The sequence below is a fragment of the Chenopodium album genome, chromosome 22, assembly GCF_948465745.1.
Source record: "Chenopodium album chromosome 22, dcCheAlbu1.1, whole genome shotgun sequence".
In the NCBI taxonomy this organism is placed as follows: Eukaryota; Viridiplantae; Streptophyta; class Magnoliopsida; order Caryophyllales; family Amaranthaceae; genus Chenopodium; species Chenopodium album.
In genome coordinates this window covers 16848421-16920509 of record NC_137855.1, presented here as the reverse complement: position 1 = coordinate 16920509, position 72089 = coordinate 16848421, and the positions used below count along the sequence as shown (strand labels likewise).

General features: G+C 35.2%; 5 protein-coding genes and 1 non-coding gene across 7 annotated transcripts in view; 2 read left to right on the top strand and 4 right to left on the bottom strand.

The window, feature by feature from the left end:
* Positions 1 to 1664, top strand: part of LOC145604030 (uncharacterized) — a 4042-nt gene extending 2378 nt beyond the window's left edge. Inside the window, exons 4-7 of the mRNA XM_081659984.1 lie at positions 1 to 570; positions 688 to 991; positions 1096 to 1211; positions 1281 to 1664. The exon at positions 1 to 570 is cut by the window's left edge and continues 223 nt beyond it. Coding sequence (XP_081516110.1) covers positions 1 to 570; positions 688 to 991; positions 1096 to 1211; positions 1281 to 1664 — 1374 coding nt within the window. The remainder of the gene's footprint in view (positions 571 to 687; positions 992 to 1095; positions 1212 to 1280) is intronic.
* Positions 1665 to 6334: 4670 nt separating this feature from the next.
* LOC145604029 (uncharacterized) lies at positions 6335 to 6967 on the bottom strand. The gene has a single exon (XM_081659983.1). It carries the CDS (start codon positions 6965 to 6967, stop codon positions 6335 to 6337), a length of 633 nt encoding a protein of 210 aa, XP_081516109.1.
* Positions 6968 to 7106: 139 nt separating this feature from the next.
* Positions 7107 to 8798, bottom strand: LOC145604028 (uncharacterized). The gene is made up of 3 exons (XM_081659982.1): positions 8331 to 8798; positions 7924 to 8211; positions 7107 to 7772 (listed from the first exon to the last, which is right to left on the bottom strand). Exons 1-3 carry the CDS (start codon positions 8796 to 8798, stop codon positions 7107 to 7109), a joined length of 1422 nt encoding a protein of 473 aa, XP_081516108.1.
* A 9889-nt stretch (positions 8799 to 18687) lies between these two features.
* Positions 18688 to 18793, bottom strand: LOC145606420 (small nucleolar RNA R71). Its single transcript, XR_014105299.1, has one exon. It is a non-coding gene; the product is annotated as a small nucleolar RNA R71 (small nucleolar RNA).
* Positions 18794 to 28582: 9789 nt separating this feature from the next.
* On the top strand, positions 28583 to 34143 carry LOC145605143 (zinc finger protein ZOP1-like). 2 transcript variants are annotated; one of them, XM_081661170.1, is made up of 6 exons: positions 28583 to 28693; positions 30586 to 30667; positions 30795 to 30995; positions 31120 to 31207; positions 33155 to 33250; positions 33358 to 34143. In XM_081661170.1, exons 2-6 carry the CDS (start codon positions 30659 to 30661, stop codon positions 33690 to 33692), a joined length of 729 nt encoding a protein of 242 aa, XP_081517296.1. In that variant the 5' UTR covers positions 28583 to 28693; positions 30586 to 30658; the 3' UTR covers positions 33693 to 34143. The 2 variants fall into 2 exon arrangements, with proteins under 2 accessions (XP_081517296.1, XP_081517295.1); XM_081661169.1 differs by lacking the exon at positions 28583 to 28693 and having other exon boundaries at positions 30554 to 30667.
* Positions 34144 to 35780: 1637 nt separating this feature from the next.
* On the bottom strand, positions 35781 to 42277 carry LOC145605333 (pentatricopeptide repeat-containing protein At4g19191, mitochondrial-like). Its single transcript, XM_081661370.1, has 2 exons — positions 41383 to 42277; positions 35781 to 37157 (listed from the first exon to the last, which is right to left on the bottom strand). Exons 1-2 carry the CDS (start codon positions 42249 to 42251, stop codon positions 36038 to 36040), a joined length of 1989 nt encoding a protein of 662 aa, XP_081517496.1. The 5' UTR covers positions 42252 to 42277; the 3' UTR covers positions 35781 to 36037.
* Positions 42278 to 72089: the final 29812 nt, after the last annotated feature.

The following is a 72089-nucleotide window of genomic DNA, read 5'->3' as shown; positions in this document are numbered from 1 at the left end:
CTGGTTGCTACTTTTAACCATGTTCTTTCGGTTTTCAAGATCCTTTCTACTATTTGTGAGCGTGTGGATTCGCTTCTTACTCGATTTTGGAAAAAATCTAACAAAGATTCTAAAGGTGTATCCTTAGCACCTTCTGCGGCGATTCACCTCCCTAAAGGTTTGGGGGGGTCTAGGTATTCGTCATCTTCGAGCTTTAATCTGGCTTTGCTAGCTAAACAAACTTGGAGGTTGAGGCTCAATCCTCCGCTTTTAGCGTCTCGGGTCCTTAAAGTTAAACACCCTTCCTTAATTTCCTCCAAACCCTCTATTACTTGTTCCCGTCCTTCCTGGGGAAGTCGTGGTTTGGCAAAAGGGGGCTCAGCTTTAATCCAGGGTTTGACCCGGAAATTAGGCTCGGGAGAGAAGGTTAAAATTATTCAGGATTGTTGGGTTCCTAATGTTAAAAAAGATTTCAAGGACAGTATTCCTGAGCAGGCTCGTCCTTCGATGGTTTCTGAGTTATTACTTCCAGGTTCGAGTGCTTGGGACGCTTCTAAGGTTCGGCATCTCTTACCTTCCTCTGTTGCTTTGGTAATTCTTGGTTTGGAAAGACCACTACTTCAGGGAATTGATGATTTTGTGTACTGAAAATACACAAGGGATGACTCTTTTTCAACAAAGTCAACCTACTCCTGTATCCTTTCTCAGATTCTACCCCAGCCCACTACTCCCATTAATTCTTCGTGGTGGAAAAAGTTATGGGGTTTACCTGTGCTTCCAAAATGGAAAATACTGGCTTGGAAGATTCTACATAATGCTCTTCCTACGACACAAGTTTTGGTTTGTAAAGGCATTCATGTTGATTCTGTTTGTGTGTTTTGCCATGTCTTGCCTGAATCGGTGGCTCATTTAATTCGCGATTGTACTTTCTCTCGTCTTCTGTGGGATTCTATTACTTGGGATTCCCTTCCTAAACATAAAGATTCTCTTGCTTTTGATGTTTGGTTTTCAAGTATCATTTCAAGCTATGCTAAAGCTAAAAACTGGTCAGCTCAAGATCGTTTCTTCGGGATCAGTTGGGCTATTTGGTTAACCCAAAATAATATGAGATTGCAGTATCTTCTCCTCGGTATGTCTTAGATCTAGCCTCTGATTGGAGTGCTAGAAGTAGAAATGCTCGAGATGTTTTAGATTATTCTGAAAGTCTCCCTCCTGGGTTCTCTTGCTCCTCGGTAAATCAGATTCTTTGTGGCAATCTTTAAATGCCCTGGGATATTGTTATATGTTTTGATGGTGCTTAGGACAATGAAACTCAAAATGCAGGTACAAGATGGTGTTTCTGGGACCCCATTTGTTCTCAATATGTTGGGGGTGGTGCTCGTTCTTGCATGACTAGTTCTACGGTTCATGCTGAGTTGCAGGCCTGTCTTTTTGGCCTTAAGCATGCTTGTCATCAGGGTTTCACAAGAATTAGTCTTTTTACTGAATGTATGCTCATTCCTCGGCTTTTGGTTGAGTCTGGTTCATCTGATATCTCGGTTATTTGGATTATTCAAGAAATAAGGGATACCTTATCTTCACTGTCTACTTGTCATATTCAGAAGGTTTCACGGGACTCGGTTCAAGAAGCACACTATCTTACAGTTGCTGCTAGGCATAGAGATTTACTTTATTTTACTTTCTAGTTTTAGTTTTCTTAGTTCTCTTTGTCAAAAAAAAATAATAATAATAAAAAAAAAATTAAACAAAAAAAAAACTATAGCCTGTACATCAAAATGTTTGGGCGAAACCAAGAATAAATTGTATAATAGCATTATTATAGCTTTAGCTTTTAACTAATCTTATATTTTCCAGGAAAATTTGCCAATTACTACCGCATATCAAAGCCACTTTAAAAATTACTACCGCAAAAAAACTTGTTAATTACTACCATAAAAACGTTTAAAATTTTTATTTTACTACCAACCTCCACTTTAAGTCTTAAATGTCGTCACTAAATCATGTTTAACCCTTGGTTAAGCAATTTAACCACAAAAAGAAATGAAAACATAAACTAACCCGGCCATGGTTAACCCCCTAACTAACTTAACCAAACCAACCTCTTTTCTTCATTTCTCCTTCTTCAGAATCTTCACCATTGTGTGATTTCTCTGAAATTAAAGTTGTTATTCTAAATTGACCACTAATTGTTCCCATCTATACTCTAATCGATCCAGTTAAACGATCAATTTGTTTTATTTCCCTGGCCTATAAATAATTTGGTGTAAATGTTTTCGAATCTAGGGTTTAACACATTTTTGGGAATTTTCAATTTAGGGCTTTTTGTTTGCGATTTTGGTTGATTAACTTAGGGCTATTATATTTTTCTTTAAATTAGACTGCGATTTCAAAATTACAAGTGATGCAAGTTTGTTTGTTTTTTTTTTAACACCATAATTGTGACAAGGAGATGTTTAGAGGTGCAAGGTTAGTGGGTTGGAAGTGCAAGTGTGAGTTGAGGGCTTTATATAATTAAATCGTGGACCAAAGTAGGAGGTTTATAGATTGTCCAGATTTTGATGCGGAAAAAATACAAGGGGATGCGCATACTTTATTTGGTGTGATGAAGAAATGATAATTTGGCAAAGGGACTTAATTTTAGGGTTGTTGAAGAGAAGAAATATATTAGCTTGAAAAATGAGATTAAAAGTCAGAGTAAAGAAGAGAAAGGGTGGAGAGCGTATAAGAGAGAAAGAGGTAGTGAAATTGGGTTCTATTAGGGGGGTAACCATGGGTTAGATTATTTTTATTTTTCTTTGTTTTTTGTGGTCAAATTGCTTAACCAAGGGTTAAATGTGAGTTAGTGACGTTATAATTTAGTTAAAGTGAAACTTGGTAGTAAAATAAAAAAAATTTAAAAGTTTTTATGGTAGTAAGTCACAACTTTTTTATTTCCAAATGTTGTGATAATTAAGAAAAATTGAGGAAGTATTAACCTTTTACTCCCTTCGTTTTTTTAGTATTTGCATCACTTTGGCTGATATATTTGTCAAGACATAACTTAGACCATTAATATATTTAATTGCCTATTACTCCCTCCGTGTTTTAATAAGTGTTACACTTAGACCGCCACATAGTTTTAGGCAATTTAAATGTTTTAATGATATAACAGGCCAGTGAGGTAGTTGGAGTATTAGAAAATTGTAAAAGAAAAATAGTGGAGTTAATTGTTTATTGAAAAGTAATGAATGCTTTTGTTTTTATTTTTATTTTTATTTTTATTATTATTTTTTTTATGGCAAACAATAATGAATGTAAAAGAAAAGAAATAATAAAAAAGCAAGAGTGGGGTTGGGTTATGACCATAAAAAGAGAAAATAATTATATTAAATTATTGCTTTTTGCCAACAAAGAAAGTGTAACACTTATTAAGAGTCTATTCACTTCAGCTAAATTTCAGTTCAGTTCAGTTCCAATATTCAGCTCTAACCAGTTTAGTTCAGTTTAATTCAGTTCAGCTCCAATCAGTTCAGTTCAGTTCCAATCTGTTTAACTTAGTTTAGTATATGAACAGGCCTTAAAACACGGATGAAGTAGTAAAAATTGTGAACATTATTTTCCTTATTTTAATTATGAAATAGACGTTGTAACTAACCCAATGATATATTACATATTACGTAGTATAATTTATTCATTTTATAATAGTAACAAAAAAATCAAATCAAATATAATATGTGAAAGTATATAAGCGCTTATATAGTTCTCCTTATTTTTGCTTAGCTTATCTGATCAAATCTAAACTTTTTTTTTTTGTTTTCTTTTGTTTGTCTGTTTGTTTGTTTTTTATTTTTTTTTTATTTTTTATAAACTCATCTCATTGTGTAATTTTACTCAACGTTGATTTATGTGTACACTAAGCTATAAAAGGAAAAAATCTGTTATGTAGGGGTCTTGTTAGATTCGTAATAATGTGTATTTTATTAATTTGTATTTTCATTATTTTTTTTTTATGAAAACAGACGTTGTAACTAGCCCAATGATATATTACATAATACGTAGTATAATTGACAAGGGGTGGAGACTAGGTCGTTGGACTTATTTTCCCTAAGCCAAACAAAATTTATAATCACTCAACACACCCTTATAACTAGTATAGGAGTAAGTCAAGGGTCGAACCACTAGGAATGGGAGGTGATCACTATTGCTAGAGTTAAGCTATTGCGAAGAGGTAAAGTAAGGTGTGTGTACTCTAAAACAACTAAGAAAACGAGATTAAACCAAATATATCAAACACTAGGGTTTAGGATCCACATAATACTTGCGATGGACACAACTAATCGGGATTGGAATTGACTAAGTCGATTGTTGCGAGGGAAAATCAATTATGCAATCAAAAAAGTATGATAAGCTATTCTCCTAGAGGTCAAACTAGCGTCAACTACGAGAGAGAGCTAGGAATTTCACAATCCAACTCAATCGACAAATGTAAGCCACAAATTATCAATTGTCCGTATCAATGTGAACTTACAATGCAATCTAGTGCAACAATCAAAGTTAGCTACTTTTCAATCAATCACACACATGCACATAATCAATCAACCAATTTAATCACAACGTCAACTTCATCTATTTCCCCCAATTAGCATCAACCCATTACTCATATATGCTTCACCATCACCCAAGCAAGTAAACTACTCACAATCCATGGAAATCAAGATCAAAACTAAGCTAAACAACAAATTCATCATCATCATCATCATATTAATCAAGCTAAAATCAATCACAAATCAATCAAACTTGAACAATCAACAAAACAATTGAAATAAAAAAACTAAAGATCGCATTAAAGTAAAAGAAATCCTTACAAACTTGCTTCAAATCAATGGAGAAAATGCTTAGAATCATCAACCATAAATTTCTCTCTCTACAAACTAGAGTTTCTCTCTCTACAAAATGATCTAAAATTCTATTCTAATTACCCTCTAATGATTCTCTCTCTAAAAATAGAAGGAAAATCTATATATAGTAAAACTAACTAAGGGAAAATTAGTTAGATCATCCAAAAAGACCCGTACAGGCACGACCATCTCTAAGGTGGATGCACAGCCACGCATAAAAGGGTATGGAACAGAGACCCAGAGAGGCGCGCCCGCGCCACCAGGCTACGCGGGCGCGCGCGACACCTGCGCCTGGGAGCATGGAAGCCTTTTTCACCCTCGACTTTGCTCTTCCTCGTGCGCACCACTTGATGATGTTGATGAACACGGAAGGTGGCAGTCTTCAAATAGCCTCCACGGTGGGTTCAACACCAAGAATGGTGCCCCCACCACTTGAATGCACTAGCTAGAAGACTTGGACCTTGCACTCCTTCAAACTTGAACTTCAAATGGTAGGCAAGAGGCACCTCAAACGATGTCAAACTTGGGAAAGAGACTTGGGAATCTTTGGATTATGATCATAACCTGAAAAATGAACGAAAACAAACAAATAAAAAGCGAAAATGGCAAAATAAACCAAGAAATGCATAAAAATAGAAAATCAACAAAGAAAATGCAAACTAAAAAATAAAGAGTAAAACTAAAGAAAAGAGCTATAAAATGGTATGAATTTCACCCTAAAGAGGATCAAATGAATGCCATAAATGACACTCATCAATAATTTATACATTTTATAATAGTAAAAAAAAACTCAAATCTAATAGAATATTTCGAAAGTATATAAGCGCTTATATAGTTCTCCTTATTTTTCCTTAGCTTATCTGATCAAATCTAAACTTTTTTTTCTTTTCTAATCTCATCTAATTGTGTAATTTTACTCAACGTTGATATTTGTACGCTAAGCTATAAAAGGAAAAATTTTATTATGTAGGGGTCTTGTTAGATTCATAATAATGTGTATTTTAGTAATTTCTAATTTTCATAATTTTTATCATTAAGAAATTAAAGATATTTAGGGATAGAAAATGCACATAAAACGATAGAGTATGTCAAAACTTATTTTTCTAATTTAATCCGAAATAAGTAAAAATAGAGTAAACTAAACATGGCCTAAGTTAAAAGTGATGCAAATATTAATAAGCAAAAGGAGTTTCATTTATATTAATTGATATATAAAGTTATTATTATGTAAAGTTTTGCTTTGTCGGCTATGTTAGTCAAAGTAGAATATTTATTTTAAAATAAGGGAGTACTGCTCTATGTGTATTGTCATCAGTAGCGTAACCAGAAAAATTTCGAAGGGGTGGCCGACCTAATCGATAATCTAAAAAACATACATCAACAAGTCATAAATGCATATGTAATTGGGTAAAAAAAATCAACATAAACCATTAATATAAAAAGGTCTATAAAAATTTGAAGTATTAAAAAAATACTAATCACTTAACACGAGCTCTCCTAGGTTTCATAGAATAAAAGTCATCTATAATTGACTTTATTTCAAATTTTACAACAATCTCCTTCTCAATATACACTAGCAAGTAATCGGAAAGAAAGTCATCTTCCATCTTATTTAGAAGGCTAGTTTTCACAATTTTCATTGCCGAGAAAGCTCTTTCTGTTGTTGCTGTGCTAACCGGAAGGGTCAAAATAAGCCGAATCAATCTATCAACTAATGGATAAGTAACTGATTTCATAGTCTCCACCAAACTTCTACACAAATCAGTAATGGTACTCAAATCCTTCATATCCGGGTGCTTAGGAACATCACTATAAAATTGTTGAAGTTGATACTTCAAATGTGATTTTTCATACTCTGTAAAGTCCTCGGGATAATATTTCTCTGCAAGGAGACAAATACTTTCCCCATTAAAGTATTTATATTCATCAATAGGACTCAAAGATGCACTTAAAGTCAGTAGCTCTGTTGTTCGTTCACTAAAGCGACTATTTAGCTCTTGCAATTGCTGATCTACAGCTACATTAAACACATCCACCCAATAACGATGCTCCACTGTTATGGTGTCTTTGTTGCGTCGAGATCGAATTATATCAGAATAAGCAACCTGCATATCTAGTATTTGAGTATCATGTTTAAGGGAGAATGATTGTACTTTTTGTAAAAGGGATTCCCAACCGTTATCTCTAAAATTTTGAATCAAGGATTTTGTACCAACAACTAAATGCATAGCATTTAAAATGTCTTGTGATTTATGCTGCAAATCTCGAAAAAGACCATCTGTATATCCCATATGATCTTCCATAAGGTGTAAGATAAATACAAAAATCAAATGATACCAACTTTTTTAGAGCAGATTTAGCATCCCCACGTTGAGAATATGATACCCGACGATCAATGGCTAATTTTTCAAGGACTAAGCGAGTAGCATTGTACATTTTTGATAGACTATAAATCGACTTATAATGAGAGCTCCATCTAGTATCCCTAGGACGTTGCAACGTGCCAATTTGATTCAATCCTTTCCCTGTTTTAACCTCCTCAATCTCAATTAAATCCTCCAATTCAGCTATTTGGCTAGCTTGTAACTCATCATGACGCTTAGAAGAGGAGCTAACAGTGTAAACAATAAAAATTAAATCTTTAAAAAAATCGTGAACCTCAGCTACTTCCCTTGCTGCAGCAATAAAAGTTAATTGTAATTGATGTGCTAGACAATGTACATAATAAGCATAGCGACATTCTTCCATGAACAAAGCCTTTAAACCATTCCATTCTCCTCTCATATTACTAGCACCATCATAGCCTTTCCCTCTAAGGTTTTGAATGCTTAACTCATGGTTAGGTAAAACCACAGAAATTTCTTCTTTGAGAGTCTTGGAGATTGTATCTTTGACATGTGCTAGCTCAAAAAACCGCTATCGTAAATAACCATATCTATCAACAAACCTTAAAACAATAGCCATTTGTTCTCTTTCAGACATGTCTCGAGATTCGTCAACAATAATACAAAACTTTAAATCACCAATTTCCTCACGAATTTCTTTTTTGCACTTTGTTTGCAAATACTTGTAGAATCTCTTTCTGAATTGCAGGAGATGTATATTTAGAATTTTGTGGGGCATTGACCATCACAACATTACATACATCTTTATTATATGATGCTAAGAGTTTTAACATCTCAAGAAAGTTACCTTGATTTTTCGACTTTGCACTTTCATCATGTCCTCTGAATGCACAATTTTGAAATGTAAGCCATCGCACTACTTCAATTGAAGTTTTTATTCTTAAACAATTATCTTCAATCAACTCTGGATTAGGCTTTTCAAATGTCTGATTAATGTGAACTTCAGATTTCTTTAAATTTTCTCAACATATTGTTGAATATCCATGAGCTGAATTGGTATCTTTCCCCATATGAGATAACAAATAACAATCTTTACCCCCAACCTTTTTCAATTTCTAAATCCTTGTACTGTAAGAACATTTGATCTGGATTTTCCTAATGGGTCCTTTGGAAAAAGGAAACATGGAAAACAATAAGCTGCATCCGTTGTAGGGAATATTCTAGCCAGGAAATTTCTTAAACCAATTAGAGATTGGAATCGACGTGGGTGATTTGTCGGACCTGAAGAAGGGTATTGATCTAAGTGAAATTGATAAGGCTCGTAATGTATATATGCAATGACAATATCTTCCTGCTCCTTTGAAGGGTAACTATCAATTGACTTACGCAAAGTCGGATCACGCATCAAAACTTTTTTTCCAATATTAAATGTAGGTTGAGCTTTAAATGCATTTGTTGATTGTTCATTCTGGGTAAAATTCTCGGAATTTACATCAACATTCGTTTCAACAGTCACATTAGGGGATGGGTCTTCAATGTTCAATTCGGAAGGAGATTTTGCTTTTGAAAAATAAGAGTCAATTGTTTTTCTCTTCATATTTCAAGTTTTCAACCTAGAAAAAATAATATTATTTTGATCAATGACACGCTAAATAATTCATAATATCGTTGAGTTATAATAGTAATTTATGATAAAATTAAATTATGCGATTTTATTCGGCTAATTAAATTACATATACAAAGTAACACAATTTATAATCTAATTTAACTCTCTTAATTTAATTTATAACCCTAATACATATATATATTAAAAAATAATGAAATTACAACAAAGAATAAAAATAGTCAGAAAAGACGAACCTGAAGGTACCGAAGTAGGCTACCGTTGAAGCTTGAAGGTACTCCATAGTTGTTATTTTATTAAGTTGGTAAAAGGGTAAAAAAAAATATATATATACTTTAGAAATTGTCAAAGAAACAAAGACTCAAAAGTAGCCTAACCCCTAAGCCTATATATATAGAAGTACTTTTTGTTTCCTATATTTTATAGGAAAAATAATTGAAAGATTCTTTCCTAATTTTGTGTCAACCGCCTAACATGTATGCATGGGCTATTTTTCTTTCTTTTATTTTTTATTTTTTTTTAATTTTATAAATTGGGCTTCAACACTATTTTTTTTTTGGGCCAAGGGGGTGGCCATGGCCCATCCAGGCCCCCTAATTCCGCCCTTAATTGCCATATCATTTACTCCTTTTGTTTTTTCAAGTGACCCATTTTTACTTTTGCACTATTCACATACACCACTTTGCCCCACATTCTTTCTTTATGTTCTCTTTATTTTATAATAATTGCAATATTTTTTTTAAATCCATTTTTTTTTCAATAATTGTCACACTTTCTTATTCGATATGGGCCACTAGGAATTGAATCTTTGAGAAAAAAAATTTCAATTTGTAACTTCAAAATGAGATAGAGAGATTAGTAAGTTATAAAGATAAACATATTTCAATTTGTAATTCCAAAATGAGATAAAGAGATTAGTATGGTATGCTAAGAATTAAAGATGAACAAATTTCACCATTTTAGAGATTAGGTTTAGAAGATATAACATCGAGCAAACAAAGGTGGGGGGGGGGGGTTGATATTTTTAAAGAAAAATTGAAAAGGATAATTCTTCAGTTCATTGGTCTTCTTAAAACGAGGCATGCATAATATGAAAACAAGCTAACCTTTTACCCTTATTTTCTCAAAACAAGCCTTTTTATTGAAATTCACTTCCTTCTTTTACTCCAGCCCAAAACGGCTGAATTTGACAACTAAAATCGACCAATTTTTGACCCTTTCGGGGTAATTAGGGAAACAGAAGGGGTAGGTTTTTGGGGCCGAGTTGAGGGCTGGCTTGGGGAGGGAGCCGTTTCGAGGGTTGGGAAGGGGGCTGGCGGTGGGGTGGGTTGTGCAAGGTTGGTGGCATTTAAAATAATTTAATTCTTTTTTTTCCATTTTTTTGAACTAATATATTAATGACACGTGGACATGGTGGGCCCCACTCAACGAATTCTTTGATTTAGTTGGTTGTGAAAACCAATTTTCAAATTTTCTAACGATGTTAAAATAAAACTTTTAAAGATGTAGAGGTATAAAACAATCAATAACTCAGCTGAACTGAAATGAACTGAACTGAACTGAACTCAGCTGAACTGAACTGAACTGAACTGAAATGAATATTTTATAAGAGAAGGAAATTAGGAGTTGAACTGAACTGAACTGAACTGAACTGAGCTGAACTGAACTAAACTGAACTGAACTGAACAGAACTGAACTGAACTGAATTTCAACGTAAGAGAACAAGCCCTTAAATGGTAACTTTTAATTTATCATTGATTTGAATTTTATTTTAATGTATAAATTCTTACACATTCATGATTACATAGAATACATAATGTAAAGGCTGATATGATTAGTCTAATACATTATAAGTTTTTTATAAGATGAAATTTATAATTAGAAAAATTATAACTTTTATAGTTTAAAGAGTAACTTTAATAATAAATTAATCACAAATTTTTCTATGCGGCTGGCCACACATGGTGTGGCAGGGGTTACTTGTAGGGTGTTACTGGTTTGGTCAGAGGTTACTTGTAAGGTGTTACTATTTTGATTAAGGGTTACTCGTAAGGCGATACTAGTTTGATCAGGGGTTACTTGTAGGGTGTTACTGGTTTTGGAAAGGGGTTACTTGTAGGGTGCTACTGGTTTGGTATGGGCGTTTAGTCTGAGGTTACTTCTAGGGGGTTATTCGTTCGGTTAGGGGTTACTTGTTCGGTCAGAGATTACTTATTTTGGTGTTACTTGTTCGGTTAGGGGTTACTTGTAGGGGATTATTCATTTGGTTAGGGATTACTTGTAGGGGCTTATTTGTCTGGTCAGGGGATTAGTAACCCTAAATCTCTAACTAAACAAGTAACCCCAGAATAAGTAATCTAAGAATAAGTAACTCATACAAGTAACCCATACAAGTAACCCCTGAATAAGTAATCTATACAAGCTAAGTAACCCCTGAATAAGTAATCTATACAAGTAACCTGTAATACCCCGGAAATTTCCTTATTTTAAAATACTCTTTTTACTCTAATTAAAACTAATTTAAGAAAATAACCAAAATATTACCGCCACCGTGATAACGGCTAAGGCTATTTTTCAAAGTCACACAACGGTATTCTAAAATAAAAACAAACTTTTAAAATAAAACTTGAGTTCACAACCTAAACCAAATAGAAATAATTAAATCACAAGTTAGAACCATTCCAAATATGAATCATTTTAAAAACCAACTTTAAATAATGCATAAAGGTTAGTCCACAATAAAATAATTCAAAATATAAAACTAGGAAAGCATAACATGTAACTCTCGGCACTCATCCCCATTATGCTCTTCATGCTTCAAGTACCTGTCACTTTTGCTTTATTTCAATCCTATATACTCACCTTAAAAATGGGTCATAGTAGGGTCAACCAAAGGAAAGCCAAACACAAACACAAAAGTACGAATCATCAAAAGCTGAGTACATATGCACCACACTAACATGAATATCCAATCAATATGAATAGAAATAAAACATGCTTGCCATACAATCACAGTCAACTTACATTTGACTCATAACTAGCAATATTAATTATGAATAATAGATTTAGATTACGCATCGAATGTGTTTCTCCTTAAAAATATAGCCCATTAAAAATTTAAAATAGAGCTTCCAATTAGGGAGTTACCCCAATTGGCACATACTATGTCACACCTTGGTGACGGAATTCTAGCGCATAAAATAATAAAAGAAAGTACAGCGTCATGTACCCCTGTAGAAACTATGCTCAAATATAAAGTCACATAACTCCCCCCGGCCCATATGTTCATACTCAAGGTATATACGTTTCATGAGTTTTGGTGCGTATCCTCTTACACTTTAAGTGAATTATCAATTTAACATGTGAAGACCCCAACCAATCAATCAAGAATAAACATAACATCATTCAACACCAACTTCCAATTCATTCTTGAATAAATTAGTAAGCACATACTATTTATTTTAATTAAAGTTTCTTGCCTAGTTTTGTGCACAAAATTGCACGATTATTACCTTGGTGCATTGAATGCACTAATAAACTCCTTGATTCAACCTCAACTTACTTGAGTGAGAAAATAAATAAACTAACTTCCTTGACTCAACACCAATAATAAATGGGTGAGAATAAAATTCATGAATCATGTTCAATAATTCTAATTATAACTCTTTAAAACATACATAAGCCTTGCTTATTAATTTCATACTTCCTTGATACTCAAAAATAAAACATACTTCCATAATTCACAACTTGTATCATGCTTCAAATAATATATTCACGTGCTTGCATAATAATTCATGTTCAATCAACATCAATTCCAAGCATATAATCAACCAAACATGCTAGTAATTCATCAAATCAATTACAATTCACAATCTTAGCATGATACTACACATCAATAACTATATACTAAAAGGCACACCAGCAATGACATATGTCATTTTCTGGTATGTCCTTAGTAATTTATTTTTAAAAAAAGAATAATTTATTTAAGGAAGTTATTTAAAAAAAGGTTCGTATTTGTCAACTATATAAATGATCAATAATAATTACCATTAATCAATTTCCTATATTGATACACAATAACAACAGAATAATAAGGAAATACATAATATTTTTTTTGAAAAATGTAATTTTGGTGAAATATTTTGCATGAATATAATCTTGATTAAATATCAATAAACATTTACAAAATAGTTTATTTATATTTATTTTTTTTAAAAAAATGCAATATAAATTGAGAAATTTATCAAAAATATAATTTAGTTACATAAACGGACTATACTTGTATTATTCAATTTTTTTTAAAAGTCTGATACGGTGTGTTTTTTTCTTCATTTTAGTAAACCGAATAGTAATGTAATGAATCAATACGTCTACATCAGCTAATTTCATATGGAGTATTTATAGTGAGTAGAAATTAAATAAGATTATGATTTTTTTTCCCTCTTAATAAAACATAGTTTAGAGGGATACTAAGGGCCTGTTCACATTTATTTAATTTCAGTTCAGCTCCAATCAGTTCAGTTCAGTTCAGCTCCAATCAGTTCAGTTTAGTTCAGTTGAGTTTAGCTCCTAACCTCCTCTCATTAAATATTCATTTCAGTTTAGTTCAGCTCAGTTCAGCTCTAATTAGTTCAGTTCAGTACAATTCAACTCCAATTAGTTCAGTTCAATTCATTTCAGCTCCAATCAGTTCAGTTAAATTAAGTCCAGCTTAGTTTAGTAAATGTGAACGAACCCTAAACCTTTTATCTATATTATGCACAAGACAATTTCATTATTTGCCTCTTTTAATTGAGCGTTTTCAACAGCAGATAATAAGTAATTTTCATTTTTTATTCTATAAATTATTTATCTAAAGAAAATATGTAGTAATTAAAATAATTGTGCATGGCACGGGACCTAACCTAGTACACAAATATTCTTGTGCACATACGTACCTTGAATGACGCCTAAACTTCGGCCACTCTTGCTAATAATAATCACTTAGCTCGAAACTTCCTACAATTAAAACACATAATCATAGTTAATCTACTATTCTCACAAAATTCCAGCAACTACTATTTAAATCATACTAATCAACCCCTTTTGATGACATAAAAGCCATAAAACTTTTCTTTAAGTGGTACTTTAAATCCTTTCAAAAAGACTTGATTTTCATGGTTTAATTAAAATTCCAGCATACTTATTTAATTTAAAACATCACTTTTAGATTAGGAAATCTAATATAAATCATTAAAACTTTTTCCCTTTTATAGGTAACCAAAACCTAACTCAATAATTAAAAAGTAGTGTGTATAAATAAATTCCAGCATTAAATTGAGGGCTTTAAACTCATCAAAAACATTATTAGACCATGAATTAATCTATAACAACAACCTAGCTTCAATCCCTAATCAATTATACAAAATCCCCAATTTCTAGGGTTTTTAATTTGGGTTTAATTGAATAGAAATCTGAAATTTATAACAATAAATTAGCAACATCAAATCCCAAAATAAACATCAAAACATAATAAAAAATCATGCCTTTAAAACAATAAATCGATAAATTCAATTTTAGGATTAAAAAAAGATTTTTTTTAAACACACACACAAACTGAAAAAGAGAGGAGAGAGAGAGGGGGAGAGAAAGAGAGAGAGACGCCGGCCAGCTAGGCTGCCGGCGCTCCTGCTGTCGCCGATGGTGTTGCCGGCGTGAGGGAAGAAGGAGAAGAGAGAGAGAAGATGGAGTGGGAAAGAGGAAAAAGAAAAAGAAAAAGAGAAGGAAAATATAAAGGAAAATGGAGAAAGAAAACCTTTTGAACTTTTGAGAAATCTGACAAATATGAACTTGTGTGGAAAAATCTTGAGGTATTAAAAAATTTATACCCTCCTTTTAAAAACAAAGCCCATATTTACAACTTTGCCATTACTAATTCATATTCCCTTTCAAATTTACCGTTGGGGGTCAAATTATTAGGCCCCTAAATTCCCAATAGGTTGATCCACCATTTTTATGTAGGATTTATGTAATTAACATACTTTTGTTGCCTCAATTCATGATCCATTTTAATTACACACACACTTATAATTTATTAAAATAAATAATTCTTCTCAAAATGAAATAAATCATTTTAATAAAAAAAATAAAAAAAAAATAATATATATAACCCTTATAAGTAACCCCTGACAAAACCAGTAACCCCTGCCACACAGTGTGGCCTGGCGCTTTGAAAAACCCATGTAAATTAATTTACACCCGATTTTTTTTTGAAGATTTATGAAAAACAATAATAGTACTCCCTCTGTGTTTTTTTTAAGTGTTACAGTTTGATCGGCGCATAGTTTTAGGTAGTTTAATTGACTTAAATAAAAAAAAAGAGGTAAGTGGGATACTTGGAGTATTAAAAAATTGTAAAAGAAAGATAGTGGGGATAATAGTTTATTGAAAAGTAATGAATGTGAGAGGAAATATATAATAAAAAATAGTAGTGGTTTGGGTGGAGGGAGAGGAGACTGATATAATATTTTTATGTAACTTTTTTTCCAAAAAAAGAGAGTGTAACACTTACTAAAACACGGCCGGATTTAGTAAGTGTAACATTTATTAAAACACGGAGGGAGTATTAATTTCTTTATTTTTTGGAAATTTCACAAGAGTAATCCAACGAACCTTTCGCTGGTTCTCCCAAATAATCCAACCTTTAGATTAACGCTGAATAATCCTAAGTTTACCTATTATTCTCTCCTAGAAAACCTATTTTACCTGCAATCGACTGAATAAGTCAACATTAGTTTTTTTTTTCCTTTTTTTTTCCTCCTATTCTTTCCTCCTTAGTTCCAAGACCTGACATCAATGGAGGATGGATTGAACCATCATGAGACCCTTAACCCCCATCCTTTAAACACCACCACCACCCAACAACCTCCCCCCAGCCACTCCCCCACCCTCCCTGGTTTGTCGCCGCTCCCACCACCGGCCACCAGTGACAGACCACTTTCTTTCCATGCCTCCATGCAGCTCCTGCAACCCTCTTTGCGATTAGCCTGCAACTCAGCCACCACAACCCCCGCCACTGCTTACCCCACCACAACCAAACCCAGACCCGCAACCTTTCCTCCACTCCTAAACAAACTCGAACCACCAACCTCACTGATGTGTGTCATAAATGGCACACATTTGATGAGCATTTAGGTCCTTTTTATCCTCTTTTCATAGTTTTCTTGCTCAATAAATGTTAGGTTTTATGCTTTCTCTCTCTTTTCTACATTTCTATGGTTTTCTAGTATTTTCTCTTTTATTTCTTTTATTTTCGTTATTTTTGTTGTTTTCTCTTTATTTTAGATTTTATAGATTTAGTTTTATTTTATTTTAGTTTATTTGATTTTATTTTTATTTCATTTCCTTTACTTTATTTTATTTTCATTTTATTATTTTTCCTTCCTTTATTATTTTCATTTTCATATTAATTCTTTTACTTTTATTTGTTAGTTTTAGTTTTACTTTACTTTATTTAATTTCTCGGTTTTTATGTGCGTTTTGTAGGTGTTTTGTTCCAAGTCCAAGTTGAGGTGCTCGCAAGAATAGCTACTGCACACTTGGGTCTTCGTCACCATCATGGTGATGATGATGATGGTGAGCTTAGTAACCAGAAACTCCTCCAACATTCCCCTGTTCCCGCACTTCACAACTGCAGCAACACAAATCAGCTAGCTGCTGCCTTTCCCCTGTTCCCGCAGCTACTTCACACAACACCAACCTCTGCCCCTGCTTCAGCTCCACACCACGCAATCTCCAGCAGCAACAAACGCCACCAATCGAACCCCCAAAACACCACAGCTACCCACGCAACCCAGCAGCAGCAATAATCCCCGCAAGCACCACCAACAATCGCAATTAACCTCCCCTTTTACCTCCTCAAAACAGCCCCTGCTTCCCGCAATTTCAGCCACCAATTTCATCTATTTGCGCCACCTTTCGAGCAACCTCTAGCAAGCCACCGCAACTCCTTTATTTCCTCCAAGCAGCAGCGCAACCCCAGCAAGCCTCCGCAACCTCCGGCAGCACCGCCGCAGCTTCACCTTCACTCGTACCTCAGTAGGTGCGGGCGCACGTTCATCTAGTGCGGCCGCACTCAGCTGGGTTTGAGTGAGGGATTGATTGATGATTGTAGCTGATTTCGTGAGAGGAGAAGCAGAGGATTATTCCCCTTTGATGAGCAGCAAGTTTCGAATCCGTTTTCCTCTTTATTTCATTGATTTTCATTTTCTTTTATTTCTCTTAATTTTCCTTTCCTTTTCTTTTATTATTTTATTTTAATTTCTTTTCTTTTCTATTTTCTTTTCCTTTTATTTTATTTTCTACTTTTATTTCCTATTATCCTTGTATTTATAAATACCCATTTTTGGGTAGAGAGAGAAACAATTAGACAATTAGAGAATTAGATTAGATTAGATTTTAGAGAGAGAAAATGTGGGTTTGATGATTGAAGATTGCTACATTTGATTTGATTTCTATCAAGTTTGTAAGGATTCTTAGTCTTTAATGCAATTTAATGTTTGATTTCATTAGTATTGTTGTTTGATTTAGTTCATTGATAGTTTGATTGATTTTGATTGAATTTGTTGGTTTCAATTGATGAATTTGGGAATGATGATTAGTTTAGCTTTGATTTTGATGTTCTTCCTGGATTGTGAGTAGTTTATTTGCTAGGGTAGTGGTGAAGCATGAATTGATGATGAATTGAGATTAATTTGGGGGAAATTGATTGAGTTGATAATGTGATTAAATTGGTTGATTGATTTTGTGCATGTGTGTGCTTGATTAGGCTTGATCACCCTTGTTATTCACACTAGATTACATTGTGAGTTCACATTGATACGGACCATTGATTTGTGGCTTACATTTACTCGATTGAGATATCTTGTGATGTTTCCTAGCTAGTGTTTGATGTAGTTGACGCTAATTAGACCTCTAGGAGAATAGCTTGATGTACTCTCTTGGTTGCAATATCGGTTTTCCCTCACATTGCTTGACTTGATTGGTTAATTCCCCAAGTTGATTGAACTTAATCGTTGATGCATGTGGATCCATTCCCCTAGTGCCTTAGCATTCAATTAGTACTAGCCTTTTGCATTGCCTAGCTTAGCTCTAGTTTCTACCATAAACCCCTACTAGATTTCGGAATAACTTAACTTAGGCATCGTGCATTCGACCTCCATTCCTTTGGGTTCGACCTTGACTTACCACTACACTTTATAGGGGTTAGTTGAGTTACAAATTTTGTTTGATTGGGTGGGGTGGTAGCCCAACGACCTACCGTTCTCCTTCCCATCAAAATGGCGCCGTTGTCGAGGAATGATGCTTTGAGTGCATGTTGTTGTTGAGTCTATTCCACTCTATTTGCAAAATACAAAAAGATTTCACACTTTAGGCTACACTTGTAGCCGTGCTACTAATATTTTCTTTGTGTTTTGTGTGTATAGATCCCAAGCCACGGGAGGAAATTCAAGAGTCGCCTTGAAGGAACTTGGAGTGCCCGGTGCATATAGGTATGAGAGCGGCATAGCTCCACCTACAACACCGGAAATTGACTTTGAAATTCGGCCGACAATGATCACCCTAATCGAGAGGAGACAATATAGTGGGGCTAAGAATGAGAGCCCATTGAACCATCTTAAGGAGTTTGAAAAATATTGCAACACTATCAATGTCAATGGAGTTTCTCAAGAGTTTATCCGCCTTAAGTTGTTCCCTTTCTCTCTCATAGGAAGATCTTTGGAATGGCTAGACAAAGAAGTGAAGCCCAATTCCTTGAAGACATGGGATGATGTCACAAAAGCTTTCTTGTCCCGTTTCTACCCACCAAAGAAGACGGCGGAGGCTAGAGCCTTAATCCAAAGTTTTAAGCAATTGCCTAGAGAGAATCTCTATGAAGCATGGGAGAGGTACAAGGACTACCAAAGGGAATGCCCTCACCACGGAATTCCAACATATCAAGTGATCCAAATCTTCTATAGTGGTTTGAGCTTTCAAGGTAGATCGAGCCTAGAAGCCGGAGCCGGAGGGCCAATCATGAACAAGACGGAAGAAGAGGTTATGGATGTAATAGATGATGTGGTAAGGAATTACATGGATTGGCATGATGTAGAGAGGGAATCGGCAAGCACAAGTTGCTCAACCGATCAATCTTATGTCATCAACGAATTGTCCACAATGGTCTTGGAGTTAGGAAAGGAGGTGAATTCTCTCAAGAACAAGCTCGAGAGTCCTTCACAAGCTTCTAGTCTTCCCTCCCTATTTAAGGGGAGAGGTACATCTTCCTACTCTAACCCTCTTTTTGCTTCTTGTTGCATGATTAGAGAATGCTTGGTTTGTGATATGTGTGGAAAGAATGATCATGATGCTTCTAATTGCTCCAATGTTCCTTGTGATAGATATGATGGATATGAGAATGTGCATGTGAATTGTGATGATAATAATGATTTTAGACCTAGATTTAATGCTCAAAAGATTGTTGGGAATAGGAATTATCACAATAATGGGAGCTATGATAATTACAACCAAAAGAGCGGTAATGGTAACCGTGTGACCCAAGAATTTTGTGGTATCCATAACAATTTTTGTTGTAATGATCAAAGCTATGCCCAAGAATATGGGGATCATAACCAAGGTTATGGTAACCATAATCAAAATTCCGGCCAAAATCATGGTAAGGGTAATTGGAGTAATCAAGGTAGGGGAAATTTTCAAAATGATGTTCAAAGAGATACCCCACCCCAAATTACTCCAAAGACTCAAAGCCAAGGTGATGATTTCTTTACTCAACAATCCCAATTGAATAGGCTAGAAAATTTCATGATGGATCAATCTAAGATGTTGAATGAATTCACATTGTCTTGTAATAAAATGTTTGAGGTCCTATTTACTCATGGAAAGATGCTTGAGAACCAAATTGTTCAACTAGCCAACCCTTTGAAAGATTGTGCTAGTCCATCTCCTTTACCCTCACAAGAAGTTGATTCTAGGGAACCGATGTGTGCTATGACCACTAGGAGTGGTAAGGTCCTTAAAGAGAGTGCTCCTAGGAAGAGTAAGGAGAGTGAAAAGGAGAATGATTTGAGTGAAGAGAATAAGAATGAAGAGCCTAGCAATATGAGTGAGGATTCCAATGATAAGCCTAAGGAGAAAGAGCGGAAGCAAGACGAGGTTTACAAACCTACACTTCCTTACCCCCAAAAGCACAATAGGCATAAATTGGATGAGCAATTTGGGAAATTCATCGACATGCTTAAGCAACTTCATCTTACTCTTCCCTTTACCGATGTTGTAGAACAAATGCCAAACTATGCTAAGTTTCTTAAGGAAATTTTGAGCGGTAAAAGAGATTGCAATATGGTGGAACCGGTGAATCTAGGGGAGTGTTTTAGTGCCTTTATTCAAAATGACCTACCCCAAAAGTTGAAGGATCCCGGAAATTTCTCCGTACCTTGCAAAATCAAAGGAAAATTGTTTCAAAATGCTCTTTGTGATCTTGGTGCTAGTGTTAGTATCATGCCTTATTCCGTTTTTAAGAAACTTAAGCTAGGTGAACTCCTTCCATCCAATATTACCCTTCAATTGGTCGATCGGTCTATTAAGTTTCCTAAGGGGAGAGTTGAGGATGTTCCTCTCAAGATAGGAAAGTTCACCATTCCCGTTGATTTCATTGTGCTTGAGATTGCGGAAGATGACCATATCTCTATCATCTTAGGAAGACCTTTCTTAGCCACCTCAGGAGCCTTGATAGATGTTAAGAGAGGTCGTATTACATTGAGAATTGGTAAGAATGAGGAAAGTTTTGATTTGAAACCAACACATGAGTCTTTGTCTCTTGTAAAAGGAATTATGTGTGTTAATTCCCCTCGCCTTATTGATGATGTAAGCATTATTGATTCTTCACATAACAATTTTCTTGAGAATTATGATGATGTGCTTTTGAGTTGTGATTGCAAGAAGGTTAGTGAAGATAAAGTGATGATTCCCAAGCTTATGGACGAGGAGGAAGTTGATATTCCTCATTGGTTTGAACTCTATCCTCATGATGAAGGTGATGTTTCTATGAGTTTAGATGGTGAAGAACCATTTACAAAGAAAAACAAGGCAAAGAAAAGAGCACGATCTTCTAAGAAAAAGAGAAAGAGAAAGAAGTTGTGGAAAGAAAAGCTTGCATTTGAAAGGTCTTTGAATGAAATCTCATCAAGCAACAACGAGAAGTTGCTAGAAGTTGAAGAGAAATTTGCTCTTTCTACTACCTTGAAAAAGGTGGTGTTCTTTGACCCTCCATGATTTGGAGGAAGGGTCGAGCTTAGGACCTTAAGCAAGCGCTTCCCGGGAGGCAACCCGGAGATTCTAACTTTTCTTTTTGATTTTTGAGTTTTCTTGTTTTTGTTTCTTTCATTACTTTTTCTTTTCTTTCACTTTTCTACTTGTTTGGATTTTTAGGATGAATTTTGCGGGATTGGATTTCTTCGAGAATGCATGGTGAATGGAAGGGGTTTGCGGCACTTATCATGAATGTTTTCGATTCCAATCGAAATTTGAGGTAAAAAGGGTAAGAATTTTAGAGAGGTAAGATAGGAAATTCATGTTTTGAAAGTTGGAGGAAATTGATACTTAGTGAATTTTTGTGGTGAGCACATGAATTTTCAACTTTGAGGGCTTTGAAAATGATTTTAGCTACTGCCTATGTTGCTCCTCATCACCATCATGATTCATGTGCGCACCAAAATAGGCAGTAAGTATCGAATTGATGAGAAAAAGGAAGAAGTGGGCACGCACAGGGGTGTGCGGCCGCACACGAGGCTTGTGCGGGCGCACAGCCTGCGTGTGCGGGCGCACACCAGCTTTGTGCGGCCGCACATGGATGGACGGGCTTATAATCTTCTTCCTCCTCTTTCCTCCCTTCATTTCATCACTCCCCTTCATCTTCAACCTCACGACCCCCCTTTCAAACCCTCCTCTTGTGCGCACCATTTCCTCCCTCATTCACCATCAAAAAAATCCTTCAAATCCCCTTTTTGCTTAGTTTAGTTTCCTTTTATTAGTTGTTTTCTTTTCTTTGTTTTGACGTTACTAACCATTTTCTTTGTTTATAGTTTCTTTTATTTTCCTTTTCTTACTTGGTTTCTTGAAGAAGCTTTTGGATATGGAATGCAACGAGGTGGTTTCTACTTGCTTCGTTAATTTTTGCTAAGGTTGGAGCCGGTGAGATCTTTCTTATTTTTCTCTTTATTTTTCTTGGTTGCATAGAATAGGATTAGTTTAGGAGAAGTTGAATGGTTCGAGGATGGATGCTTGTTAACACGTAATGTGTTTGGGATCGATGACGATGATGTCGATCGATCACTTGTTTGTTGATTGGGATTCTTATGTGTTTAACTTGCCTTCTAGTCCATTTCATATTATTTCTCCTATTTTCCTTTTCTATGTTCCATTACTTTGCTTTTATTTTCTTTTATTTTCCCTTTCTTTTATTTTCTTTCATTTTTCTTTGTGGTATGATTTTGAGGCCTTATTTTTCACTTTTCTTTTGAATTGGACTTTGTACATTGGACTTTGTCTTTTGCATGATTTTCTTCCTAGGTTGTAAAGGTATGCACGGTTTGAGACTATGTTCGGTTGACTCTAGGATAGGTGTATGCTAGGGTAGTTGGTTTGAACTAGGAGGATCATGAAGCTGGATTCTACTTGTTTGTGGCATGTTGGTAGTTGCTCCCTATAGTCAATTTGACACCACTAGTGAGTTTTTGCCACAACCTTGTGAGGTTACTTGTTTTTCTAGCCTTCAACATTCCTTGTATGAGCAGCGTGGATCCTTGACTATGCAAACCTTATCTAATAAAGCTTGATGTATGATTCTCAAACCCGAGACCGAACTATCTAGGAAGGACAAAGGCACATTTTTCGGGGTGGTATTTTTCATTTTTGTTATATTTTGTTATTTTCCTATTTTTGGGTTTACATTTGCCTTCTTGCAACCATTTGAGCCTTATCCCTTCTTTTCAAGCCACATCTTTAGTTATTTAACCTTTTGTTTCATTTTCTACTTTTCTTGGTTTTTGTGAAGCATAATGATCATTTGAGATGGAGTTTGTGGTGGATGAGTTGGAGTTTTGGTTTTTATGAATGCAAGTTTGTGATAAGATTTTCTTTGTGAATAATGGCAAATATTTGTGAAAAAGCCGTCCTACTTCATAAAAGGCATGGACTAATAAGTTGCATATAGAAAAAGCCGTCCGAATTAAGTAAAAGGCAAGGACATTGCAAATTCGTATAAAAATAAAAAAACAAAAAAATTGAAAAAGTGAAAAAAATTCAAAATTATTTTGATGTATTCTTTTCTCCTTCTAAGCATTGAGGACAATGCTTCATTTTAGCTTGGGGGAGAAGCGTGTACGCTTTTTGTATATATTTCTTTGTGAGAATAGCTTCAAGTAAGCTTGGGGGTGTTGTTTTTGTTTGGCGATAACTTAGTCTTGGTGTAAAGATATGCGCAATCTTTGCTTCACTATTAGGAAAACCACCAAATTTTAAATTTTAGCCTACCTTCACCCTTATTGCCTTACGTTGCAACCTTGGGGAAAGACCTTTTGACCTAGATAGTTGAGTCACTATTCGGGGGAGGGCATCATGGGTCATTGCCTAAGGAAAGGGGATGCATAGTCAAGATTGTCGAGTAGCCTAAAAATAATTCTTTTTTCGGTTCCTTCGTTCACTAAGGGGAGATTTGAGACTAGTGGGGAGAACGCGGTAAGATTGTTTGGGATGAACGTGGATTGTGATGACTAGTTCCTATGCCTAGCATACCCTATGTTTCAATCAACCTTAGATATCTTGAAAAGTGCATACCTTAACTACTTGAGAAAGATTGTCATTCATTTGCATTATAGTCTTTATGTGAGTTCATTTCGCAAAGGTTTATTTTCATTTTCTTTTCTTTTGTTTTCATGGTTTGCCTCATTGATGTTTGGTGGAGAGTTATGGGTCAACTCTTAGGATACCCTTACGAGACCTCACTCGTCCTCATAGGCGACTTTGGGGTTTAAAGGGCTTGTTGTAGCTAAAAGCAACCGTGATTCCTACGACAATGAGTCTTAGTGTATATTCTTATCTTGAGTCTTGTTTACTTTGTTTTAATAAGCTCGTCATTTCTACTCCTTTGGTTTTGTTTTGCTCGAGGACGAGCAAAAGGTAAGCTTGGGGGCATTTGATGTGTGTCATAAATGGCACACATTTGATGAGCATTTAGGTCCTTTTTATCCTCTTTTCATAGTTTTCTTGCTCAATAAATGTTCGGTTTTATGCTTTCTCTCTCTTTTCTACATTTCTATGGTTTTCTAGTATTTTCTCTTTTATTTCCTTTATCTTCGTTATTTTAGTTGTTTTCTCTTTATTTTAGATTTTATAGATTTAGTTTTATTTTATTTTAGTTTATTTGATTTTATTTTTATTTCATTTCCTTTACTTTATTTTATTTTCATTTTATTATTTTTCCTTCCTTTATTATTTTCATTTTCATTTTATTTCTTTTACTTTTATTTGTTAGTTTTAGTTTTACTTTACTTTATTTTATTTCTCGGTTTTTATGTGCGTTTTGTAGGTGTTTTGTTCCAAGTCCAAGTTGAGGTGCTCGCAAGAATAGCTACTGCACACTTGGGTCTTCGTCACCATCATGGTGATGATGATGATGGTGAGCTTAGTAACCAGAAACTCCTCCAACATTCCCCTGTTCCCGCACTTCACAACTGCAGCAACACAAATCAGCTAGCTGCTGCCTTTCCCCTGTTCCCGCAGCTACATCACACAACACCAACCTCTGCCCCTGCTTCAGCTCCACACCACGCAATCTCCAACAGCAACAAACGCCACCAATCGAACCCCCAAAACACCACAGCTACCCACGCAACCCAGCAACAACAATAATCCCCGCAAGCACCACCAACAATCGCAATTAACCTCCCCTTTTACCTCCTCAAAACAGCCCCTGCTTCCCGCAATTTCAGCCACCAATTTCCTCTATTTGCGCCACCTTTCGAGCAACCTCTAGCAAGCCACCGCAACTCCTTTATTTCCTCCAAGCAGCAGCGCAACCCCAGCAAGCCTCCGCAACCTCCGGCAGCACCGCCGCAGCTTCACCTTCACTCGTACCTCAGTAGGTGCGGGCGCACGTTCATCTAGTGCGGCCGCACTCAGCTGGGTTTGAGTGAGGGATTGATTGATGATTGTAGCTGATTTCGTGAGAGGAGAAGCAGAGGATTATTCCCCTTTGATGAGCAGCAAGTTTCGAATCCGTTTTCCTCTTTATTTCATTGATTTTCATTTTCTTTTATTTCTCTTAATTTTCCTTTCCTTTTCTTTTATTATTTTATTTTAATTTCTTTTCTTTTCTATTTTCTTTTCCTTTTATTTTATTTTCTACTTTTATTTCCTATTATCCTTGTATTTATAAATACCCATTTTTGGGTAGAGAGAGAAACAATTAGACAATTAGAGAATTAGATTAGATTAGATTTTAGAGAGAGAAAATGTGGGTTTGATGATTGAAGATTGCTACATTTGATTTGATTTCTATCAAGTTTGTAAGGATTCTTAGTCTTTAATGCAATTTAATGTTTGATTTCATTAGTATTGTTGTTTGATTTAGTTCATTGATAGTTTGATTGATTTTGATTGAATTTGTTGGTTTCAATTGATGAATTTGGGAATGATGATTAGTTTAGCTTTAATTTTGATGTTCTTCATGGATTGTGAGTAGTTTATTTGCTAGGGTAGTGGTGAAGCATGAATTGATGATGAATTGAGATTAATTTGGGGGAAATTGATTGAGTTGATAATGTGATTAAATTGGTTGATTGATTTTGTGCATGTGTGTGCTTGATTAGGCTTGATCACCCTTGTTATTCACACTAGATTGCATTGTGAGTTCACATTGATACGGACCATTGATTTGTGGCTTACATTTACTCGATTGAGATATCTTGTGATGTTTCCTAGCTAGTGTTTGATGTAGTTGACGCTAATTAGACCTCTAGGAGAATAGCTTGATGTACTCTCTTGGTTGCAATATCGGTTTTCCCTCACATTGCTTGACTTGATTGGTTAATTCCCCAAGTTGATTGAACTTAATCGTTGATGCATGTGGATCCATTCCCCTAGTGCCTAGCATTCAATTAGTACTAGCCTTTTGCATTGCCTAGCTTAGCTCTAGTTTCTACCATAAACCCCTACTAGATTTCGGAATAACTTAACTTAGGCATCGTGCATTCGACCTCCATTCCTTTGGGTTCGACCTTGACTTACCACTACACTTTATAGGGGTTAGTTGAGTTACAAATTTTGTTTGATTGGGTGGGGTGGTAGCCCAACGACCTACCGTTCTCCTTCCCATCACTCACCTAGCCGAAACCATCAAACCCTGACCCACCCAAAACCCGAAACCCCAACCCCACCTACCTAGAAACCAAAACCCCAACCTGCACCATTGTTCTTCTTTTCTCTCTCTTTCTCAATTTAATTTGGGGCTGAATTGGGTTGTGGTCGTACATTGTTGATATTGTGGGTGGTCGTTAATGTTATGGGTGTCATTTGCGGTTGAATTGTGGGTTGGTACTTGGTAATGGATGGATGTTGTGTTGAGTGGTGATGTTGGTAGTGTTAAGGTAGTTGAAGGTGGTGGTATCGTAGTCTACAAATGGTGGTGAGTGGTTTAGGTGGTGATAATGGAGGAAGGGAGAGGAGAGGGAAACAGGCAGGAAGGGGAAAGGAGAAAAAAAATTTGTTTTGTTTTGTTTTTTTTTTGTTTTTTATTTTTTATTTTTTTATTTTCAATTAAAAATATTTTTTTTATTAAAAAAAAAATTGTCCAACTAAGAAGTGCTACGTGGATGGTAACCGGCTATAGAGGGTATGGTGACCTGCTACGGTTGCTTGAAGAAAATAACGGGGCATTTGGATTGTGGGAATGGGAGTTTGCGGATTAAAAGGTGGGAATGAGATTGAGAATTAATTGATGGAAATACATGAAAATATGTCTATACTTTGTTTGGACAGTGGGTGGGAATATATAGGGAATAAATAACAGTTTTACAAAAATACCCTTACTAAAATTATTATTTCATTCTTTTCATTAATGGCAAAAATGTCATTTTTCCCTTATTCCCATTCCCGTCCATTTATTACCTACCCTCCCTAGGTAATAAAATGGTGGGAATTCACCCATAAATAATTCCATTCCCAAACCCTTTCTATTCCCATTCCCACCAATCAAACAAGGCTTATTTTTTAGGAAAATTTGTAAATTACCACCCATAAAGAGGTCATATTTTGAAATTACCACCCATTAAAAGTTTTATTTTAAATAACCACCCATTAAATTATAAAACATTTCAGATTACCACCTTTTTTGGAAATCTGGTGGAAAATTCGATTGAGGGCCCCACCTTATCAACTTCCTTCTTTTTTTTTTTCATTTCCCTCGACCTAACCTTCTGATTAAAACATTAAACTCAAAAAAACATCTTCTCTCATCAATTTCTTCAATTAATTCATCCAAAAGCATCAATCTTTCCCCTTTTCTTCCTTTAATTCTCTGTCAACTTTGCAACTATCCCTTAAGGGTTGAATCAGAACCCTAACTTTTTTTTTCTGGAAATTGGGACCCTATTTATACTTGCATTTGCTGTTGAAGTCGCCATCTTGGTGTGTTTTCTGGGGACCAAAAGCGTGTAGGTGAAGCTCCTGTCAAATGGTGATGTCAATGGCGAGCTTGAGGTGAGCAATTGGGACCCTTTACAATTTCAGATATGTAGCCTACTTGCAAAAAACCCCCAATTTTAAAGCCCTAAGAACCCTAATTCCAAAAATTGCATAAAACCCCCAATTTTATTGCCCTAGGAAACCTAATTCCAAAATTTCAGACATGTACCAGCTGAGGAAATTTGGATGAAATTTGGGGCAAAAGTTGTGAATTGATGTTGGATAATTTATAAAGGAAAAAAATCGAGGAGGGAAACATTTAAAAGAGTCAAATTCGCTGTTTTTAGCCGTTATGTGGGGCCCTCAACCGGATTTTCCACCGAAATTCCAAAAAAGGTGGTAATCTGAAATGAATTTAATTTAATGGGTGGTTATTTAAAATAAAAGTTTTAATGGGTGGTAATTTCAAAACAGGACCCCTTTTTGGGTGGTAATTTACAAATTTTCCTATTTTTTATATTGGGGTTAAAACTCCCAATCCCACTTTCAATTCCCACTTACCAAACACCCCCTAATTGTAAACTTAGCATTATTGAAGGTTAATCAAAAGGTTAGATTATTTTGGGAGAATGAGTGAAAGGTTGGATTATTCATTATTGATGTGAAATTTTCCTTTTTTTTTGGTGTAAAAATCAAAATTTCATACTCCCTCCGTGTTTTTTTAAGTGACACACTTTTCATTTCCGGCCATATTTTTTTAAGTGACACACTTCCTCTTTTAGAAATTCCTTACATTTTAATAATATATCTTCACCCACTATCTCTTACTTTATCATTTCTTACTCCTTGGTACCCACTTCCTCTCACATTGTTTTACTTTATCATTTCTCACTCCTCCAACTTACCCCACTAACGTCTTATTTTATTAAAGTCAATAAAATCTCCTAAAACTCTGTGTCGGTTAAACTGTGTCCCTTATTAAAACACGGAGGGAGTATATATATTCTAACGCGGTTAAAATTATTCCCACCTGCGCTTAATTCACTTTCATAAGACTCAAGTTAAAGCGCACAAGAGTACGTTGTAGATCGATCATCGCCGAACTCCAACGCACGGGCGTGCCCACCACCGCACCACCTAACCTCTTCCTGGTGAGTGCCACTGTCTAAGCTTTGTTTCGTTAGTTTTTGGTTTACATATTCACTCTCCAACCAATAACCTTAGGGATTCTTCTTATTGTTTATGTCAAATCAAGTTTTCCGATGAAATTGTTGTTCAATCTCTGTATAATATCTGTAGAAGAAGTTTTTAATTGATTTTTTTGGTCGATTTGATTCAAGTCGAAGAAATTTAAAGTTTTAGGGCAATAATTATGTCCAAATGCTGTGATATCATTCCAATTACACTTAATTTATTATTCGAATTGTACAAGAAAAAAATTATACATTGACTTTTTTGGTTGATTTAATTCAATTCGAAGAATCTATGAAGTTTTAGGGCAATAATTATGTCCAAATGCTGTGAAATCATTCGAATTACACTTAATTTATTTATTCGAATTGTACTCAATTAAGTAAAAATTAAAATGATTTTTGTCAAATTAAGCAAAATTTAAGTCGAATTTGAAACCCTGGGTAGACAAAGAAAGAACGAAAGGGGAATTTGATAATGGTTGTTCATGCTTTTTTTTTTTTTTTTTTTTTTTTTTTTTTTTCCCCTTGAAAATGTTGGTATGAGATATTCGAATTGAAATTTAGTGATAAATTAGGTTGGTGGGTGTTTACGTTTTTTTCTTGTCTTTTGAATTTTGATGATAGTTTCAGTAATTTGGTGATTCTTCAATTTAGTTGTTTTGTCTAAATGGTATTTATTTCTTGGTAGTTGCTGGAGTTTGTAAACGGGAGTGGAGAACTATATATGTAGTTTATTTAGCTTACATTATACACCATGCCATCTGGTATTTTCAATGGTGTGATACACTTTGTACCGCAATCAAACCTTGGAATCTTTTATTTTATAGTGCTGTTGATCTCCATTTATCACTTTGCAATCGAGCCTAATTCGATAATTGAGTCAAATTTAGTTGCTGATGTGTTGCAGGCTTTAATTTATACAACCCATAACGGCCCAATGATCTGTTTGGTAGTCGGTAATAAAATGTGGTTAATGGGAATGGATATTTAGTTATATTTAGCATTAAAAACAACTTATAAACTCCATAGAAGCACAACTCACCCCTCAAACTTCTGTTTTCTTCTTATTTATCCATTTCCATGATTCCATCCATTACTGCTTGAGAGGTGGTATTAAGGCGGAATGAGAATTTCGGGAGAAAATAGACAATTTGGAGGTCATCTTGAGTGATCATGGGAGTGAATATTGATTTTTGTTCCACATTTACATACAATTTTATTCCCATTACCATGGTTTATAACTGGTTGACCAATGGGTCATGAATGTTTGGAAGGAACTTTGAAAATGGACCTTTTCTCCCTCAGGGCTGTTGCCCTCTTGCCTTGGCTCAGGGACAGGCCTGTGTAAATCTCTGGTGAACCTGTGCTAAGCACCCTTGTGAAGCTCAAACTCAAACTTGTTGATCTCAGGTTTTAATCAAGTTGGCTATGCTCCTCATCTTAGTGAGAGCACATAGGTAAGGCTTGAGGGATAGGAGAAGCTTAAACGTTTTTTGGAATAATATTTGAATGTTTTTGTTTGTTTAACCCGTCTGACAGTTATTAAGTGCCTTTCTCTCCCTTTAATTTAGTAATCTATATACTACCTCTGCTTTATATTATGTGCAACCAATGAGTTTACACAGACTTGTAGGCAAAAAGTTTTTGTGAGTGTTGCACGGAGAGAGAAAGATAGTGGTGCATGCGATGATGAAAGAGATAGAGAGAAATGACAACTTAATCTGTTGCACATAATGTGTAGTAACCATTTTTAGTAAATGTTGCGCATATATGAAGCGGATGTAATAATTTCATTTTTCTAGTTTTACATTTATCATATTATGGTAACACATGGCTTGTGTTTTTTTTAGCTATAGATTGAGAAATATACGGCTCTCAGCTTGAAGATTTTGAGTATATACGACAATCTAGATCACAGTAGCAATGACAGAGGTATCTTATATTCTTGCTTATGCTTATGATTTATTTCTTTACTCTATCCTTTGAGATCTTGGCTTTTGTGCTACTCTACTACCTATGATTTCTTTATTCTGAAGCTTCTTATGGGATCATTTGGCAGTATTGGGTGAGCCAGGGCAAGCATTGGTGTGACTTTTGCAAAATATTTATAACAAATAATCCATCAACGATTAGAAATCATGAAATGGGGCAGCGTCATAAGGATAGTGTGTCCAAGCGTCTTGTTGATATGCGCAAAGAAAAGGCTGCTAAGGAGAAGCAAGAAAAGGAAGATGCTCGTACATTGCTGCAAATCGAAGCTGTAATGATCTATGAACTAACACCACTGCATTACATTATTGCCCACTTTCTGTTGTTTAGCGGTTGCATCTAATTTCTCTTTCTCTTTTATCTAAATTAATGTCCTTCCTGCATGTCTTTGACAGAAAGCTACACGCAGTTATCAGAAAGATATAGCATCTCAAGAGAGCAAGCAATCACAAGCCCCTGCTGATTTTCTTGCCCGTGACACAGGTACTACTCTTTGGCAAGTGGCAACTCACAACATTATGATGGCTTTTTCTTTCTTGCTTTTTATACTTTGTATTTTTTTTTTCCTTTGCGTTTGTGTTCTTGAAAAAGGTATAAATGACCCTTAGTACATCATCCTCTTGCTTGTCATCACAAATTGTTTAGATAAGATTTGCCAGCACAAATTTGTGAGTGTGATTTATTTATCTGGAGGGGGGTGGGGTGGGGGTGATCATTAGCCATGACAGTAGTTTGTCATTCTAGCCCTTGATAGAAAAGTGATCCTTATTGCTATAGGCCTTGTCATACTGCTGAACCCATTCAATAGTCTGCTATTTGAATAAAGGACATTTACAGTTTGTGCTGTTTGAAATCATTATCTTTTTTTATTACGTGGGCAGGACAAGAAATTAATCTCTCTTCTTCTTAAAAAGAGGCCTGAACAAAGGTTATACACATCATTGATATTGATTCAAGAAGAATGAAGAGTTTAGATTCTTTTCTTAATCTTGTTTCTTGTTTGGGTAGGGAGGATGTGAAATAGGCTCACCATTCACAACTTTGTGGCTTAAGGCTCTTAAATCTTAATAACATATTTTTAAGGCTATAATTAACTCTTAAAGAAACATGCCTTCAACAATGAGGTTATTACTTCATTCGTCCCGGACTAGTTTTTACTTATTATAGCACATAGTTTTAGGTGATAAGTTGTTTTGTTATTAATTGTTATTTTTGTTGGAGAATTAGATGTGAAATGAGATAGTTTGGTGTTATTTTTTTTTATAAAAATAGATGAGATAGAAAATGTTGGGGAATTTTTTATTAAATTTGAGAGAGAATAAGCCCTAGATTATTTGTTGTGGAAAGAGAGATGTATTAAAATAATAGTGGGAACTTTCCTAAAAAGTAAGTGTAAAAATTAATTTGAGACAAAAGAAAAAGGAATGTATAAAAACTAATCTAGGATGGAGGGAGAAGTTTTTTTAATTTGTTTTGAAACCCTTCTATTAAGGTCTTTATAAGTTTATCTTATTTCTGCTTATTTTAGGAATAGACAAGTTTAGGTAAAGGTTAATAATTTCAGATTAGTTTAGATTTCTAACATGGGTTATTTAAGGCTCCCAAATTCAATATACATCTAAAATAAGTTTCGAGACAAGTGGAAATCTGGTTATTAGGACGCACCCTAAGAATTTTATTGTGATGTTTGAGATTAGTTTGTGAAGGTAACTGTGATTATGAAAGGATTTGAGGGTATCCATACAATTTTCTGGATTGAATCAACCTGTTTACTATCTGAATATTAGGTTCTGTGTTTTGAAGGAAACTGTTGGATGAATTAATATGAATGATTATTCTTTCTCTCTAATTTAAACTTCTGCTAACTAGCTCTTTATGTAGGATGAAGGAGGATTGCACAACCCATGATCAACTATTGGAGATTCCTTTGTTTTCTTCTAGTAATAGTATTAGTGATAGGCTTGCTAACTCGGGCTTAATGCAATTCTCCTGTCATCATCCCAATTTAAAAGTTGGGATGGAAAATAAGCAGGTATTCGTTTGTGAGTCCCAAGATACACCTTCTCAGACATGTTATGAAATGATTTGTTTACTCTTTTTTTTTTTCTCTTCTTTGGGAATGTTTTATGTCATTACTATCAGGAAATAGTTACGCCGCAACACCTAATAAACCAGGTTGCAGGGATAATAATGCTTAACGAATACCACCAAAACTTTTTTTTTTTTCTTCTTTTACCCAAAAAAATGATGCACAACACACCAACTTAAAATTCCCTAACATTCTAATTTTTGTTACTTTGTCCTTTACTACAGTACTAAATATTTTTATATATGCTTGTTCTGGAAGTTTCTGTCATTGTTACCATATGTGATACATTGCTTCAATATATCCTGTTCCTCTTTCAATAATATTTTTTGATATGGTGGCAGCTTGGGAATACAACAGCGCTACAGGGTACTATTATGATCAACATACTGGCATTCAGTATGATCCAAAGTCTGGTTTCTACTACAGTGAGGATCTAGGTAAAGAGTTGAACGAATTGCTGGTTTTGAATTTGATTGCATTTTTGTGACTGCTCTTGATACCCTTGATTTAATTTTTATCTTTTTCTTTTGTGATCATGAACCAGGTAATTGGGTGACACAAGAAGAAGCATTTGCAGCTGCTAAGAAATCTGCTGGATCTAAACAAAAGGCGTCCTTGAAAAAGCCTTTGGCTGCTTCTACATCAGGTCAACCTGCTGAAAAGAAAGAGGGTGCACCTGGGCCTGTTGTTTCAGGGTCTATAAATCCTACAAGATCAGTAAAAGGTGCTCAGTCATCACTTGCTGTTGGAAAGAGGAAGCGGCCTGAAAAACCAAAGGCCGTATCTGCGGAAGAAGCAGCTGCGCTTAGAGCAAGGGAGGCAGCTAGGAAGAGGGTGGAAGATAGAGAAAAGAATATGCTTGGACTTTATGGTCATTGATATTCACAAAATAGCTATAGCAATTGCTTTCCTCATGTTTAGAAGAAGAGCTCTGTTTTAGATGGCTCAAGGTCTGGTCTATTTTTAGATGGCTAAAGGTAATTGTACCATTGCCTTTTCTTCATTCTCTCGAGTTCAACACTTACCTTGAGAATCCCATCATCTATACATTGATTGCATTTGTTGATATATGGCTGGATGCTTACCTGAAGTTTTTGTTCCCTTGTTTGATTAGATTTGCTTTGCTAAAAGAGTAAACGACCCAGTTGTAATATTCATCAATCGTCTACTGAAGTATGCAGTGGCTTTATCACAGAATATCCTGTGAAGAAACGCTTGTAATGTATGGAGTAGTTATTTGTGATTTATGGCATGAAGTTGCAGTATCCTTCATATCATATTATACAATAGAAAATCTAAAATGTCCCATTCTTTCTGCTGATTTATACTATGCTGATGGGTAACAGACAGTCAATTGGCCAGAGGTCTCTAAATTAAGTCTACTGTAATTGGCAATGATCTTTTGTGCCGCGTAATTATTTAGAAGAACCCATTCTTGGAGTTGTAGGATGAAGCAAGCAGGAGTTATATTGCAGTTAGTGCTGTAGATCTAGAAAATGTTAAATTTGCATTTTTGATTGATTTGACTGCTAACTTCACTCACCAGACTCTTCACAACTCACAAGCACATAATCATTATGTCTAAATATAAGAAATGCATGAAAGTATGAAACAGAATGAGTTTTAGGTGCTGATCTGATTTGCACAATTTGGATTTAAATCATTGGGAGGCTGATATGCAGATATGAGGCTGCAAAGTGTATGCTATGCTGCATCAGGGCTATTATTCTACTCTTGCTCATATGGGGCTTTTTTTGCATATTCTTATAAACTGGAAATCGAGGGAGATGATCTCGCTTGAAGTAAGAGGATGTCTAACCCTGATGCATCGAATAGGAGAACCAAGCGTTATGGTCAAATTTTAAAAACTCTGTCCTGACCCAGCTGATGTCGCCAGTGGTTTGACGCCGTCTAACTGTCTAAGGTAAACATTGGCATGACAATTTGGTACCCAAAATGTTGTTAATCAACTTATCAACCCTTGTTCAATACTCATGGCTACATCAAATTTTGATGACATGACCCTTGAGTAGTTCAAAAGTGTCCTTAGCAGGAGTTGGGCATCCTATAAGGAAAATCAATGCTGGCCAAGAGGATGGTTGCTGCGGATTTTCATTAAAAGCCTCCAAAAGGAGTTGGTTTCAGCCAAAAGTGCTGCAGTCCAAGGCACAACCAGATAGGAATCTTATACATGGTTAGTCTAGAAATGCCGGCAAGGAGACATAGACCACGAAATTTACAACATCCATGACACCACGACTTGAAGATGAAACAGAAGACGATTTGCCATAAAAGAACGCTGAAGAGGTTGAGTCAAATCTCGTTGCTCAAAAGTTTTGAATATGTTGAAGAAATGCCCCATCGCACCAATTCTAGTGAAGACTAAGGCCTAAAAAGATTATGGACATCGCAAAGGTGCCATGAAAACTCAACATACCTGTAGCACCAAGTCTGTATGACAAAACTACTAACCCATATGAGAGCGCCAACCACTAGAAGCAGGGATATGGTAGGTGTCTATTCCTAACTTAACAAGGCCATGATGCTGTGATGTGATGACAACGCCATGATGTCTTATACTCTGCAACATACTGGTAAGTAGCCTAAGAACATAACCATCCAAATCAATTATAAAATGTACATAATGTGAAAGAATTTGGAGAAGGTGTTGACGATCACCCGTACATTCAATAATATGGGTTTAACATTGCTGTTGATTGAATCATCAACATCCTTCATAAGAATAACAATCTTGAAGCAATAGTCAGTCTGGTGGTTGCACAAAAGTTCGCTAGCAAAACGAAAGGATTAGTCCAGGTGGTGTGACTTCCACTGTGACCGTGAACACATAACTGAAGATTGCATCACCCTTAAAGAAGGGTCATCGAAAAGACTTGTTTCAATAAAAACTTTGGCAAAAATAATTTATGTACTACCAAAATTCAGCTTTCTGTTAGGTTTGTACATATATTTTGAGATAGCCTGCATTTACAGAGAAGCGGAAGAGTATAGTAACAGCAAATCTCCGACATGGTAGCTAAGTGGCTAAAGCTCCAAATCACATAACAAAGTGTGAGATGCTCAATGAAAGCATAGCTATAGACAAGCCTCCAACTGTGAAAGCACTGGTACACCATGCCATGGCTTTTTCGAAGAACTCTCAATCAATTATTTCTTCAAGCACTTAAACTTGTACCATCAGAGCACTAATAATTATCGAGCAATCAAGCCGCAAAAAAATCTTGCAGATATATTTTATGTTCAGGAAGGTCTTCATAAAGGTAAGAAGTTCCATGTTTTTTCATCTGGAAGGCCAATACGTCTATGACTTCATATATTTGTGAACCTTCTGGATGACATCCTTCTTCCACACCAAATATGTGATTCTGTCCATCAACTTGGATAAGGCTTTGCCCAGGAAATTTCTTCACTTTGTTGCATTTCATTAGTGCTCTAACTTTAGATACACCATCCCATTTTCCTGCTGAAGCATACATATTTGCCATTTCCACATAGGAAACAGCAGCTTGAGGCTCCAGTCGACATAGATGATAAGCAACATGCTCACCAATCTCTACATTTTGGTGGATTTTACAGCCATTGATCAATGCACCCCATATGGCAGCATCGGGGTCATAGGGCATGCTTTTAATGAACTCTAATGCTTCTTTGAACTTTCCCTTGCGCCCAAGAAGGTCAACCATGCAGGAGTAATGCTCCAACCCAGGATTTAAATTATATACTCTGGTCATCAGATCAAAACACTCCATTCCTTTATCTAGGAAACCTGCGTGAATGCAGGCTTGAAGAATGGCAAGAAATGTTATGCGGTTTGGTTTCAAACCTAGCTCAACCATTTTGGAGAAAAGCTTCAAAGCCTCTATAAATTCTCCATTTAGTGCAAGCCCAGAAATCATTGTGGTCCAAGAGACAACTGTTTTCGAAGGGATTGAGTAAAATACTTCTTTAGCTTTATCTACATTTCCACATTTAGCATACATGTCAACAATTGCGTTACAAACCATAACATTACCCCTAAGCCCGTTAGAACAGGCATAATCATCAAGCCATTTGCCAAGTTCAAGCGAACCTGTTTGACCGCAGCTTGACAGCAGAGACAGAAGAGTGACAACATCAGGTTTTTCACCTGCCCTTTCCATATCTAAAAACAAGGAATATGCCTTGTCTAAACATCCTTTCCCTGCATAACCACCTATCATTGCAGTCCAGGAGATACATGTTTTATATGTCATAGACTGAAACAAGTGCCAAGCTGAATCAATATCTCCACACTTCGAGTACATTGTTAGCAATGTGTTGGCCACTGCAACATCATACTCGCAACTAGGGCTGGCAATCGGATCAGGTCGGGTTCGTGTTCGGGTCAGGTAATTTCGGGTCAGATACCCCCTGACCTGAACCTGATCCATTTAACATTTCGGGTTGAAAACCTCAACCTGAACCTGATTTTTTCGGGTTCGGGTCAACCTGAAAATGACCTTATTTGACCTGATTTTTTGTTAAGATTTAAGTAAGGTTATTTTAACCTAAAATTAACCTGAATATGACCTGAAATTAACCTGAATATGACCTTAAATTAACCTGAAACTGACCTAAACAACTAAGTTTCAAACCACAAAGGCACAAACATTCAATGCTTCAAACAATCAAATCTAACAAAAAGTCCAAATAAAACCAAAAGTAGTCTAAGTAAGGCACCTAATTATCAATTACAAACCAGAAATTACAATCCAAACAAGTTCAAATATCTAAGTTCTCAAATAACATTAGAGGATTCAAAAGGGCTTTCAAGTTTTTCAAAGTCGGGTGATGTAGGTTGCGTATCATTCTTGTTCTCTATGTCAAGCTTCATAATTGATCCACAAAGCATTTCCAATTGAGGATCCATAGAGTCTACAAAACACACACACAAAAAAAACAAAACAAGTAAGTTACCATCAATAATACATGCCAACATAAGAAATAAAATCAGATTACATTATATATAAGTTACCTTGCCCAAAGGCCCAATCCCTTAAGCAAATTATAGCCTCCACTGTATCTGGCTTCAATGAACTTCTATAACAATCAAGTACCCGACTCCCGGTACTAAAGGCTGATTCAGAAGCCACAGTTGATACGGGGACAGCAAGAACATCTTTAGCCAATTGAGATAAAACAGGGTAACGAACTGAACAAGTTCTCCAATAAGCTAAAATATCAATGTTGCTGGATCTAGGCATAAGTGGCTCTTCATAATACATTTCCATCTCTGATTTCATAGCCACAGATGTTTGCTCAACAGAAAAATCATCAAAATCCTATAAAAACCAAATCATAAATATCAGATTATATTATTATATAATCAGATTAATATCAGATTATATAATCAGATTATAATCAGATTATATAATCAGATTATAATTAGATTATTTAAAATCAAATTATAATCTGATTATATAAATCAGATTATATAATCAGATTATAATCAGATTATAATCAGATTATATAATCAGATTATAATTAGATTATTTAAAATCAGATTATAATCTGATTATATAAATCAGATAATAATCAGATTATAATCTGAATATATAAAATCATGTTATAATCAGATTATACAAATCTGAAATCAGGTTATAAACTTATAATAAGATTATATAAATCAGATTATATAAATCAGATTTCATAATGCAACAAAACATTAAATCATATTTCATAATACAACAAAACATAAAATCAGATTTCATAATATGATAATACAACAAAACAGATAAGGGAAGAAGTGTTTACCTTCATAAAATCATCACAAGGTTCCTTCAAAACCTCAGAATCAGTAGATTTGACATTTACATTGCTTGATGAAGAATGAGATGCGGCATACGAATCGTATAGTTCCTTTATAGAATTGCTAACTTTAGAGAACTCAAGCTCATATTCAACACCATCCCCATAGATCCTCTTGTAACCCCATTGGACACATTGAATCTTATATCGTGGATCCAACACCACAGCAACAACCATAAATGTACTAAAATCAGCCCAATACTTTCCAAATTTGTCAAGCATCTTGTTAGCCATTTTTTGCATAAAAAGATCCGAACTTATCTTTTCATTTTTTAATAACAATCTAACCTTTAAAACATTAGAAAAGTAAAGATTGGAAGTAGGATATTTGGTTCCGGAAAAGGCTAGTGTGACATCATGAAACACTTTCAAAAACTTGCATATTTTCTCTACTCTACCCCATTCTTCCGTGGAAGGACAATGAGCATAGTTGGCATCAACTTTTTGAAAGTGAATTAACGCTTTTTTGAAATACAAAGCACTATCAAGCATCATGTAAGTAGAGTTCCATCTAGTGGGAACATCTTGTTGTAAAGATCGAGTTGATTGAAGTTCAACATGTGCTACACAACTTATAAATCTTTGTTTTCTAGATTGAGAACTCTTACAATATTTAACACTCTCCCTAATCTTACACACAGCCCCATCAATCTCTTTTAAACCATCTTGAACAACTAGATTAAGAATGTGAGCACAACACCTTACATGAAAAAATTCCCCACCACAAATCAAATCAAGTTCCCCTTTAAGATTTTCAGCAAAAACATCATTTGAAGAAGCATTATCTAATGTAATTGAAAAAATGTTTTTTTGAATACCCCATTCCTTTAACAACCCATACACATGATCACATAAATGAATACCGGTATGAGGGGGAGCAATGTAAGAGAAGTTCAGAATCTTTTTTTGCAAACACCAATATTTATCAACATAATGAGCAGTTAATGAAATGTATCCATCAGTGGTTATGGAAGTCCAACAATCAGAGGTCAATGAAATTCTACCAGAAGAAGAGGCCAACACATTTTTCAATTGCTCCTTTTCTTTTTTTTGCATCTTAAGCACATCAGATTTTATGGTGTTTCTTGTGACAGGTTTGAAACTAGGATTCAGATAAGAAAATAACCTCCTAACACCCTTATATTCCACAAATTGAAAAGGCAGATCATGCTCAACAATAGCAAGACACAACAATTCACGAAAATAGGAAGCATCAAATTCAGGCAATCTATTCCCTAAACCAGAAGATGTTTTCTCTAAAATCATTTGACGAACATCCCTAAATGACCTTTGTTTACAATTTTTAAGATGACGATGAAGATTTCCTGTTCCATTCGTACTATTACCATTAAAACTTACACCACACTTTTTACATTTGCAAATCAAATTACCATTTGCATCAGGCTCATCCAGAAACTCAAAGTGCACCCAAACATCAGAAGTAAGGCGACGTTGGCGTTTCTTACCAGTAACAAGCACACGAGGTTTACCAGGGGAAGCTTTCTGGCTTTTGCTCTTCCTCTTAACATCCATTGTTGAATTAATTTCTTCCTCCTCTCCGGAAGAAAGTTCTTGAACATTGTTGGACATAATTATTTCCTGCCAAATTACATTAACTAGATTTACTTCCTTTATCGTCCAAAAAATTCATATAATCCATAACAAAATCAATAAATCAATTTGTATAATTAGCATAATGCTTATATCATTTTGTATAATTACATAAAATCAATAGATAGCATGAAAATAACAAAGTTAATTCGAATAATCAATAAATAACTTCGTATAATTACATAAACTAGAATAAATACGCATAAATCCAGAAATCAATTCATATAAGTACATAAACAAGCATAAATTCGCATAAATTTGCATAAATCAGTTCGTGTAATTATATAAACTCGCATGCATTCGCATAAATCCATAAATCAATTCATATAATTACATAAACAAGCATAAATTTGCATAAATTCGTATAAATCAATCGTGTAAATGTGTAATTACATAATCTAGCATAAATTCGCATAAATCAATTCATATAGTTACATAAACTAGCATGAATTCGCATAAATCCGTAAATTAATTCGTATAATTACATAACCCAGCATAAATTCGCATAAATTAATTTGTATATACTTGTAAAATAACAAAATCGATTCGTATAAACTCACAAATTAAGAACAATAAGCAAGAAACGTACCTTATAAGAGTGAGAAGATAAGAATTGTAGTCGAATTCAACAATGGTGAAGTGATTTTAGGGTTTTTGAAATTTTGAGTGTGCCGTTTTTGAGGAGAGAGAAAATTAAAGAGAGAGAACAGAGAAGTGGGTAAGGAGTAAGGACGGCTGATCTAAAATGTGGTAGAAAATGAAAAATTAGGGTTTTCATTTTATATGTAGAAGTAGAACCCTCTTAAGAAATTGGGCTGGGCTGCCTAATTTACAATGTTTACGATTTTTTTTTTTTTTTTACTTAAAATTGTTCGGGTTCTCAGGTCGGGTTCGGGTTGACCCGACCTGATTTTGACCTGAAATTTATTTCGGGTTAAGTGGGTCGTTTTCGGGTTGAGATTTTCAACCTTAACCTAACCCATTTAATTTCGGGTTCGGGTTCGTGTCAACCCATTTAAGTTTTCGGGTCGAAAATCTCAACCCTAACCCGCTTTTTTCGGGTCGGGTTCGGGTCGGGTTTTCGGGTCGGGTCAGTTTTTGCCAGCCCTACTCGCAACCAAACTGAATCACGTGGGAATGAATTAGCTTGCCATGAGATAAAACCTCAGGCTGCACACATGAAGATAAAAGACTAAGAAATGTGCTTATATCAGGATTATGTCCATCATTAGACATGCACCGGTATAAATGTAATGTTTTATAATAATTCCCGACTAAAGCATGTCCAGCAATCAGAGAATACCACGAAACGACTGTCCTCGATTCAGAGTATATTCCATCAAACATACCCTCAGCTGAAACCAAGTCCCCACATTTACTATAACAAGAAATCAAAGTATTAACCAAAGAAACATCATTTAACATCCCAACACGAATTCCAAATGCATGAACACCTTTAACCAGATTAACATCCTTCAACTCAACAACAGATTGTGTCAATCCTATTATAGTGATAAAATCAGGGTTAAACCCCAACAGTCTCATTTCCCTAAAAAGTACTAAAAATCTATCCACAGAACCCAACTGAGCAAAACCCAAAAGCATTGCATTCCACAAAGTCACATCTCTTTTAGGCATTTTCTCGAACACCTTGTGTGCAAAATCCAATTCGTTACATTTAACATACATATTGATAACTGCAGTACCAACAAAAATATCCAACCAAAAGGGTGATTTGTAAACATGGGCATGAATTGATTGAGATAGTTTAAGGTCTGAAATCTTGGCACAAGCTTTGGCAATAAAGGGAAAGGTCAGATTATCTGGGGTTGAACCACTTTGTTTCATATGACGAAAGAGAAGAAGGGCTTTGTGAGAGTAGCCATTGTTAACAGCTTCTCTGATTTGGGAGTTCCAATTTCCAACGGTTGGATACTTTGAAAATTGGTTGAGCAATGGGGTCATTGAAGGTCTTACCATTTGTCATTATTTTTTGGCATATACAAGTCGATCGACAGTTAGCTAAGCTGAATCATAACCATACATGATACATCTTTTATCTTTTATTATACTTCCTCCGTTTCTAAATAGTTGACGCGTTTAATTTAGGCACATATATTAACGACAGGAGATAGAGTAAGAGAGAATGAAAAAGCAAGTGGGGTAGCTTATAAATGCACGGTAAAAAAATTTACCCCTGAAGAAAACGTGTCAACTAAAAAAAAACTACCTAAAAAGGAATACGTGTCAACTAAAAAGAAACGGAGGTATTATAATTTAAGAGTTTTTTTTATAACTGGTCACCAGATTCCTCCAAAACATCATCGTTTAGATACTAAATTTATTTTTTTGACCATTTGAGTACTGAGTACCAATTTCCAGCAAAAAAAATTAATTCCCTCTAACAATTGAGTGCCCAAGGTTAATAATTGAGTACCTTGGGTTAACTCAACGTGGGGCCCACCCGAATAAAAAATCTCCACCGTTGATCTCCAATTCCGATCCCACTTTCCTCTTTCTCTCTCCTACTTCAACAACCATAGCCCACCTCCCAATTCCTTCCTTCTCCACACACACAGACACACACACATTTACTCTTTCTCCCTCTTCCCTTTCACCCTACTCAAGTCCAAAACACCCATTTAAAGCAATCAATTGATTCAATTCAATTCCCTTGTTAATCAATCATTTTCTCTCTCTTCCTTTTTAAATCATCTATCCAACCTCACACCTTATTGTATCGTTGTTAGCGAAGATGTCGGCATGGAAGGTGTCAACGGTGGTGTTAATGGTAGTGTTAATGGCGGGGTTAGCGATGGCGGATATGTTCGAAGAGACGAAGGTGAAGGGGAAGAAGGTTTGTACAAGAGGGTGGGAGTGTACTACCTGACCTAAGTATTATTGTAATAAGACAATTTCGGATTTCTTTCAGACTTACGAATTTGTTTGCTAAAAGGAATCTTTCAAACTTATTTCTGGGATTATGAATCCTTTATTATTGCTTCTTCTTTGTTTGCTAAAAGTTCATGCTGCTTATTTCTGGGATTATGAATACTTTATTACTGCTTCTTCTTTGTTTCAACATCTTGGGTTTTGTACTACTGGTGGTAAACTTATGGGTATGAAGAAGCTTACTGCTTTTCTTAATGGTGAGTTAGTGGTTAGTTTGATAAATAAATTAATGTTTTTGACTGTTGAAACATTTAAATAAATTAATGTGTTTTTTTTAATTTTTAATTTAATTAATTTTTAATTATGTATGGTTAGTGGTGAGTTAGTGGTGACTCTGGTGAGTTACTTGGCCTAAAAAGCTGTTAGAGTACCTAAAGGGTGAAAAAAAAAATTGAGTACCTAAAAGGTGAAAAAATGAAGAATTGAGGGCCTATTTACTCTTAAAAAAGTTGAGGGCCTAAAAGGTGAAAAATTGAAGAATTGAGGGCCTATTTACTCTTTAAAAAAATGCAGAGTTTGAAGGCTTGTCAGTAAAAGTTGTAAAAACAACTCTTAAATTATATTTACTAGAGTGCATATGTGCTAACGCACGGGATGTATGTACTATGTAGTATGTAGAGTTTGAAAGAAGAAAATAGTAAAGTGAAAGTTATAGAAATCTTTTTTTTTTATATATTAGAAAAGATGTTATTTGGAGGTTATTGCCAAAAAAACAAAAAACTAAAAACAAAAGAAGGAGAAAAGAAGTGCACAAAGTTGCAGATTACAGTAACAACAATTATCTAAATTGTATGCAAAATTGTATTCAAAACTGATTTTCAATACACATATTTGGGATAAACATTTTTTTATCAGGAGTTTATGTATACCCCACATATTTGATTTATCCTGGCCCGCATAACCCACCAACATCTTCACTTTAATGAGTTAATTTTGTCAATTAACTCCACTTTAGGTTTTATGTAACCAAATATTATTAATAGGTTACCAACACAATTAACATTTAATTTGGACACATAAAAAATATAATTGATGTATGTGTCGTGGTTACTAAAAAAATTTAAACTAAGTAAATATGGAAATTTTATCAGAACAAGTGTAACTTTAAGAAATTGGTGCCTCTTCTGTGCAGCTGTGATGTGTGTCATAAATGGCACACATTTGATGAGCATTTAGGTCCTTTTTATCCTCTTTTCATAGCTTTCATGCTTAATAATATAAGTGCTTAGTTTTGTGCTTTGTTGCTTAGTTTTACCTTTCCTCTCTTATTTTGTAGCTTTTGTGCATTTCGTTGGTTTTCTAGCCTTTTCTCCTTTATTTGCTCTATTTTCGTGGTTGTAGGTATTGAACGAGGTTCGGGTCTTGATTTTGGTGATCCACTATGGTGGAGGAAGCTTTTGGATCAAGTTCATGGCATTCGGGAAGCTCAAGATGCAAAGAAGTGGAAGTACCAAGTCTTGGCTCTTCTCTTGTGCTCGCATGCGGTGCTCCCATCAAAGGAAGTGTGTGCCCACCAATATTAAGCCTTAGCTACTGCCACTCCTAGTGCTCATCACCATCATAAATCATGTGTGCACCCCTTGTGCTTGAAGAGTTGAAGAATCGAATAAACCCAGCTGGGTGCGGCCGCACGTGCGGATGGTGCGACCGCACACCATGGTGGTGCGGGCGCACATCTCTTGTTGTGCGGCCGCACCGGCGTGGGTCTTTTCCGATCGAATTTTGACGATTTTCTCTCTCTTTATATACCTTTTGGAACCCAATTTTTGGAAGCAAGTTTCATAATAGAATTAGATCATATTCTTAGCTTAGTTGAGAGCTTCTCTCTCTAGATTTAGGGGTTAGTTTTAGGAGTAGATTTTAGAGAGAGAAAGTGAAGAATTTCAATGGTGATTGAGAGATTGAAGATTCAATGGTTACAATTGTATTGGAGATCTACTCTATTATCAATGAGCATTTCTAAACTCTATCTCATTTATTGTTTTGTTTAGTATTAGGGTGTGTTTGGATAGAAGGATTTGGGGGGAAAGGAAGAGAAGGGAAAGGGAGGGATACAATTTCCTTTATTTGGATAGCAAATTAGGAAGGGAAAGGAAATGGAAGGAAAGGAAATGGGTGGAAAATAATTCATTAATTATTTAAGAGTAAAATCTTTCCAATTTTGAAAAGATTTGGAAGGAAAATTTTGTAAAAACTGATGTATTGTAAAAAGACAAATATACCCTTTAATATCTAACAAAAATCTGAGCATCAGTTTTTCATTCTCTCTCCTCACGATATCCCCAAAATTTTTAGGGTTCCAAATTGCAAAATTTTTTCCCAATTTCTAGTGTTTGTGGAGTGTGATTTCACTACTAATCTACTCATACTTGTCATCTCTCTCACGATTTATCGGATTTTTTCAAGGTAAATGTCAAATTTTAGTTTGATTTTGTTGATCGAATATTTTAATGCGATTTTTTTTTCTACTCAAGCTAGGATGCATGTTCTTGATGCTTTGCTTTGTTATGGATGCGTACAATTTTGCATGTGATTTCTAAGGCATACTGAACTGCTGCTTGTGTAGTAATCATTCTAAGTTGTATGATAATGTACCCCAACTGTTCGACGAAATGCCTAAGAGACATGGGTTTGTTCCTAATGAGGTTTCTTATGGGATTTTAATTAGGAGTTTTTGTGGGAAGGGTGATCTTGAATTGGCTTTGAAAACTTTGGGGGAAATAGAGGAGAAGGGTGTTGAGGTTATTGCTGTTGCTTTTACTACTATTTATGATGCATTTTGTAAGAAAGGGATGAGTGATGAGGCCGAGCGTAATTGGGTTCTATTGATTTTATGATGCATTTTGCTTTTACTACTGTTGTTAAGTTATGTTGATTTATGAAATTGGGTTGTTTTCTAATTGGGTTAATTTGCTGTAAAATTTCTGTTGAACTGTATATGGTTTATGAACTCTGTTGATCAATTTGAGTGAACACTCTGTTTGATTTAAACTGTTTGTATATTTATAATTGTTATGCTTTTTTTGTTGATATGTTCAATAATATTTTTATAGTTGTTCACATTGCCTTTAATATGGAGGGAGATTTTGAGGTTAGTAGAATGGATGATGTCGAAAATGGGGAAGTGACATGGAAAGAACAAGACGTGGAGCTGTAATTCAGGTTGTTGGTTATGTTGTGTATGCAATGTGTCTTATCAAGTCATATTACCTAAGTAGGAGTTTGGGAAGATTGACACAAAATCGTAGTTTAGAAGCCTACATGGTCAGAGAGAGTAGACGTCGTGAACTTATGAATGATTTGAAAGTCACTCGAATTAGTCGACAATTGATTCGTATGAGCCCTGAGACTTTTGTTAAGTTATGTAAAATTTTAAGGGATGGGAAGTATCTAAAGGATACAAGACGGGCTTCAGTGGAGGAGCAAGTGGCAAAATCTTTGTATATTCTTGGTCATAATGCAAGAAATTGCTCGTTGAGTGCATTTTTTATGCGTTCTGGTGAAACGGTGAGCCGACATTTCCATAGATTTCTAAATGCTACAATTAAGATGGAAGATCAATTTCTTAAGCAACCTAATGGATCAGAGGAAGTTTCACCAGAAGTTCGTGGTAATAGTCGATTTTTCCTTATTTCAAGGATTGCATTGGTGCTATTGATGGAACTCATATTCGTGTGAAAGTTGCCGGTGCCAATGCTCGTAGATTTTGAGGGAGGAAAGGTTATCCATCACAAAATGAGCTGGCGGCTTGTACTTTTGACCTCAAATTCACTTATGTTTTAGTAGGTTGGGAGGGTTCAGCTTCTGACTCTAGAGTATTTAAGAATGCTCTAAGTAGGGAAGACAAGTTAATTATTCCTCAAGGTAATGAATTAGTATCTATGTTACCTATTGTTTTATTATTCTTAATATTTAAACTATTAGTTGTAGGGTTTTATAGGTACTACGCAGCGGAAATAAACATGAATCATATTCATACAGTACCTAATCCAAGGATCTAATGCATAACACATAAAGAACAAATAATTGTACCTTTGAAGCGTGATTCCACGTGCGATCGAGCAAGAACAAAGGGAGATAAAGAACCTCAAGCGTGATTCCTCTACTTGGTCCACGGGCACAGATTAAGACCTCCACTAATGCTAGTTAGTTGCAATTGAAACCTTCAATTGACCTTCTATGGAGAAGAGCGACATACTAACCAAAAACCACCACGAACCACCACACGCGCCACCAAGGGGTGGCCGGCCGTGAGTCCAAAGGGGGGAGGAGTGAGAGCCGTGAATGTGAGAGAGGATTAGGGTTTTGGGATTGGTTGCCTTGATGTCAAAATTCACAGTGTGCGAATTATGACTGCTAACTACAAACCCTAGGCATGGATCTTATTTATAGATCTCATCTCTAAATAAGAGCCCATGTCAAAAGCCCAAAACATAATTCCAATCTAACTATGCTAGCCCAATCCAATTCATGATTAGTTAATTGCTCATGAGGCCCATTAACGGGCGTCTTACTTGCTTAACCCAATACCCTTGTGTGTGACCAATATAGGATCCATTCTAAAGGGCTTTGGACTATTTGACTAGTCCAAAGACCATCTCTCATAGTCTAGCAACAGAGGATGATGCCCCAAAAGAACGAACTTATTATCTCCATAATAGTGATCCTTGATATATCTAGTAATTGCACTTATCGAAGACATAATTCCTTCAATCTCCCACTTGTCTGAGACAAGTGCGCAATATTCAAATTCCTTAAGTCAATGTGTGTCGATTTGATAATATGATTGCATCTTATGTCGTGATCATATTAATCTACAAATCTTTTCTTGAAATCTGAGTTAGAATTGCAAAACAAATGGTTACAAAGTAATCCATTTGGGCACGACCATGCATTTTCTGAATTCTCCCTCTTCAAGGGGCCAAGACACATTCCTAATTAAATAGGTAGACTCAATCCAATCTTATGGCAACCAAAGCTCCCACTCAACTTCTGAAATAACCGGGAAACACCCTTTATAATCTCCAGTTACGGGCAGACGTTTGAATGTACCACAGTTATAACATCCATTGAATGAGATCAATGTTCCACTCATGTCAAAGGAATCCACTAATATATCCGGAAGCTCTATACTTGAACTTCAAAGTAGGTCAATAGTTCGATCATGCATCATTCATGCATATCCATGTGATTGACCGAGCATCACTACGCTCCTATAGCCCATGAAACTGCGCTATCCAATCAATCTTAACATGCTAGTCCATTATTGGAAATCATTTATGTCCAATTTAATGATTCCGAACTAGGAACTTAAATAATATATGAATTTAGTTCACCTGTGGGGTTTCATTCAAAAGGTCATCAACCTAATGAGCCCATCAATTCATAATTATTTTGGACATTTTATTTAATCTTGAAACCACGATTAAATAAGATCGAAACTTTAATTTGTTTCAATTGATAAACATAATTCTGCAAGCTAATGTATTTACTTTGTAATATGCTTTCTCAAAACATACACAACTAAAATTACATAACTTACTTCAATCCAAAAACCTTAGTATGACTCTCATACCTTGGTCATGGAAGGGGTTTAGAAAGTAGAGTTCATGAGACATTCTCATAAACATGAATTTTGCAATTTCTAAATCTTATAATCATTTTCATCTCCATACACTAAGAATTTTCCTTCGCCCTTTCGCAAAGAACTTAGGAATTTCTAATTTGTATTCCAATGTTACATTGGATTTCGATTGAAATCTATCATCACTTGTTCTTTAAAACACGTGAATCAAATAGACGAGTATAGTCCATGGTATGCATGATGCATCCTTTGCAAATTGCATAAGGATCATCACTCAAAGTCTTAATTTCATCAATCCTTTCTCAAGGTATTGAATCATTAAGCAACGTGCCATGTCACAAGGGATTGAAACTCTTTTCAATATAATGTTGAACCTTATAAGAATCTTATCAATATAAGCTTCTTAACCAAAACTCAAACATCCTTCGAGACCTATCTATATAGATCTTGAATCCCAAATGTACTCATCATCCTCTTCAAGTTTTTTTCATACAAAATGCATTACCCACCACTTGACTCTTCAAGCAATGAATAATTGCTCTTTATACTAGACCAAGAAGACTTCATAGCTCCCACTAAACGTCTTGTATACACAAGTCCTTTTCTTCATTTTACGAGAACATCAAACGATTTGATTAACTCACAAAATTAAGAACATTAACTCCCTGATGCTAACTTTAATCCATTATGGATCTTTTATGCATCCCTAGGATTATTGGATCTCCAAACTTTCGATTGTATCATATACAAATCTTCAATCATGAACAATTTCAAGAAAGTGTTTTGAAATCCATCTACCAAATTTTATAAGGTAGAAATCACTAAAATATCTTTAACAGATCTTTGCAATATGTAAAGGTTTCATCGTAATCATAGTCATATTATGAATTAGTTGAATCCCTTAACAAGTCTTTGCTTTAGTTAGAAAACGTTTTTCTTTCTTGTCTGCTTTGCTTATATTGGGTTTCACCCAATTTAGGCAAATTACTCAAGTGTCATACACTTGCTTACAGACTTAGAATCTATTTCAGATTTCATGGTTTTAAACCACTTGGAGTTATAACTCGTCAAATCATCCTTATTACTTGCATAATCATCATGTTCCAAAATAAATATTTTAGAACTCTTAGTCAATATGAAATCATATTCCTTTAGCTAAGTTTTACTTATGCTAGTCTCATTGTGGGTTTGATGCAACAATTGAAACTCATACAACAACTTTGTTTAGTTTTCAATGAGAAACGATAATAGAGGATGTGCACTTGGAATGTACTACCTTCGACATATGGTTATTAATCCCATTACACTTAATGAGACCACGCGTTGTCATTTGTAACATGAGGTGAATCATGCTCACATTGTTGCTTTTATTCGATAACTTCTCAAATTTCTTCGAGATTTTCGAAATCACTTTTCTTGAACTCTTTCAAGGCTCTTGAACTTTTCAAGATTCTTATACTCCCACTTGCCTTTTGAGGAGGCATATTTAGCATAGGGTGAACCAATCATGGTTTGAACCACGTTTGTTTGTTGCTTTTCTCAAACTCTTTTGAGATTTACACTACTCCCACTTGACCTTTTGGAACAATTTCCATAAGGGCACCTACTTGAGCAACAAACATTTTGTGATAAGTATGGTTGTATAGTAGTACCCTGTGCTCTATATAGGAATCGAATGTGCATTAAATATTTCAATACAACTTTTATTCCTTGCTTTGTAGAAAGACTTAATAAGAACTTATCTTATCCATATCACATATGAAGCTATTGCTACATTTGATTTGACGTATGTAGTTTGTTTAGTTTTGTAGCTTATCTTAAAAGTATATCCCTTGAACAATGGTTGGAAGATAGGTAATTTACATCCATTATCAAAATATATCTCATATAGATTGATAGCTTCCTTCATAAACATTTCACAAGGTTTGTTTTTGGAGTTTGTTGTAAAACGATCTCACAACTCTTGGATGTTTATCAAGGTTTTTGCTTAAATTCTCATTATTACGATCATATTGCAATATTTTGAATGTGTTGCCAAGTACATGTCTTGACTTAAATTTTCACAATTACAATCATATTGTAGTGTAATCATTATCTTGTCAAGTTGATACTGAACTTCATACTGAACATTTTGAACATTTCAAAATTTTCACCCTTGTGTTTCAACTAAGCACAAGTAGTGATCATATCACAAATGAAGTTTCATTGTCGTCTTTGACCTTTGAACCTTCTATGTTTTCTTACATCGATATGTATTCGACCTTGAGTTCTCATCATCATTTCTCTAAATGGTGACTTAGTCAAAATTTCAAATTAGAATGATAATAACATATATCAATGGATTCAAAATCCAATGATATTGAAAGTCCATCCCTTTGGATCTTCCGCATGCAATTTTCATTTTCATTTGAATTAATTGACATATTAGAGACAATTTATATATATAGAAATTGTTTAATTATTTCTATCATATAGAATTTTAAACCTATTTAGCAATTCAAAACACATTATGACTCAAAGAAGCATAGAATAACATTTATTCCACATTTTTTGAATCTTCGATGCTTAGTCAATACTAACATTTAATGGTGTTTTGATAATGGCAAGAATGAATAACATTTATTTAATTCTAGCCAATTATTAGTGGTGAAATACTGGTTCTACTTGTAAAGTTGCAACTTTTGCTTCCAAACTTGTAGATTCTATTTGTGAAGTAGCAACATTTGCTTCTAAACTTGTAGATTTATTTCTCCTTTAGCAATAACTTCTTCCTTTAGTTCAATCACATTGTGCAATGAGTGATCTAAACAAGACATCATATGTCCAAGAAGTAGCAATATGCCAAATCAATTTCTATAATATAATTCTTAAATTGGAACATTTCCATTCTTTTACCTTCCAACTATATGAGGTAGTTTCTAATAAATTGGAATTGGTCCATTTAATTTGAAACATTTGTTGTTCATAACAACTTTTAGCATATAAGTAGTTCTAGGTTTGAGAAGTAGCAACTTGTTTGCATTTCTTGGCCTATAACATCTTAATGCAATCCTCATATATTCCTAAACCTTTCCCTTTGAGCCACTTAGAACATTTCTCTTAGGTTCAAAATGATACCTTGCTCAATCTACTTTAAGCATTTTTCATGATTCTGCTAAGCCTATTCTATCATTATTTATATTTGAGTTTAATCAAGTATTAAACTCTATATAAAGTAGATGAAGAATACTGTCATTTGATCAACTTTTGATCATAGAGATTTCCAATCACTTTCTTATATTCAATCATATTGAGGATAAGAGATTTTATTGGGTTTTCATACTTGTCTTTTGAAGGGTTTGTACCTCTCATCTCATTATATCCCTTGAAACATTTTTCAAAATGAAGATGTGTTGGTATTTTACTCAAACATTTTGAATAAAACCAACCTTAGACATGTGACATGAATTTCTAAAACTTGCCTTTTAGAACAATCTTAGCAAAATTGGAATATAGGTTTATGGATTATCTTTTAAACCTTTTTGAGAACGTTTCTCAACTTTATTTTCAATCGAGGAGATTAAATATAATAATAAAATTAGAACGACATGTTACTTATAAGTAAACGCAAAATTCAATTATGTTTATTAAAATTTAAAGTACCATAAGCAAATTAAATTGGTAACTTTAAAACACTCTATTCAATTTAAGTGATCCCAACTTGAATTAAGTGATTCCAAGATCCTTTATTCGTGCAATAATTAACCGGACTGAGGCCCTGCCATCAACCATTACATTTTCAAGGTGAGTAAACTCTTTACTGATTACAACTCTTGTAACTCTTGGTTGAATAATTAACCATCACATGTTTAATTATTACCCTTAGCTTCAAGGTTCTAAACTGATCTTTAGGTAACCTTGTTGAATATAACCAATTAAAAGTGTAGAACGTGATCTACCCCCACTTCCCCAAGATATATTATGATGCTCTGCTGAGGCCGACCCATCACAAACGATCAAGGTTTTCGTCGGGTATTTAATTGGAAAAGCTGCATCAATATTACTGGGATCTAGATTTATTATGTTGTGATTAAATAGTGAACTCTAGCGCATCATCACAAAACATCAATAAAATCTAATATGCATAAAATACTGAATGCATAAATAAGACATAGCATGGCCCCTAATCCTAAGAAAACTAATAAAGTAAATGCTCCCACTTGAATCATCATGGATCGCATCCATCTTGCTCCTTTGGGCCTTCACTTCATGGGCTTCTTGAATTAACTGCAACCTGTAATTCTACTCTATTCTATCTACTACTTAAATAAAATAAAATAAAATTACAAAATACTTTATCGGTACGTAGACCGTACTAAGATTACAAAAATACATCACGATGCGCAGATCGTATTTAGCAATCTACTGGGTCATACTAGTCATTATATAGCAATAAACAACATCATATATTATAAAATTGCCACATAATAAATCACTCATCATGCTTTCCTAAACTACAACATCGAATGTTCACAATTAAGGAAACATGGCATCTAAATATCTCATATTTTAATTATTGCAATTAGATAATATCATATATTATTCATGATCATCAATAAAATATCATATATTCTAAATAAGTCATGAGATAGAATCAAATCTTATTTTAACCTTAAAAGATAAATCATATTTATCCTCAAAGATTATCCTAACAAAGTTAGGAAATTCTATCCTAATTACTAGCCAATCACAATATTTTAAATCAATTATATCCAAAAATAATTATGGGATAATCACATTATTTAAATCAATCTGTATCTTTTTGGAATATTCTCAAATTATTCTAACAAATCCTATCCAAAATTAACAACTTTAATTAAGGATAATTATCAAAAACCAACTTTTGAAATTTGATTTTATCCAAAATAAAATCAGATTTTATCTTGAAATATATTTAAAACAAAATAATTTAAATAAAAACTTTTTTTTTTTTGAAAAATAGGAAAAACCGTGGCTTGGCTTGCTGCCAGCCACCGTCCTAACCACCGCAGCGACCAAGCCGAAGCCCGACCACCGCAGCAGCCTGCCGCAGCAGCCAGGACTCAGCCCAGCCACCGCAGAACCAGCTAGCGAAGCCAGGCGTCAAGCCCAGCCACGCTACCACCAGGGCAGCAGCTAGACGTGCAACGCTTGCACCGTGCAGCCACCACTCGCGGCAAATCTGAGCTACCCTATGTGACCGAGTTTTCTGCCCAGCCACGCGTTGCTCCTGCCGCAGCCAGGCCGAAGCCCAGCCGCAGCCGCAGCCAGGCGCGCAACCAGGCAGAAAAGCCCAGCCACCTGCGCCTATGCTGCTACCACTAGTCTGCTGCCTGCGCCCTCCTTACTGCACCCTTTTCGACCACCTGGGCAGCCGCCGTGGCCACCTGACGGTGGTGCATCCACCCAGCCACGGCTGCCCCTTCCCAAGATTGATTTTTTTTATTTTTGAGAGTTTTAATTAAATTATACAACATTTGTACAATTAAATTAGATTGGGTCAATTGAATTAAAACACAACATTTATGCCTAATTCAATTTTGAAATTAAATTCACAATTCAATTTCAAATCTAGGGTTCTTCACAAATTTAATTTAACTTTTAAATCAAATTATTGATTATACAAAAATCATATTTTAAGTATCAAATCAAACTAATTAAATTTATGAAGCATAAATTTTCGAAAAACATCAAAATTAAGCACACAAAATCAAAATTTTAGAGCTTTATTCCAATTAAAATTTTCGAAAATACTAGGGCTTAATTCGGATTTTGCTAGAACAATTGAGCAATTAAATCATATTTAATCATATTCCAAAAATTAATTCTCCGTTTAATATAAAGATTGAACCATAATTAATTATTCTCCCTCCTAATTGAATTAAAATTGTGGATTATCAAAGAATTATTGGCAATATGCGTAAATGCAATAGGCTAACTGATACCACTGTAGGGTTTTATAGGTACTACGCAGCGGAAATAAACATGAATCATATTCATACAGTACCTAATCCAAGGATCTAATGCATAACACATAAAGAACAAATAATTGTACCTTTGAAGCGTGATTCCACGTGCGATCGAGCAAGAACAAAGGGAGATAAAGAACCTCAAGCGTGATTCCTCTACTTGGTCCACGGGCACAGATTAAGACCTCCACTAATGCTAGTTAGTTGCAATTGAAACCTTCAATTGACCTTCTATGGAGAAGAGCGACATACTAACCAAAAACCACCACAAACCACCACACGCGCCACCAAGGGGTGGCCGGCGGGTGAGTCCAAAGGGGGGAGGAGTGAGAGCCGTGAATGTGAGAGAGGATTAGGGTTTTGGGATTGGTTGCCTTGATGTCAAAATTCACAGTGTGTGAATTATGACTGCTAACTACAAACCCTAGGCATGGATCTTATTTATAGATCTCATCTCTAAATAAGAGCCCATGTCAAAAGCCCAAAACCTAATTCCAATCTACCTATGCTAGCCCAATCCAATTCATGATTAGTTAATTGCTCATGAGGCCCATTAACGGGCGTCGTACTTGCTTAACCCAATACCCTTGTGTGTGACCAATATAGGATCCATTCTAAAGGGCTTTGGACTATTTGACTAGTCCAAAGATCATCTCTCATAGTCTAGCAACAGAGGATGACGCCCCAAAAGAACGAACTTATTATCTCCATAATAGTGATCCTTGATATATCTAGTAATTGCACTTATCGAAGACATAATTCCTTCATTAGTAATTATTTATTTATGTAATTAGGTAAGTATTATCTTGGAGATGCTGGCTATATGTTAAAGACTTCTCTTATTACACCTTATAGAGGTGTAAGATATCATCTTAAAGAATACTCGAATCGGAGTCCCGAGAATGCCAAAGAAATATTCAACCATCGTCATGCCTCCTTACGAAATGCAATTGAGAGAGCTTTTGGAGTTCTAAAAAAACGTTTTGGAATTATTGGTGGAACTAATGAGCCTCGGAATTATTGTAGTATGTTGCATACTTCACAATTTTCTCATGGGATTTGATCCGGATCAAAGCCTTATTGATGAAGTGGATCGTGAATTACTGACAATGAGGAGTGTGAGAATCTTTCAACCGAAGAAGAATCTAAAGAAGGGTCTAAAATTCGAGATAGTATAGCTAAACAAATGTGGGATGATTATGTATTGTAGGGGAAATAACTATATATATTATTTGATTTTGTTTTTATTAATGAATACTTGTATTTTTTTTATTTTGATTCAGTTTATGAAAATTCTATATTGTAGCAATCTATATGCTCTTTATAAAGTATTTTTTTATCTATTTTATATGAGCACATATGGTGAAGAAAAACAAAAGCTCAGATGGAAAGGCATCCTCTTCTCTTCGGTGGACTTTACACATGGACAAGGTCTTTCTTGATGCTTTGATCGCTGAGGACATTAATGGAAATAGAGTTGATGGTCAGTTCACTTCAAAGGCGTATGAAAATTTTGTGAAGGAATGTACTGAAAAGTTGAACTATTCTTTTACCAAAGAGCATTTGAAGAATCGGCTTAAGACGATAAAGAGTAATTTCAACGATGTTTATGATCTTTTCAATGCTAGTGGTTGGGGTTGGAATGAAGAAACACAATTGTTTGAGAATGTAGATGAAGTTTGGGATAACTTGATTGAGGTACTTTTTCTGTCCATGCTTTGCTGTAATTATTGCTGTAATTGCTTCTGTAATGTTGCTGTAATGTTGTTTGTGGTGATACTTATGCTGTGGAAATTAGTTGCTTGTGGTGATCTCAGTTGATCTCAGTTGTGGTAATTATTACGTTTTACTGCCCTCTGTTCTCTCTAATAGACTTTGAAGTTGGTGTTAATTTTTGAGTTCTGTTACTACTGTCTATTGTTTGGTTTAGCTTAACTTGGTGTCTGATGAGCTGATGGCTTGATAGTAGAGTATATGTGAGTATGTTGTCATAATGCTGCTGTTGTGTATAAATATTACTGTCATAATGCTGCTGTAATGCTGCAATTACTGCTGTAATGTTGCTGTAATGCTAATTATGGCTGTAATGTTGCTGTAATTTTTTTTTGTAGCGAAAACCAGAAGCTGCTAAGTGGAAAACAAATCCATTTCGTCATTATGATGTACTTTTGAAGCTTTTTTCCAAGGATAGGGCAACAGGTGAAATTTCTGGAACGGCAAAGGAGAAGAAAATGAAGGCTATGGATGAATCAAGCTTTGAGAAGAAGGATGAAAGCCTTGGAGAAGCCCAACCAAGTGATTCTGCCGATTCGTCCAACCAAAAAGGGAAGAAAAGAAAATCAGAGGAAGTGTTTCAAAATGAGCTCCTATTCATAAAAGAAGGGTTGGACAATGTGGCTCAAGCTCTTCGAGAGGGAAATGTAATTGTTGAGAGAGGTCGTGCTCAAGTGTATTCACCACAAGAGGTTTTTGAAGAGTTGTCAAAGATGGAGATTGACTCGTTAACTCGTCGCAAAGCTTATAGGTTCTTAAATGCAAAACAGTCAAGGATACGAGAGCTTTTTGGTTGTCCACCGGAGGAAAGAAAAGACTATTTGATAGAGATGATGCTCGATGAAGAAAATTAGAAGTGTGCTTTTGAGTCCTTGATCATAACAAAGAATTTTCCAATGAGAAATTTTTTTTTTGAAATAGCCAATCAATGAGAATACTTTAGGTGATATAAATTGTAATGTCTATAATTTTCAAGATTATTGTTAGTTTTTTCACTATAAATTTCATGCTTTTGATTGCAAATTTTATTAAATTTAATTGATTATTTAAAAGCATTTCAAAAAAGTAATATATAAACTCAACTACTCAAGCATAATGTTACAAAGGATGAAAAAAATAAAAATAAATAAATAAATAAATAAATTTTTTTTTATATACAATACTCCAAAAAATTACTCTAAAAAAATGAAGTTTACTCCAAAATGAAAAATATGAATAATACTCCTAGATATTTAAAAAAGGAAATGAAAAAAAAAGAAGCTATGTCATCTTCTTCCAGCAGCTATTACCAAGTATTCTTCCCTCCCTTCCCTTCCCTTTCTCTTCTATCCAAACAAGGGAAATAAAAATTCTTCCTCCCTCCCCTCCCCTTCTTTTCCCTCCCCTCTCTATCCCTTCCCTCCCTTTCCTTCCTAAAAAGCTATCCAAACAAGCTGTTAATGTTTGGATTGTTTGATTTTTGATTGGATTTTGATGGATTGATGTTTGATTAGAGTAATTGTTGTTCTTAGATTGTTGATTCTTTGATTGTTGATTGTTGATCTCTTTAGTTTTTGGTTGATTTGATGATGTTGTTAGAGTAGTTGTTTGGTTAGGGATTTGGTGAATCTTATGATGTAATGGATTGATGTAAATTGGGGATAATTGATGGAGTTGATGATGTGATTAAACTTGGTTGATTGATCATGTGCATGTGTGTGATTAATTAAAGAGTAGCTAACTTTGATTATTGCACTAGATTGCATTGTAAGTTCACATTGATACGGACCATTGATTTGTGGCTTGCATTTACACGATTGAGGTGTCTTGTGATGTTTCCTAGCTAGAGTTTATCGTAGTTGACGCTAGTTAGACCTCTAGGAGAATAGCTTGATATGCTCTTTTGGTTGCATGTTTGATCTTCCCTCACATTGCTTGACTTAGTCGACTTTCCATTCCAATTTGCTATGTTCATTGCTATTATTTGCGGATCCTAATCCCTAGCTCTTTATATTTGTTTGGTTTCCTCGTTTTAGTAGTTGTTAGAGAGTCACCCTTTTACCCTTCGTCTTCGACCTAGCTTAGGCACATAATTAGAAGCACTTAGACATTACCGTTCCTTTGGGTTCGACCCTTAACTTACCTCTATACTTGTATTTAGGTTTGTTGAGTGTTTATAAATTTTGTTTGGCTTAGGAGGGTTAGTCCAACGACCTAATTTTCCCACGTCAAGCTGGCCACACAGTGTGGCCAGCGTCCAGATCAGCAAAATAACGGATCTCCAAGCGCGTCATTAACTTGCCAAAAAATAACGGAATCCAAAAAACACGCTGCTATTTCATGCCTTCTTAAAAGCGCCGACATTCACACAAATCCCTAGAGCCGCAGCTTTAACTTCTCCATTTCACCAAATTCTCATAATTTGCGAAAAAAAATTACCAGCTACAATGAGTGAAGAATTACAAAACTTACCAGAATCACAAGAATCAATGGAAATCGAAGAAATAGATGATTCATTTTTTAATTTGGAGATTCAAGAGGTCGAAAAAATTCTAGAAAATGATGAAATACAAGATAAAAAATAAAAATCACTCAAATTTTATTACTGGTAATCCCTAAAATGTTATACTGGTAATCCTTATTATGCAGTAAGTAATCCATATTACGCAATAAGTAACCGTATTACTAAACGAAGGTAAACCCTAAAATGCAATAAGTAACCATATTATAGTGAAAAGGTAATCGCTATAATGAAATAAGTAATCCTTGTTATATAAGAAGTAACCCCTAAAATGCAATAAGTAACTCTTTAATATCAATTAAGTAATCCCTAATACGCAATAAGTAATCCCTGTTATATAATAAGTAACTTGTATAATGCTATAAGTAATTCTATTCTCTATTAAGGTAAACCCTATTAGGCAATAAGTAACTCTTTAATATCCAATAAGTAACTCTTTAATTTCCAATAAGTAACCCCTAATACGCAATAAGTAATCCCTGTTATATAATAAGTAACTTGTATAATGCAATAAGTAATCCTATCCTTTATGAAGTTAAACCCTATTATGCAATAAGTAACTCTTTAATTTCCAATAAGTAATCCCTAATACGCAATAAGTAATCCCTGTTATATAATAAGTAACTTGTATAATGCTATAAGTAATCCTATTCTTTATGAAGTTAAACACTATTATGCAATAAGTAACTCTTTAATATCTAATAAGTAATCCTTGTTATATAATAAGTAACTTATATATTGCAGAAAGTAATTCTATTAATCAATGAAGGTAAACCCTATTAAGTAATAAGTAACTCTTTAATATTCAGTAAGTAATCCCTATTATATAATAAGTAACTTATATAATGCAGAAAGTAACTCTATTACTCAATAAAGGTAAACCCTATAAAGCAATAAGTAACTCTTTAATACGCAATAAGTAATCCCTATTATATAATAAGTAACTAATATAGTCCAATAAGTAATTATATTCTCTATGAAGGTAAACCCTTTTATACAATAAGTAACCCTAATAATTAGGGGTGAACATGGTTTGGTTTGGTGCGGTTTGAGTCTAAACCAAACCAAACCGCAAAATACGGTTTGGTAAATGTTTCAAACCAAACCAAACCATATTAGTATTGAAACCAAACCAAATCAAACCGTAATAATATGGTTTGGTGCGGTTTGGATTGCGGTTTATGATGAGATGATATTTTTTTCTCAAAAATTGTCAAATAATATTTCATTAATTTATAATAAAGTTTAAATAATTAGTCCAAACGGATTAAATTGTACTACAAAGTTACAAAAAAACTAATAATCAACTAATCAAGTGCTAATACATAATAAAAACAATACATAACAATAAAAAATATTCATATTTACTACTACATTATACTCGTAGTCATTAATTATAGAGTATTGACCGCATAGTTTTTACTATTTTTCATGGTTTTTTCATTTATTCTGTAATTTTTTTAAAATATATAATAAATAATTTTTTTTATTTAAAAATTATATAAATATTAAAATACGGTTTATTGGTTTACGGTTTGGTTTGGTTTATAATTTTTGCAAAACCAAACCAAACCATAAACCATATTTACAAAAAAATCGAGACCAAACCGTAATTTTATAAACCGTAAACCAAACCAAACCGCTAAAATACGGTTTGGTCTAGTTTGGTTATGGTCCAGACCAAACTGTGTACAGCCCTACTAATAATGCAATAAGTAATTCTATTATACTTGCAAGGTAATTTCTGTTATACAGTAAGTTTCCCTTACTAAACATATTAAGTAATCCATATAACAGTATAAGTAATCAATAGTATACTATAAATAACCCTATTACAGTATGAAAGTAACCATGACTAAAAACACTAAGTAACCATATTATACTGTGAATGTAATCCTTATTGTACAATAAACTAAGTACAGTAACTCAACTAAACAGACTAAGTATAGTAACCCCTATTATGCTATACATTTAACTCTTAATAAACTTTGGCCGCAACACCAGGTGGGTGAATAAGTCACAGGGAGAGTATTTGTAAGGAAGCCTAGCAAGGCCTCGAACTCACCAGGTAGTGGGACAATTTCGTCCCCTTTAAATAAGAAGAGATGGTGGTTGGAATCCCAATGGTTGACTGCGACATGAAGAAAATCAAAATTTTCAATAGAGGGTCTAGGCGGTAAATTTTGAAAGTGTGTTTGTCCTCGTTTGAAAGGGAGGTGACCATTGCTTTAAACGTTGCTCAAAGGTCTTCACCATTGTTCAATATAAAAAAAAGAGTGAGAATTTAGAGAGATTAATTCTTTTTAAAGTTCCTTATGATATTACTAAGCGAATGAATGCGAGATAATTAAAAACCTACACGAAACCATGTTTAAATAGACCCGAGAGGGGCAAATTTTCGGCAAATTTGGCTCAAAGGAAAGTTCACCAACAGGTGGCGCGCGCAACTCATGAGTTGCGCGCGACATCCGCGCGCAACCAATTCACATGCGCGCGACAGCCGCACGCAACTCATTCAGTTGCGCGCGTCTCCCCTGTCGCAGCATGTAAATTTGGTTTATTTCCGTATTTTGGCTTACATAATGACAGAATCTTCACGAAATCTTAAGACAAATCATACGCTTGCCTTTTAACTCTTTGTGCCCCTTTTCTTTCCTACTTTCTTATTGTCATTTTATTTATTTATTTATTTTTATTATTTTCTTACTTCCTTATTTTCTTTCTTTTATTTTATTTTCTTTTTTTTCTTCTTTCTCTTTTTTTCCTCTTATTCTCTATTCTCTTTCTTTATTTTGAGTTTTGGTTATTTTTCGAGGGGGGTAAGTCGGAACCCTTTCCCTCCCTCAAAAATTTTTGCTTTTTTTTATACAATAATAATAAATACGTACACATGGAAACAAAAAATATAATAATTATGACATATATACAAATGTGTCATATATACAAGAATGCAAAAAAAATATGTACATTTGTTTCCTAAAAAAATATATAATATGTGTACAAATGGAATCAGGGTGCTCGACGACTACTAGACGGTTGTTGCACATCCTGCAAAATCCAAAACGAAGATTAATACATGAAATGTAATAACTTTATTGAAAAAAAAGAAGAAGAAATAAAACTTGCCGCGATCATCCGATGATCACGGCATGACAAAGTCACGAGGGCTCTCCGATAAGCAGCTCGGAAACCACGTATAGTCCTCACCATGCCGTTCACGGTCTCCCGCGGAACCTGTTCCAAGAATACAAGGACAAATAGTAAACAAATGTTTATGAAACAAAAAAAATATACTATAATAAGCAAAGTACATATACAAAAAGGACATACCGACTCAACCGTCTCAGGGACAAACGGTATCCCCTCATCATCCTCCGCTGCTGAAAGGATCTCACGAATCACCAACCAGACAGCATCGGTATACGTGATCTCCGCTGTAGGAGGCACCTAACCACCCAGCTCGACCTGGTAAAAATAGTATAACAATAAAAGGGGTCAAAGTTCCGAAAAAATAAATAGATTCAGGGAAAAGAGAGAGTTGAAATACTAACCGGAACAAAAGCTGGGAAAGGAGTCAGCCTTGATGCAATGAAAGCCGGGTAAGAAGCATCCGGCAGCACCAGCGGATCCGCTGGATAACCCAGGATCGCGTGAGCTCGATCCTCGGTACACAGCAAATCCGAACGTAACATCCGGATCGGAGGATCCGCAGGAACCACAAGATACTCGGACAAAAGCTGCCAAAGAACACGCTCGCCTAAAAACCAAGCGTCTGTCCTCTGGAGCACCGAAAGTCCCGGGTAGAGGGCCCGGAACTGGCAACGAACCGTGCCAGACCGGATAACCTCAGGGACTTCGACGATCAAACTCCAAGGACGAGAGCAATCTATAAAATACAATCACATGAAAATCATTAAAACAAAATATATGAAGATATACATGTGTTGTCGAAATACTCACCAACGCACGAGTCGCCGAAAGAATCCTCTGGCGAAAGTCGCTGGCTAAAGAGGCTCGCCTTTTCCTAATTGTGGCCAGTCGATGGCCGACAGGAAAGCAAGCAGCCTCGAGCACCCTGTGGGCTAAAAAAAGGCAGGTACGAGTATCCCCAAGCCTAAACGAAAAAAAAACGGAAAATAACGAACTTAAGAAAAAATATTTAAAAATATTTATAAATATATAATTAAAAGAAAGTTTAAAATACGTACCTGAAGGATATGACCATGCCATGTGAGGGAGATCCGAGGCACCTCAGTAGCTGCCACGGAATCCATCACCCGGGTCGCCTTGCCCGTAGCTATAAGCATACGGCATGCGACTCCTCCGCTCAGTTCAGGTTACCAACCTGCCCCAAATTGTAATACCCCTAATTTTTGGAAATATTTTCTTAATTAGTAATTTCTTTAATTAATAGAAATAATTAAATATTTCTAAATTATGATCTTGGTCGGTCCATACATTATTAATTACCGTTATATTCCGTTTTAATTTTATTTTCCGGATTTTATCTTAATAATACTCAACAACTTTAGCTTAATTATTATCTCATGAATTACAACAAATCTTAGTTTTGATATTATCTATATATTTTAACTTGATTTAATTATCAAATCTAATTATTTTATTTAATCAAGAATGATTTTCGATTTTATTAAAAAAAAAAAAAATTGGCCGTGAGAATTGAAGGTAGATTATCTTCAACTAACTTTATATGATTAAATCTCCTAATCTTCTTACTTCCTTATTTCCCTAACCAATTAACACTTATCTTATTTTTTTTTCTCTAATATCTTTCATTAGTTTCTTTTCCACATAAATTAACCTAGACTAAATTTTACTCATATTCATTTAACAAAGTTACATTTATCATGTTCCCATGCTAATCTAAATCCCCCTTTAACTCTATCTTACTACTCTTTAAACACTATAAATAGACCCTCAACCCTTCACAAGTCCTCACACCAAAAATCAGAAAATCCTCTTGAGAACTCTCTAACTCACGCCTTCCTTCTTCCTCTTTTTCTTTCTTGCTTGCTTAAACAAACACCACAAACCGACCACCTTTTTCATAGCTGCTACTCATATCTTTGCCGCCTACTACCCTACTCCGTACAACCTTTGTCGACTCCTGTCAACTAGACATCAGCATCATCACTACTCGTAAGGTGCTACGCAGCACCCCTGATCTTTTATCATTACTAAAATCCCAACATCTTTGCATACATTATTTTATACTATGCATAATAATGCTATGTATACTTTATTACTACTACTATTAATTATATTATTATACATAATTTTCTCCAAAAGTAAAGTATGAGTTTTATTCATATTACGTACTAAACTCCTTTGTAACACCCCCAAATCTCCCTCTACGTATATACTATATTTATACGTATAATAATATACTAGTAGTAGGAGTTTAGTACGTAATATGAATAAAACTCATACTTTACTTTTGGAGAAAATTATGTATAATAATATAATTAATAGTAGTAGTAATAAAGTATACATAGCATTATTATGCATAGTATAAAATAATGTATGCAAAGATGTTGGGATTTTAGTAATGATAAAAGATCAGGGGTGCTGCGTAGCACCTTACGAGTAGTGATGATGCTGATGTCTAGTTGACAGGAGTCGACAAAGGTTGTACGGAGTAGGGTAGTAGGCGGCAAAGATATGAGTAGCAGCTATGAAAAAGGTGGTCGGTTTGCGGTGTTTGTTTAAGCAAGCAAGAAAGAAAAAGAGGAAGAAGGAAGGCGTGAGTTAGAGAGTTCTCAAGAGGATTTTCTGATTTTTGGTGTGAGGACTTGTGAAGGGTTGAGGGTCTATATATATTGTTTAAAGAGTAGTAAGATAGAGTTAAAGGGGGATTGAGATTAGCATGGGAACATGATAAATGTAACTTTGTTAAATGAATATGAGTAAAATTTAGTCTAGGTTAATTTATGTGGAAAAGAAACTAATGAAAGATATTAGAGAAAAAAAAATAAGATAAGTGTTAATTGGTTAGGGAAATAAGGAAGTAAGAAGATTAGGAGATTTAATCATATAAAGTTAGTTGAAGATAATCTACCTTCAATTCTCACGGCCAATTTTTTTTTTTTGTTAATAAAATCGAAAATCATTCTTGATTAAATAAAATAATTAGATTTGATAATTAAATCAAGTTAAAATATATAGATAATATCAAAACTATGATTTGTTGTAATTCATGAGATAATAATTAAGCTAAAGTTGTTGAGTATTATTAAGATAAAATCCGGAAAATAAAATTAAAACGGAATATAACGGTAATTAATAAAGTATGGACCGACCAAGATCATAATTTAGAAATATTTAATTATTTCTATTAATTAAAGAAATTACTAATTAAAAAAATATTTCCAAAAATTAGGGGTATTACAGTCTACCCCCCTTAATCGAAGTTTCGTCCCGAAACTTAAAATTATTTAATAACTCGAATTAGTACTCCAAATTAGTTAAAATTTAGTAAGTTCATGCACAACCTAAGGACTTGACTCAAAAGACTCACTTAATAAAGTCATAAAAGGAAAGCGCGAAACTCTATTGCATTCTACCCCCCTTAAAAGGAAGTTACGTCCCCGTAACTTAACCACTCACCATGAATAGGTTTGGGTACTTTTTTCGCATTTCTGCCTCAGCTTCCCAAGTAGCTTCCTCAACCTTATGGTTCGACCATAGAACTTTGACAAGCTTCACATCCTTGTTTCTGGTGCTTCTAACTTTACTATCTAAAATTCTCACCGGTCTTTCTTCATAGATCAAACTCTCATCTAGCTCAATTGTCTCTGGTTCTAGCACATGTGCAACATCAGGGACATACTTGCGGATCTGACTCACATGAAAGACATTGTGCACCCTTTCCAACTCGTTGGGTAAGTCCAACTTATATGCTACTTTTCCAACTTTCTGAAGAATCTCGTATGGCCCAATGTACTTAGGGCTCAACTTCCCCCTCTTCCCAAATCTCATTACCCCCTTCATAGGAGATATCTTTAGCAACACCTTCTCTCCTACTTGGAATTCTACATCTCTACGCTTCTCATCAGCATAACTTTTCTGTCTATCTTGGGCTACTTTGATTTTCTCCTGGATTAACTTCACTTGCTTAACAGTTTCCTCAATCATTTCAGGCCCAAGCACAATCGTTTCACTTATGTCACTCCAACAAACTGGGCTCCTACATTTCCTTCCATACAAGGCCTCAAATGGGGCCATTCCAATGCTTGCATGATGGCTATTATTATATGAAAACTCAATCAAGTCTAAGTGATCTTCCCATGAACCTTGATACTCCATACACATGCTCTCAACATGTCCTCCAAGGTCTGTATGGTCCTTTCAGTCTGACCATCAGTTGCTGGCTGGAAAGCTGTACTCATCAATAGCTTTGTTCCCATGGCCTTTTGCAAACTTTTCCAAAAGTTAGACAAGAATCTCGAATCACGATCTGAAATGATATTTGTAGGCACTCCATGATACTTCACCACAAACTTCACATATGCCCTTCCCAACTGATCCATGGACCAAGTGTTTTTCATAGGTATAAAGGTTGCGGACTTAGTCAATCGATCCACAATGACCCAAATAGTGTCATTCCCAGCCCTAGTCCTTGGTAATGCCCCCACAAAATCCATGGCGATCGAATCCCACTTCCACTTTGGTACTTCCAAGGATTGAACCATTCCTTATGGCCTTCGATGCTCTATCTTTACTTTCTGGCATGTTAAGCATTTTGCCACAAACTCTGCTACTTCTCTCTTCATGTTTGGCCACCAAAAGACCTTTTTCATATCTTTATACAACTTATCCCCTCCAGGATGAATCGAATAAGGAGAGTTATGGGCTTCCTCCATTAGTCTCTGCTTAATGTCCCCACGATGTTGTGGAATACACCATCTCCCTTTAAATCGAATACTTCCATCATCAGCAATAGTAAAGTCCAAAACCTGCCCTCCCTCAATCTTCCCTTTTATTGCCTTTAACTTCGAGTCCCCCAACTGACTTTCTCTAATCTCATCATAAATAGAAGGTTTCACTGCCAAGGCATTTAACATCTTACTAACCTCTCCATGCTCCACCACTTCCAAATTCATCTTCTGAAATTCTACACACAACTGGTCTGGTAAAATCATCAAATTCATCAAATGACTGGTTTTCCTACTTAAAGCATCAGCTACCACATTAGCTTTACCCTCATGATATTGTATATTTACACTATAATCTTTCATAAATTCCAACCATCGACTCTGTCTCGAGTTCAAATATTGCTGACTGTAAATGTACTTTAGACTTTGATGATCTGTGAACATTTTACAAGTTGCACCATATAGATAATGTCTCCAAATTTTCAAAGCAAACACAATCGCAGCTAACTCTAGGTCATGGGTTGGGTAGTTCACCTCATGCTGTTTCAACTGTCTCGAAGCATACGCAATGACCCTCCAATTCTGCATTAAAACACAACCCAATCCAAACTTCGATGCATCACTATACACCTCATAGTGTCCACTTTCATCTGGCAAAGCCAACACTGGTGTCGAGGTTAACTTGTCTTTCAAAGTCTGGAATGCTTGTTCACACTCCTGGGTCCAAACGAACTTACATTCCTTCTTCATTAAATTCGTCATGGGCCTCGCAATCCTCGAAAAATCCTTCACAAATCTTCGATAATAACCTGCCAATCCCAAGAAACTTCGGACATCTGACACATTCTTCGGTGTTGGCCATTCACTCACTGCATTGATTTTCGAGGGATCTACTGAAATTCCTTCCTTAGAAATCACGTGACCCAAAAAGGCTACCTTTTCTAACCAAAACTCACACTTTGACAGCTTAGCATACAATTGGTGCTCCCTCAGGATCGACAATACTTTCCTCAAATGATCTTCATGTTCCTCCCTATTTTTGGAGTAGATCAAAATATCATCAATGAAAACCACCACAAACTTATCCAAATATGGCCTAAATATTCGGTTCATTAAATCCATGAATACTGCAGGTGCATTAGTTAACCCAAATGGCATAACTGTGAACTCATAATGACCATAACGTGTCCTGAAAGCACTCTTGGGAATGTCTTGCTCTGCAATTCTCAACTGATGGTACCCTGACCTCAAATCTATCTTGGAAAATATTCTAGCCCCTTTCAACTGATCAAATAAATCATCAATTCTAGGCAAAGGATACTTATTCTTGACTGTCACATTATTCAACTCACGATAGTCTATGCACAACCTCAAACTTCCATCCTACTTTTTCACAAACAACACTGGAGCACCCCATGGAGAAGAGCTAGGTCGAATGTATCCCTTATCCAACAAGTCATCTAACTGAGTTTTCAATTCCCTCATCTCAGCCGGAGCCATCCTATATGGAGTCTTCGAGATAGGTCCAATTCCTGGTACCAATTCAATGGTAAACTCAACATCCCTCACTGGTGGCATACCTGGTATTTCATCAGGAAAGACATCTGGAAATTCCTCAACTACTAGAATACACTCTTTCTTCTCATCCTCCTTTCTCATTTCCTGAACACTGCACATGTAAATAGGATAACCCTTCCTGACACAATTTCGAAATTGCAAGGCAGAAATGATTTTGATCCCTAGACTCTTCCCTTCCTTCCTATAAGTCATTGTCACTTTACCCGGACCCAACAATTTCACTTTCTGAGCAGCACAATCTATGTGAGCCTTATACTTTCCTAGCCAGTCCATCCCTAAAATCACATCTAGGTCTTGCAACTCAAACTCAATCAAATCTGAAGGAAATTCTATTTCAGCTATGGTGATAGGTACCCCTTTATGTAACTTAGAACAATTTCTCACCTCCCCAGTTGGAATAGAAACATCTAGAGACACTACCAATGGACTCTCTAACTCTAACCTCTGGACTAGAGATTTTGAAACAAAAGAATGAGACGCACCCGAATCAAACATGACTCTAGCATTCAAAGAACAAACAAGGAAAGTGCCAATTACCACATCATTAGAAGCCTCAGCCTCACGACGATTCATCACGAATACACGACCCTTAGGGGCCCCTCCTGCACCGCTACTGGTTCCATTCCTCTGAGGTGATCCATTGGTCTAGGGTGGTTTACGTGGGTTATTGGTCTCCTGGACTTTCCCCATCTTAACATCCTTCTCCTTAGTGTAGCACTCATACTCCCGATGCCCCAGTTTCTGACAGTAACGACAAGTCACAGGGTTTCCCTCACAGTCCTTCCCTGGGTGGTTTTTCTCACATCTCTTACAAAAATAACTTCTCTTAGGCCTGGTGTTATTTCCATCCCCATGATTGTTATTTCCCTGTCCATTAGCTCCCTTCCCAAGGTTTCCCTTATTGTCCCTCCTGTTGAATTGCCCATTTCCCCCAGAACTCTCCCCAATCCTAGGCCTCTTATCAACTCCATGTGAACCCCCATCACTCTTCCTTTTCCCTCCAGCTGAGTTCTCTAACTCTCTCCCTCGGATCCCATATAGGTGGGCAGCTCTCCCATAGACTTCATCTAGTGTTTCAAAGGTTACCCCTCCCAACTTCCCCTGCAGACTTAGAGTCAAACCTTGCTCGAACCTTTGGGCTTTCAACTCCTCCGTGGGTACTACCTCTGGTGCAAACCTCATCAACTCAATAAATTTATTATAATATTCATTTATGGTCATATTCCCCATCCTCAGGTTGGTAAACTCCATGCATTTCTGCTTCTTCAGATACGCAGGGTAAAACTTGTCTCTTATTGCCTTTTTTAGTTCCTTCCATCCAAAGTTAGGGGTTTCCAAAAGCCTATCCCTATTTTGACTCCACCACAGATTAGCTTCTTCCCTCAAGTAATACACAGCATTATTAACCTTTAATTCTTCAGGACAGTTAATAGCATCAAACAGCTTGTCAAATTCCCTTATCCAATTCTCTAAACTAGCAGGATCCTCCTTCCCAAGGTAAGTGGGTGGCTTTGCAGCTGCTACCCTCTTAAAAACTTCCCCAAACTGATCCAAGTCGTTGCTACGTGCACCAAAATTAGTTTTGCTACTCATATCTTTTGGAAAAGTTTGCAAAAGGCCATGGGAACAAAGCTATTGATGAGTACAGCTTTCCACCCAGCAACTGATGGTCAGACTGAAAGGACCATACAGACCTTGGAGGACATGTTGAGAGCATGTGTATTGGAGTATCAAGGTTCATGGGAAGATCACTTAGACTTGATTGAGTTTTCATATAATAATAGCCATCATGCAAGCATTGGAATGGCCCCATTTGAGGCCTTGTATGGAAGGAAATGTAGGAGCCCAGTTTGTTGGAGTGACATAAGTGAAACGATTGTGCTTGGGCCTGAAATGATTGAGGAAACTGTTAAGCAAGTGAAGTTAATCCAGGAGAAAATCAAAGTAGCCCAAGATAGACAGAAAAGTTATGCTGATGAGAAGCGTAGAGATGTAGAATTCCAAGTAGGAGAGAAGGTGTTGCTAAAGATATCTCCTATGAAGGGGGTAATGAGATTTGGGAAGAGGGGGAAGTTGAGCCCTAAGTACATTGGGCCATACGAGATTCTTCAGAAAGTTGGAAAAGTAGCATATAAGTTGGACTTACCCAACGAGTTGGAAAGGGTGCACAATGTCTTTCATGTGAGTCAGATCCGCAAGTATGTCCCTGATGTTGCACATGTGCTAGAACCAGAGACAATTGAGCTAGATGAGAGTTTGATCTATGAAGAAAGACCGGTGAGAATTTTAGATAGTAAAGTTAGAAGCACCAGAAACAAGGATGTGAAGCTTGTCAAAGTTCTATGGTCGAACCATAAGGTTGAGGAAGCTACTTGGGAAGCTGAGGCAGAAATGCGAAAAAAGTACCCAAACCTATTCATGGTGAGTGGTTAAGTTACGGGGACGTAACTTCCTTTTAAGGGGGGTAGAATGCAATAGAGTTTCGCGCTTTCCTTTTATGACTTTATTAAGTGAGTCTTTTGAGTCAAGTCCTTAGGTTGTGCATGAACTTACTAAATTTTAACTAATTTGGAGTACTAATTCGAGTTATTAAATAATTTTAAGTTTCGGGACGAAACTTCGATTAAGGGGGGTAGACTGTAATACCCCTAATTTTTGGAAATATTTTTTTAATTAGTAATTTCTTTAATTAATAGAAATAATTAAATATTTCTAAATTATGATCTTGGTCGGTCCATACTTTATTAATTACCGTTATATTCCGTTTTAATTTTATTTTCCGGATTTTATCTTAATAATACTCAACAACTTTAGCATAATTATTATCTCATGAATTACAACAAATCATAGTTTTGATATTATCTATATATTTTAACTTGATTTAATTATCAAATCTAATTATTTTATTTAATCAAGAATGATTTTCGATTTTATTAAAAAAAAAAAAAAATTGGCCGTGAGAATTGAAGGTAGATTATCTTCAACTAACTTTATATGATTAAATCTCCTAATCTTCTTACTTCCTTATTTCCCTAACCAATTAACACTTATCTTATTTTTTTTTCTCTAATATCTTTCATTAGTTTCTTTTCCACATAAATTAACCTTACTCATATTCATTTAACAAAGTTACATTTATCATGTTCCCATGCTAATCTCAATCCCCCTTTAACTCTATCTTACTACTCTTTAAACACTATAAATAGACCCTCAACCTTCACAAGTCCTCACACCAAAAATCAGAAAATCCTCTTGAGAACTCTCTAACTCACGCCCTCCTTCTTCCTCTTTTTCTTTCTTGCTTGCTTAAACAAACACCGCAAACCGACCACCTTTTTCATTGCTGCTACTCATATCTTTGCCGCCTACTACCCTACTCCGTACAACCTTTGTCGACTCCTGTCAACTAGACATCAGCATCATCACTACTCGTAAGGTGCTACGTAGCACCCCTGATCTTTTATCATTACTAAAATCCCAACATCTTTGCATACATTATTTTATACTATGCATAATAATGCTATGTATACTTTATTACTACTACTATTA

What these genes read in the sequence shown, in the direction of transcription:
- LOC145604029 (XM_081659983.1), bottom strand. Translation starts at nt 6,967, where the DNA reads ATGCAGGTTGCTTATTCTGATATAATTCGATCTCGACGCAACAAAGAC.
- LOC145605333 (XM_081661370.1), bottom strand. Translation starts at nt 42,251, where the DNA reads ATGGTAAGACCTTCAATGACCCCATTGCTCAACCAATTTTCAAAGTAT. An exon ending in GTGATTCAGTTTGGTTGCGA is followed by an intron (nt 37,158 to 41,382) that starts GTAGGGCTGGCA and finishes TGCCAGCCCTAG; the next exon opens with TTGCGAGTATGATGTTGCAG.
- LOC145605143 (XM_081661170.1), top strand. An exon ending in TTTTCTTGCCCGTGACACAG is followed by an intron (nt 31,208 to 33,154) that starts GTACTACTCTTT and finishes ATATGGTGGCAG; the next exon opens with CTTGGGAATACAACAGCGCT. An exon ending in CTACTACAGTGAGGATCTAG is followed by an intron (nt 33,251 to 33,357) that starts GTAAAGAGTTGA and finishes ATCATGAACCAG; the next exon opens with GTAATTGGGTGACACAAGAA.
- LOC145604028 (XM_081659982.1), bottom strand. Translation starts at nt 8,798, where the DNA reads ATGAAGAGAAAAACAATTGACTCTTATTTTTCAAAAGCAAAATCTCCT. An exon ending in CCAGATCAAATGTTCTTACA is followed by an intron (nt 8,212 to 8,330) that starts GTACAAGGATTT and finishes GAAAATTTAAAG; the next exon opens with AAATCTGAAGTTCACATTAA. An exon ending in TTCAGAAAGAGATTCTACAA is followed by an intron (nt 7,773 to 7,923) that starts GTATTTGCAAAC and finishes TATTTACGATAG; the next exon opens with CGGTTTTTTGAGCTAGCACA.